This window comes from Ranitomeya imitator, chromosome 4 (assembly GCF_032444005.1).
Source record: "Ranitomeya imitator isolate aRanImi1 chromosome 4, aRanImi1.pri, whole genome shotgun sequence".
Taxonomy (NCBI): domain Eukaryota; kingdom Metazoa; phylum Chordata; class Amphibia; order Anura; family Dendrobatidae; genus Ranitomeya; species Ranitomeya imitator.
In genome coordinates, this window is record NC_091285.1 from 357,807,636 (window position 1) to 357,879,724 (window position 72,089).

The following is a 72,089-nucleotide window of genomic DNA, read 5'->3' on the forward strand; positions in this document are numbered from 1 at the left end:
AAACCAACTGCTTTTTTCAAAGCACAAATCCTCTTGTTCCTTCCTTTCTGCACAGCTATCTTGTTTGTTTGTCCACACTTTTTATTTAATTTGTGCATCAGTCCACTCCTTATTGCTGCCTGCCATACCTGGCTGAGATTACTGCAGGGAGATAGTAATTGAAGGACAGTTCCTTTTTTTTTTTTTTTGTGGGAGATTAAGATTGGCATTTCTGCTAGAGTGCCATCCCTGTCTGTGCCATCTCTCACTCAGTGGGCCATAGAAAGCCTATTTATTTTTTTGCTTGATTTGGGTTATAAAATCTACCTGAAAAAATCACTACATCAATCAGTGGGAGAAAAATATTGGCCTCAGGGCTTGTGTGCCACTCTTGACTCCTGTGTGTGCCATCTCTCAGTCAGTGGGCCATAGAAAGCCTATTTATTTTTTTGCTTGATTTGGGTTCTAAAATCTACCTGAAAAAATCACTACATCAATCAGTGGGAGAAAAATATTGGCCCTCAGTTAGGGTTGGGGTTAAAGTTAGGGTTAGAGTTGGGGCTAATGTTAGGGTTAGGGTTTGGGGCTAACATTTACGGTTGGGATTAGGGTTGAGATTAGGGTTAGGGATGTGTTGGGGTTAGGGGTGTGGTTAGAGTTATGGTTGGGATTAGGGTTAGAGGTGTGTTGGATTTAGGGGTGTGGTTAGGGTTGGGATTAGGGTTAGGGGTGTGTTAGGGTTAGGGGTGTGTTGGGTTAGGGGTGTAGTTGGGATTAGGGTTTGAGGCATGTTCGGGTTAGGGTTATGGTTAGTGTTGGGATTAGGGTTAGGGGTGTGTTTGGGTTAGGGTTTTCAGTTATAATTGGGGGGTTTCCACTGTTTAGGCACATCAGGGGCTCTCCAAACGCGACATGCCGTCCGATCTCAATTACAGCCAATTCTGCGTTGAAAAAGTAAAACAGTGCTCCTTCCCTTCCATGCTCTCAAGTGCACCCAAACAGGGGTTTACCCCAACACATGGGGTATCAGAGTACTTAGGACAAATTGGACAACAACTTTTGGGGTCCAATTTCTCTTGTTACTCTTAAGAAAATAAAAATTTGGGGGCTAAAAATCATTTTTGTGGGAAAAAAATTATTTTTTATTTTCATGGCTCTGCGTTGTAAACTGTAGTGAAGCACTTAGGGGTTCAAAGTTCTCACAACACATCTACATAAGTTCCTTGGTGGGTCTAGTTTCCAATATGGGGTCACTTATGGGGGTTTATACTGTTTAGGTACATCAGGGGCTCTGCAAATGCAATGTGATGCCTGCAGACCATTCCATCTAAGTCTGCATTCCAAACGGCGCTCTTTCCCTTCTGAGCTCTGCCATGTGCCCAAATGGTGGTTTCCCCCACATATGGGGTATCAGCGTACTCAGGACAAACTGGACAACAACTATTGGGGTACAATTTCTCCTGTTACCCTTGGGAAAATACAAAACCGAGGGCTAAAAAATTATTTTTGCGGGAAAAAAAGATTTTTTATTTTCACGGCTCTGCATTATAAACTGTAGTGAAATGCTTGGGGGTTCAAAGATCTTTCAGCACATCTAGATAAGTTCCTTGGGAGGTCTAGTTTCCAATATGGTGTTACTTGTGCAATTTCTCCTGTCACCCTTGGTAAAATAAAACAAATTGGCGCTGAAGTAAATTTTTTGTGAACAAACGTTAAATGTTCATTTTTTTTTAAACATTCCAAAAATTCCTGTGAAACACCTGAAGTAGGGTTGAGCGAAACGGGTCGTTCATTTTCAAAAGTCGCCGACTTTTGGCAAAGTCGGGTTTCATGAAACCCGATCCGACCCCTGTGCGGGGTCGGCCATGCGGTACGCGACTTTCACGCCAAAGTCGCGTTTCAATGACGCGAAAAGCGCCATTTCTCAGCCAATGAAGGTAAACGCAGAGTGTGGGCAGCGTGATGACATAGGTCCTGGTCCCCACCATCTTAGAGAAGGGCATTGCAGTGATTGGCTTGCTGTCTGCGGCGTCACAGGGGCTATAAAGGGGAGTTCCCGCCGACCGCCATGTTACTGCTGCTGATCTGAGCTTAGGGAGAGGTTGCTGCCGCTTCGTCAGAAGCAGGGATAGCGTTAGGCAGGGTCCATTAACCACCAAACCGCTTGTGCTGTAGCGATTTCCACTGCCCAACACCACCTTCGGTGTGCAGGGACAGTGGAAGCTACATTTTTTTTTTTTCCCCCTCAGCGCTGTAGCTCAATGGGCTGCCCTAGAAGGCTCCCTGATAGCTGCATTGCTGTGTGTACGCCGCTGTGCAAACCAACTGCTTTTTTCAAAGCACAAATCCTCTTGTTCCTTCCTTTCTGCACAGCTATCTTTTTGGTTTGTACACACTTTTTTTTTTTTATTTAATTTGTGCATCAGTCCACTCCTTATTGCTGCCTGCCATACCTGGCTGAGATTACTGCAGGGAGATAGTAATTGAAGGACACTCCCTGTTTTTTGTTTTTTTTTGTGGGAGATTAAGATTGACATTTCTGCTAGAGTGCCATCCCTGTCTGTGTCATCTCTCACTCAGTGGGCCATAGAAAGCCTATTTATTTTTTTGCTTGATTTGGGTTATAAAATCTACCTGAAAAAATCACTACATCAATCAGTGGGAGAAAAATATTGGCCTCACGGCTTGTGTGCCACTCTTGACTCCTGTGTGCATCATCACTCACTCAGTGGGCCATAGAAAGCCTATTTATTTTTTTGCTTGATTTTGGTTCTAAAATCTACCTGAAAAAATCACTACATCAATCAGTGGGAGAAAAATATTGGCCTCAGGGCTTGTGTGCCACTCCTGACTCCTGTGTGCATCATCACTCACTCAGTGGGCCATAGAAAGCCCTTTTTTTTTTTTTTTTGCTTTATTTGGGTTCTAAATTCTACCTGAAAAAATCAATAAATCAATCAGTGGGAGATTAATATTGGCCTTTGGGCTTGTGTGCCAGTCCTAAGCGTGCCATCTCTCTCTCTCAGATAGTGGGCCATAGAAAGCCTATTTATTTATTTTTTTATTGGGTTTATACATTTTCCCTGAAAAAAAAAAAAAAGTGGGAGATTAATATTGGCCTCTGGGCTTGTGTGCCAGTCCTGAGCGTGCCATCTCTCTCACAAATAGTGGGCCATAGAAAGCCTATTTATGTTTTTGGTTGATTTGGGTTCTAAATTCTACCTGAAAAAAACAATAAATCAATCAGTGGGAGATAAATATTGGCCTCTGGGCTTGTGTGCCACTCCTGACTCCTGTGTGCGTCATCTCTCACTCAGTGGGCCATAGAAAGCCTTTTTTTGTTTTATTTGTTTTCTAAATTCTCCCTGAAAAAATCATTTTATTTTATTTGGTTTCTAAATTCTTCCTGAAAAAATCATTTTATTCTATTATTTTTTTTTCCTAAAGTCTCCCTGAAAAAAAAAAAAAAAAAATCAGTGGGAGATTAATATTGCCCTTTCTGCTTGTGTGCCAGTCTTGACTCCTGGGTGTGCCATCTCTCTCTCTCTCTCCAATTGTGGGCCATAGAAAGCCTATTATTTTTTTTAGCTTGATTTGGGTTCCAAAATCTACCTGAAAAAATCACTAAATCAATCAGTGGGAGATAAATATTGGCCTCTGGGCTTGTGTGCCACTCCTGACTCCTGTGTGCGTCATCTCTCACTTAGTGGGCCATAGAAAGCCTTTTTTTGTTTTATTTGTTTTCTAAATTCTCCCTGAAAAAATCATTTTATTTTATTTGGTTTCTAAATTCTTCCTGAAAAAATCATTTTATTCTATTATTTTTTTTTCCTAAAGTCTCCCTGAAAAAAAAAAAAAAAACAAATCAGTGGGAGATTAATATTGCCCTTTCTGCTTGTGTGCCAGTCTTGACTCCTGGGTGTGCCATCTCTCTCACTCTCTCCAATTGTGGGCCATAGAAAGCCTATTATTTTTTTAGCTTGATTTGGGTTCCAAAATCTACCTGAAAAAATCACTACATCAATCAGTGGGAGATAAATATTGGCCTCTGGGCTTGTGTGCCACTCCTGACTCCTGTGTGCGTCATCTCTCACTCAGTGGGCCATAGAAAGCCTTTTTTTGTTTTATTTGTTTTCTAAATTCTCCCTGAAAAAATCATTTTATTTTATTTGGTTTCTAAATTCTTCCTGAAAAAATCATTTTATTCTATTATTTTTTTTTCCTAAAGTCTCCCTGAAAAAAAAAACAAAAAAACAAATCAGTGGGAGATTAATATTGCCCTTTCTGCTTGTGTGCCAGTCTTGACTCCTGGGTGTGCCATCTCTCTCTCTCTCTCCAATTGTGGGCCATAGAAACCCTAATATTTTTTTAGCTTGATTTGGGTTCCAAAATCTACCTGAAAAAATCACTACATCAATCAGTGGGAGATAAATATTGGCCTCTGGGCTTGTGTGCCACTCCTGACTCCTGTGTGCGTCATCTCTCACTCAGTGGGCCATAGAAAGCCTTTTTTTGTTTTATTTGTTTTCTAAATTCTCCCTGAAAAAATCATTTTATTTTATTTGGTTTCTAAATTCTTCCTGAAAAAATCATTTTATTCTATTTTTTTTTTTCCTAAAGTCTCCCTGAAAAAAAAAAAAAAAATCAGTGGGAGATTAATATTGCCCTTTCTGCTTGTGTGCCAGTCTTGACTCCTGGGTGTGCCATCTCTCTCTCTCTCTCCAATTGTGGGCCATAGAAAGCCTATTATTTTTTTAGCTTGATTTGGGTTCCAAAATCTACCTGAAAAAATCACTAAATCAATCAGTGGGAGATAAATATTGGCCTCTGGGCTTGTGTGCCACTCCTGACTCCTGTGTGCGTCATCTCTCACTCAGTGGGCCATAGAAAGCCTTTTTTTGTTTTATTTGTTTTCTAAATTCTCCCTGAAAAAATCATTTTATTTTATTTGGTTTCTAAATTCTTCCTGAAAAAATCATTTTATTCTATTATTTTTTTTTCCTAAAGTCTCCCTGAAAAAAAAAAAAAAAAAAAATCAGTGGGAGATTAATATTTACATTTGTGCTTCAGTGACAGTCCAGCGTGTGTGGCATTTCTCTCATTTGTTGCCACCAACAACAGAGTGTGTAACATTGTGCCTGATTTTCGTTGTGGTCTCACTCACCTGTAAAGGGGTAGCTAAATCATACTGAAGTTATAGCTCACCGTGTAAGTTGTGTGACAGCAACAAATACCGTTAGTTTGTTTACGTTTTTAAAACAATGAGGAAGTCTGGTGGAAGAGGTCGTGGCCGGGGGCATTCATTGTCAGCTGGTAATGAGGGTAGTGGTAGTGGTGGAGCATCAGCTGGTCGTGGGAAAAAAAATATTGCACCTAAGTCTGGAGCTGTGGAGCCAGGTTCGTCGTCTGGCTACACAAGGCCTCGAACGCTCCCTTTTCTGGGAGTAGGAAAACCGCTTTTAAAGCCGGAGCAGCAAGAGCAAGTTTTGGCTTATCTTGCTGACTCAGCCTCTAGCTCTTTTGCCTCCTCTCGTGAAACTGGTAAATGTCAAAGCAGCGCGTCGTTAGTGGATGTTCACGGTCAGGGACAAGTCGCTTCCTTGTCCTCTTCAGCAAAAACAACAACAGAGAAGAATGCAGCAGGCGACACAACGGGTTACTCCATGGAGCTCTTTACACATACCGTCCCTGGCTTAGAAAGTGAAGCAGTTAACAGTCCATGCCCATTACAAGTTGAATCTGACATGGAGTGCACTGATGCACAGCCACAGCCAGACTTCTCTGCTGGTCCTTTGACTCAGACCACAACATTGCCCTCGCAGGGTAATGATCAAGAATCAGACCCTGATGAGACTATGTTGCCCCATCACGAACGCTATACCACCGACCGACACGGTGACACAGACGAAGTTGCACATGAGCTACAAGAAGAGGTAATAGATGACCCAGTTCTTGACCCCGATTGGCAGCCATTGGGGGAACAGGGTGCAGGCGGCAGCAGTTCTGAAGCGGAGGAGGAGGGGCCGCAGCAGGCATCAACATCGCAACAGGTTCCATCTGCCGGGCCCGTATCTTGCCCAAAACGCGTGGCAAAGCCAAAACCTGTTGGAGGACAGCGTGGCCATCCGGTTAAAGCTCAGTCTGCAATGCCTGAAAAGGTATCCGATGCTAGAAAGAGTGCAGTCTGGCATTTTTTTAAACAACATCCAATTGATCAGCGCAAAGTCATCTGTCAAAAATGTTCAACTACCTTAAGCAGAGGGCAGAATCTGAAAAGTCTCAATACAAGTTGCATGCATAGACATTTAACCACCATGCATTTGCAAGCCTGGACTAACTACCAAACGTCCCTTAAGGTTGTAGCACCCTCGGCCAATGAAGCTAGTCAGCAACGCAACATCCCTTCCGGCAGTGTAGGGCCACCATTTTCCGCACCACCTGCAGTATCTGTGCAGGTTTCTTTGCCAGGCCAAAGCAGTCAGGGTCAGGGAATCACCAGTTTCGTAGTAGGAAACACTGCATCTAGGGCACCGGCGGCAACAATACCATCTCCCACCATCTCTCAGTCTGCCATGTCCACCGGCACCCCCGCTAGTTCCACGATCTCCAGCTCTCCAGTCCAGCTCACCCTACATGAGACTATGGTTAGAAAAAGGAAGTACTTAGCCTCGCATCCGCGTACACAGGGTTTGAACGCCCACATAGCTAGACTAATCTCGTTAGAGATGATGCCCTACCGGTTAGTTGAAAGCGAAGCTTTCAAAGCCCTGATGGACTACGCTTTACCACGCTACGAGCTACCCAGTCGACACTTTTTTTCCAGAAAAGCCATCCCAGCCCTCCACCAGCATGTTAAAGAGCGCATCGTCCATGCACTCAGGCAATCTGTGAGCACAAAGGTGCACCTGACAACAGATGCATGGACCAGTAGGCATGGCCAGGGACGTTACGTGTCCATCATGGCACACTGGGTGAATGTTGTGGATGCAGGGTCCACAGGGGACAGCAAGTTTGGGACAGTTCTGCCTAGCCCACGGTCTAGGAAACAGTTGGCTGTAGCCATTCGCACCCCCTCCTCCTCCTCTTCGTCCTCCTGCAGAAGCGAGAGCTCGTCCACAGACCGCAGTCGCACAACCACTCCATCCGCAGCTGCCACTGTTGCACACCAGGTCTCCCATTATGGGGCAGCTACTGGCAAACGTCAGCAGGCTGTATTGGCTATGAAGTGTTTGGGCGACAACAGACACACCGCGGAAGTTCTGTCCGAGTTCTTGCAGAAAGAAACGCAGTCGTGGCTGGGCACTGTAGATCTTGAGGCAGGCAAGGTAGTGAGTGATAACGGAAGGAATTTCATGGCTGCCATCTCCCTTTCCCAACTGAAACACATTCCTTGCCTGGCTCACACCTTAAACCTGGTGGTGCAGTGCTTCCTGAAAAGTTATCCGGGGTTATCCGACCTGCTCCTCAAAGTGCGTGGACTTTGCTCACATATCCGCCGTTCGCCCGTACACTCCAGCCGTATGCAGACCTATCAGCGTTCTTTGAACCTTCCCCAGCATCACCTAATCATAGACGTTGCAACAAGGTGGAACTCAACACTGCACATGCTTCAGAGACTGTGCGAACAGAGGCGGGCTGTTATGTTTTTGTGGGAGGATACACATACACGGGCAGGCAGTAGGATGGCAGACATGGAGTTGTCAGGTGTGCAGTGGTCGAAGATTCAAGACATGTGTCAAGTCCTTCAGTGTTTTGAGGAATGCACACGGCTGGTTAGTGCAGACAACGCCATAATAAGCATGAGCATCCCCCTAATGCGTCTGCTGATGCAAAGTTTGACGCACATAAAGGATCAGGCGTCTGCAGCTGAGGAAGAGGAAAGCCTTGATGACAGTCAGCCATTGTCTGGCCAGGGCAGTGTACAGGACGAGTTAGCGGGCGAAGAGGAGGAGGAGGACGAGGAGGATGATGGGGATGATTATATTTTTAATGAGGAAGCTTTTCCGGGGCCACTGGAAATTGGTGGCGCGGCAAGGCCGGGTTCTGGTTTTTTGAGGGACACAAGTGACGTGGATTTGCCTGAAACTGCCCCTCAACCAAGCACAACCGCAGATTTGAGAACTGGAACTTTGGCCCACATGGCAGATTATGCCTTACGTATCCTCAAAAGGGACACACGCATAACTAAAATGATGAACGATGACGATTACTGGTTGGCCTGCCTCCTTGATCCTCGCTATAAAGGCAAATTGCAAAATATAATGCCACATGAGAACTTGGAACTAATATTAGCAACCAAACAATCAACTCTTGTTGACCGTTTGCTTCTGGCATTCCCTGCACACAGCGCCCGTGATCGTTCTCACACGAGCTGCAGGGGCCATCAGACCAGAGGAGTTAGAGGGGCAGAAATCAGAAGTGGCGTTGGCCAGAGGGGTTTTTTGACCAGGTTGTGGAGTGATTTTGCTATGACCGCAGACAGGACAGGTACTGCAGCATCAATTCAAAGTGACAGGAGACAACATTTGTCCAGTATGGTTACAAACTATTTTTCATCCCTTATCGATGTTCTCCCTCAACCGTCATTCCCATTTGATTACTGGGCATCCAAATTAGACACCGGGCCAGAATTGGCAGAATATGCATTGCAGGAGCTTGCTTGCCCGGCAGCTAGTGTCCTATCAGAAAGAGTATTCAGTGCTGCAGGTTCAATACTAACAGAAAAAAGGACTCGTCTGGCTACCCAAAATGTAGATGATCTAACCTTCATTAAAATGAACCACAACTGGATTTCGAAATCTTTTGCCCCACCTTGCCCGGCTGACACCTAGCTTTCCTATGAAAAGGTCTTGCCTGTGGACTATTCTGAATGCCTTTTCCAATCTCGTAATTTTCTGCACCTGATTGTCCAGCATACGACATGTTTACACCTCACTAAATGGCCAAACTCCCCACACGGGGCCGTGGTATCGACACTTGGCGACAGCACCCGTGAGAGTGCTGTTTGTCTGAAGAGGTGGGTGTGCCCGCTTTTGGTCGATGGCACTGCCACTGGGTCCCTCCTAGTACAATAAAGTGTCTCTGGCGGTGGTGGTGCGCACCCAACGTCAGACACACCGTTGTAATATGAGGGGCCCTGGGCCTGTACCGCCGGCCACAAGACAGTTCCCCCCCCCCCAGCTCAAACAGTGCTCTACCACTTGCAAAATTATCTCACAGCTCCACCAATGTTTAGTCTATGCGCTGACATCCTTCAATGCCTGCCACTGACAATACCATTGTATTGACATTTTTGTTATGTTAGGCCTTCGAAGCCTGTCTGCGGTCACTCCTTCCACTATGCCTCCACTGACCACACCACTGCTGCCCGTGTACCCCTGGAACCAATTTAAAATTGCCTACAGCCAGCCCAATTTTTTTATTTTAGGCCTTTGATGCCTGTCTGCGGTCCGTTCTTTCTACTACTACTACACTGACCAGGCCACTGCTGCCCGTGTACCCCTGGAACCAATTTAAAATTGCCTACAGCCAGCCCAATTTTTTTATTTTAGGCCTTCGAGGCCTGTCTGCGGTCACTCCTTCCACTAGGCCTCCACTGACCACACCACTGCTGCCCGTGTACCCCTGGAACCAATTTAAAATTGCCTACAGCCATGTGTTATTATTTTAGGCCTTCGATGCCTGTCTGCGGTCACTCCTTCCACTAGGCCTCCACTGACCACACCACTGCTGCCCGTGTACCCCTGGAACCAATTTAAAATTGCCTACAGCCATGTGTTATTATTTTAGGCCTTCGATGCCTGTCTGCGGTCACTCCTTCCACTAGGCCTCCACTGACCACACCACTGCTGCCAGAGTACATCTGGAACCAATTTAAAATTGCCTACAGCCATGTGTTATTATTTTAGGCCTTCGATGCCTGTCTGCGGTCACTCCTTACAATATGCCTCCACTGACCACACCACTGCTGCCCGTGTACCCCTGGAACCAATTTAAAATTGCCTACAGCCAGCCCAATTTTTTTATTTTAGGCCTTTGATGCCTGTCTGCGGTCCGTTCTTTCTACTACTACACTGACCAGGCCACTGCTGCCCGTGTACCCCTGGAACCAATTTAAAATTGCCTACAGCCAGCCCAATTTTTTTATTTTAGGCCTTCGAGGCCTGTCTGCGGTCACTCCTTCCACTAGGCCTCCACTGACCACACCACTGCTGCCCGTGTACCCCTGGAACCAATTTAAAATTGCCTACAGCCATGTGTTATTATTTTAGGCCTTCGATGCCTGTCTGCGGTCACTCCTTCCACTAGGCCTCCACTGACCACACCACTGCTGCCCGTGTACCCCTGGAACCAATTTAAAATTGCCTACAGCCATGTGTTATTATTTTAGGCCTTCGATGCCTGTCTGCGGTCACTCCTTCCACTAGGCCTCCACTGACCACACCACTGCTGCCAGAGTACACCTGGAACCAATTTAAAATTGCCTACAGCCATGTGTTATTATTTTAGGCCTTCGATGCCTGTCTGCGGTCACTCCTTACAATATGCCTCCACTGACCACACCACTGCTGCCCGTGTTTCCCTGGAACCAATTTAAAATTGCCAACAGCAATGTGTTATTATTGTTAGGCCTTCGATGCCTGTCTGCGGTCACTCCTTCCACTAGGCCTCCACTGACCACACCACTGCTGCCCGTATACCCCTGGAACCAATTTAAAATTGCCTACAGCCAGCCCAATTTTTTTATTTTAGGCCTTCGATGCCTGTCTGCGGTCCGTTCTTTCTACTACTACTACACTGACCAGGCCACTGCTGCCCGTGTTCCCCTGGAACCAATTTAAAATTGCCAACAGCAATGTGTTATTATGTTAGGCCTTCGATGCCTGTTTGCGGTCACTCCTTCCAATAGTTCTCCACTGACCAGACCAATGCTGGCCGTGTACCCCTGGAACCCAGCTGAAAGTGCATGTAGCCTCCTTTTTTTCTTTGTTTTATATTTAGAAAGCCCAGATGAACTATGCTGTGCAACGGTTCAAGCTACCCAGTCGACATTTCTTTTGCGAGAAAAGCCATCCCAGCCCTCCACCGGCATGAAAAAGTCTGCATTGTCATAGCACTCAGGCAATCAAACAGTAGAAAGGTGCACCTGACAAGAGACGCATGGACCAGTAGGCATGTCCACAAAAAGTTACGTGTCCATTACGGCGCACTGGGTTAATGTGTTGGATGCATGGTCCACAGGGGACAGCCTACAAAGTCTGTCTGCAGTCCCTAATTCCAATTTTCCTCCGCTGACCACACCACTGCTGCCCGTGTACCCCTGGAACCAATTTTACAGTGTCTACAGCCTAATTTTGTTATGTTAGGCCTACTACGCCTGTCTGCGGTCCCTCCTTCCAATACTCGTCCACTGACCACACCGCTGCTGCCCGTGGACCCCTGGAACCTATTTTTAATTGCATTGAGCATCCTTTTTTTAATAGTAGGCGTACAAAGTCTGTCTGCGGTCCACTATTGAAATTGTCCTCCACTGCCCAGAGCACTGCTGCTTGTGTACCCCTGTAACTTTTTTAAGCTGCAGTGAGCCACATTTTTGGGTTAAGTCCTACTACCTGTGTCTGTCTGCGCCACTCAATTCAGCTGTGTTCCTTTGAAAAAAGCTGAGCGTCAATAGTCTTGTTTTCAGCCTCTAGGAATTTTAAAACTGCATTGGGGGTACAACTTTGGTAGGGCCTACTAACGGTGTCTGCCTCCCCAAGGTGTGCCCCAGGTTTCCTCGCCATTGCTTCGATCTTAATGCTCTCGTTTAGTAGTTGTTGGAAACTACACTGCATTAGGCCTACAAATTGGGTATGGGGTGTAGAGAGATGGTGTGTTCCACTCCAAGGTGTTCTCCAGGTTACCTTTCCTGAGCTCCGATCTTCCGGCTCTCGTTTAGTAGTTCTTGGAAACTACACTGCATTAGGCCTACAAATTGGGTATGGGGTGTAGAGAGATGGTGTGTTCCACTCCAAGGTGTTCTCCAGGTTGCCTTTCCTGAGCTCCGATCTTCCGGCTCTCGTTTAGTAGTTCTTGGAAACTACACTGCATTAGGCCTACAAATTGGGTATGGGGTGTAGAGAGATGGTGTGTTCCACTCCAAGGTGTTCCCCAGGTTGCCTTTCCTGAGCTTCGATCTTCCGGCTCTCGTTTAGTAGTTGTTTGGAAACTACGCTGCATTAGGCCTACAAATTGGGTATGGGGTGTAGAGAGATGGTGTGTTCCACTCCAAGGTGTTCTCCAGGTTGCCTTTCCTGAGCTTCGATCTTCCGGCTCTCGTTTAGTAGTTGTTGGAAACTACGCTGCATTAGGCCAACAAATTGGGTATGGGGTGTAGAGAGATGGTGTGTTCCACTCCAAGGTGTTCCCCAGGTTTCCTCGCCAATGCTTCGATCTTCATGCTCTCGTTTAGTAGTTGTTGGAAACTACACTGCATTAGGCCTACAAATTGGGTATGGGGTGTAGAGAGATAGTGTGTTCCACTCCAAGGTGTTCTCCAGGTTGCCTTTCCTGAGCTTCGATCTTCCGGCTCTCGTTTAGTAGTTGTTGGAAACTACGCTGCATTAGGCCTACAAATTGGGTATGGGGTGTAGAGAGATGGTGTGTTCCACTCCAAGGTGTTCCCCAGGTTTCCTCGCCAATGCTTCGATCTTCATGCTCTCGTTTAGTAGTTGTTGGAAACTACACTGCATTAGGCCTACAAATTGGGTATGGGGTGTAGAGAGATGGTGTGTTCCACTCCAAGGTGTTCTCCAGGTTGCCTTTCCTGAGCTTCGATCTTCCGCCTCTCGTTTAGTAGTTCTTGGAAACTACACTGCATTAGGCCTACAAATTGGGTATGGGGTGTAGAGAGATGGTGTGTTCCGCTCCAAGGTGTTCTCCAGGTTGCCTTTCCTGAGCTTCGATCTTCCGGCTCTCGTTTAGTAGTTCTTGGAAACTACACTGCATTAGGCCTACAAATTGGGTATGGGGTGTAGAGAGATGGTGTGTTCCACTCCAAGGTGTTCTCCAGGTTGCCTTTCCTGAGCTTCGATCTTCCGGCTCTCGTTTAGTAGTTGTTGGAAACTACACTGCATTAGGCCTACAAATTGGGTATGGGGTGTAGAGAGATGGTGTGTTCCACTCCAAGGTGTTCTCCAGGTTGCCTTTCCTGAGCTTCGATCTTCCGGCTCTCGTTTAGTAGTTCTTGGAAACTACACTGCATTAGGCCTACAAATTGGGTATGGGGTGTAGAGAGATGGTGTGTTCCACTCCAAGGTGTTCTCCAGGTTGCCTTTCCTGAGCTTCGATCTTCCGGCTCTCGTTTAGTAGTTCTTGGAAACTACACTGCATTAGGCCTACAAATTGGATATGGGGTGTAGAGAGATGGTGTGTTCCACTCCAAGGTGTTCTCCAGGTTGCCTTTCCTGAACTTCTATCTTCAGGCTCTCATTAAATTGTGGTTAAACGGAACAACTGCATTTGGCGTACTAGTTGGTTTGGGGCCTACTATCGGTGTCTGCCACTCCTTGCTGTTCTCCTGGTTTCCTGTCCTGAAATTCCATTTTCAGGCTCTCGTTAAGTAGTTGTTAATGTTAGACTGCATTTGGCCTACTAGTTGGGTTGGGGCCTACTATCGGTGTCTGCCACTCCTTGCTGTTCTCCTCCACTGAACAAAGCTGTGCCGCCTGTTTACTACGGTTGCCAATTTTGAACTGCATTTCGACTACTTACTGATTTGGGCCTACTCTCTGTGTCAGCCTCTCATTCCAGTTGTCCTCCACTGCAATGCCCCCTGGTTAGTCCTGTGTTACCAATTTTGAACTGCATTTAGCCAACTTTATTCTTTGGGCCTATATCTGTGTTTCCTCCTCATCCTGCCCATTGCCCAGCCAGTGATAGATGAGTCTGCTGGTACATTGACCCATAACGCAAAATTCCCCGTGCACGCTACACAGCAAGATTGTGACCCTGCTGAAAGTCAGGTTCCTCTTCCCGCATACCATACCACCTTACACGGGGACAAAGAGGAAGGTGCAGATGAAAGTGCAGGTTCCTTCATCAGGTGGGGGGAGGAATACTAGTTGGCGACGTCACTGGCACAGGGCCTCTCATAGTACGCAAAAGTGTTGCTGCCGGTGGGAGGCGCCCCCGCCATGCAAACACACCGCTGTACTTTGAGGGGCCCTGTGCCAGTGCCAATGCCAACGAGTGGGCCCCCCCTGCTTGCTCAGGATCACAGCAGTTGCAAAGTTGAAATACTTACCTCTCCCTGCTCCACTGCCGTGACGTGGTCCAGATTTACTGGGCCCACTAATTACTTGAACCAGCCCTACCCCCCACAACTTTAGCCAAATGACCCCCAATTTCAAATGCCTTCCAATTATTATAAGGTAAATTACGATTGACAAGCTTCTTTAACAAGAATGGATGTTTTTGCCATTAAAATGGGCAGTGTAGGTGTTTTCCTGGCCTCCACTCACTGCAGACTATGCTCCCCCATTGACTTGCATTGGGTTTCGTGTTTCGGGCGATACCCGACTTTTCGCGATAATCGGCCGATTCCACTCGACTCGACTTCTAAGATAGTCGGGTTTCGCGAAACACGGCTCGACTCTAAAAAGGTCAAGGTCGCTCAACACTAGTCACAAGTATTAAGTCTTGTTTGCCAGAGGGATCAAATACTTATTTCTCACTGCAAAATGCAAACAAATTTATATAATTTATACAATGTGATTTTCTGGATTTTATTTCTTATATTCTATCTCTCAATGTTAAAATTAGCCTTCCCTTAAAATTATAGACTGTTCATGTCTGTCAGTGGGCAAACTTACAAAATCAGCAAGGGATCAAATACTTATTTCCACCACTGTATTGTACAAATACATAATTTAAACATTGTCATTTTCTTATGATAGCTTCTCCTTAAAGATAACGTGCCATTTTAGCCATAACCTGCCTGTGTGCAGTATATGATAGAGCAGGAGCAGATTGACGTGCTCTGAATATTTTAGTGCAGTAGTGTATATCCAATTGCTCAGCTCCTCTTGCTCTAGAACACACGTTTAACTTCACTTGGATTGTTTTAGGGCCATGTTCACATCACATCTGTGTCCTTATTAATGATTGCCATCAGCGGCCTCTACTGGAATCCCTAGAAACCGATAGTCACACAAGCCATTGCCTTCAGTGAGGCAAACAGAATCCAAAATGTGAAACATTGGCCTCCGTTTGACCTTTTTGTTGGTGTCAGTCTTTTCAGCAATGTACAATAGAGAAGACTAACACCCCAATAAAGGAAGCCAAACAGAGTCCAAAGTTTTGTATTTTGGATTGCTTTGCCTTACTGAAGTCATTGACCACTTCCAAATCCTGTATTTCATGGATTCCAATGGAGTCATGAATGGGGGCACAGGTCATTTGGATTTGGCCTAGGGCATTGTGCAAGCACCTTTCACTTCCCTTACGTTGTTGCAGGCACCTTTCATTTCCCTTACGTTGTTGCAGGCTTGGCCGATGCAGTTGTCAGACATCTGGATATTGAGCGCACATCCTGTTGATTGGCATGACCACTGTCTCATGTGCGGAGGTGTCTCTTTATGCCCCACAGGGAGATGAGAGGTGCTAGCTTACTGTTAATTGTGACACCTTAGCTATCTGATAGGTGAGGATATCTACAAGGAATGTGCACAATTTATGGTATGTCTTTCAGATAGACTTCCTGTGACCAGCTGTTCATGTGCCATATGGCTGAGGCTACCTGTAGTCAGCTGCTATTTTAGGGAAGACCTTAAAGGGCATCTGTTGGATGACTTTTAGATAGGATACTAATAGTATACTGAAATAGTGATTGGGCAGCACTTTCAGAACATGTATATTGTATTAAGGTGCCTACTCCTAAACATAACGCGCTCAGCAGGTTTACCTAGTCTGGTCATTGATCGTGTGTTGGCTAGTCCTGCATATGCTAATGAATTGTGATTATGCAGCATTATCCTTTCCCCCATTCTCTGCCACCACTCTGTTTTCTACATCACTGAAAATTTGTGCTTAGCTGCTCTGCAGAGCAGTCGTCCCTACGAGCAAATTAAATGCTGCTGCCTAGGAAGTATCTCACTTGCACAAGATTTTAACAAGTAGTGACATTGATGACAGAGAATAGTGGTGTGGATAAACCTGCATACTCACAATTCCTTCAATATAGAGATATGAGGTGCGCACTCAGCGTTAGGGCTCATACTCACCTGCGAGAAACTCAGATGAGTCTTGCATGCTAATACCCGGCACTCAGATCTGAGCGTGCGGCCGCATAGGAATACATGCAGCCGCACGCTCCGCTCCTGAGTGCCGGCAGCAGCGCCGGGTATTGACGTGCGAGACTCTTCCGAGTTTCTCGCAGGTGAGTATGAGCCCTTAGATAGAGAGGTGCGCAGGCTGAACTGAAGACCAAAATTAAGTCAAATAGCAGGAAATCAGCCGTACTCACATTGAGAATTTTTTTACAAGCAATCTTTTAAAAAATTCTCAATGCGAAAGCAGACAATTTCCTGCCATTTAATCACAATTCATTATCATATGAAGGACTAGCCAGCGTGCACGATCATCATTGACCGGACTAGAGAAATCGGCTGCGCACGTTACGTTTAGAAGTTTCTGGCAAGAAAACCAAAGTGGTTACAATAATGCAATTTACATATTCTGAAAGTGCTGCCCAAGCACCATTTTAATATCCTATCTAAAAATCACATGTCAGATTCCCTTTAGGGCATCCTCCCACTTGCGTATAAATAATCGATGCATTCTCATCCTGGAGAGTGGGACGATTTTTCTCCCTTGTCATCAGTAGAGATGAGCCAATATCTTTGGCTCCCTCCTTTACCGTATAAGCTTCATCAGGAACTGGAGCACTCCCGATAATCAGCTGTTCGGCCCGCATCTGCATGTGTCGGGGCTGTGTGACAGTCACAACACATGTATGAACGCTCAACAATCAGGCTCTCCATGTGTTGTGACTGTCACACAACCGCGACACATGCAGATGTGGCACCAAACAGCTGATTATCGGGAGCGCCCCATGTATCCAGGTTATCGATGCAGCTTATGAAAGTATTGTCAGTACATATTCTAAGTTACTGTTACAATCATAAAAAGATTACAGCGGAGTTAGTGATTCAGTAAGGTCTTTACAATCCTACAATACCACGATGAGGAAGGTGCTCACTGCAATAGGAGGTGCTCAGGAGAAGACAATAATATATATGAGAAAAACTCCAGCACACTACAAGTCCAAAAGAATTCTTATAGTTTATTTTTCAACAATGTATGGCACATAATAGGATTTCCAAAAAAAGGAGAGTCCTTCTGTACACTTTGCTTGGACATTTATAATTTCTTTCTCAACGTTTCGGCTTAAAAGCCTTTCTCAAGAGATTAGATGTCCTTTTGCGGGTACGAAGAGCTGGGCAAGGAAACCCACTTAAATGAGAAGTCACATATAAACGTCGCATCCAGTGCAGAGGGCCGGGGAACTGTGACCGCTGTATGAGAGGCATGTGTTTTTTACATTGCTACGTGACCTGTTGATCATATAGAAAGCCCACTCTGCCGGCCAACATTAGGCTAATGTAAAAGTTGGCCTTTTGGAACTAAGATGATTGAATACACATTTAACAAAAGCACAGAATAGTATAAAATCAAATAATACTTAATAGATCTGCCACTACTTCCCAGATCCCCTGCAAGTCCCTATTTCATGGCTTGTGATGTTGTGTTTTGATTTTTTAACTGGATACACAGACCAGGGGAATTTGTAAGGTGGGCAATATCCAAATCTATCCCTTTAAAGGGAATCTGTCACCCCCAAAATCGAGGGTGAGCTAAGCCAACTGGCATCAGGGGCTTATCTACAGCATTCTGGAATGCTGTAGATAAGCCCCCCGATGTATCCTAAAAGATAAGAAAAAGAGGTTAGATTATACTCACCCAGGGGCGGTCCCGATCCGGTCTGATGAGTGTCGCGGTGTGGTCCGGCGCCTCCCATCTTCATCAGATGATGTCCTCTTGTGGTCTTCACGCTGCGGCTCTGGCGTACTTTGTCTGCCCTGTTGAGGGCAGAGCAAAGTACTGCAGCGCGCAGGCGCCGGGAAAAGTCAGAGAGGCCCGGCACCTGCGCACTGCAGTACTTTGCTCTGCCCTCAACAGGGCAGACAAAGTACGCCGGAGCCGCAGCGTGAAAACCAGAAGAGGACGTCATCCTATGAAGACCCCGGACCGCGACGCCCACCGGATCGGACCGCCCGTCCAGGTGAGTATAATATAACCTCTTTTTCTTCTCTTTCAGGTGACATCAGGGGCTTATCTACAGCATTACAGAATGCTATAGATAAGCCCCTGATGCCGGGTTCCCTTTAAGACTGTGGAAATACTTCTTGCTAAACTACTAATCTTCACTGTTCTCAGACATCTTAGCTCGTGTTCCTTTTCTTATTGCAGAATGGCTAAATAGAACAGGTTTCACAGATCTGTTGTTGGGCATCCCGGGACCAGGAGCTCCTTCCCTGTCCCTAATGCTAGGGTTGCCTTAGCTTGCCCTGTTCCCCGGATTGCTTCTGATAGTGAAAACTCCGGGGCTATGTACCTTGCCTTAGCTCTTTAATCTGCTCTCTACCCTTCCCCCACCCAGGGAAGAAGGTAGTAGTAGTGTTACATAATACACCCACCAGACTAATAAGGTAATGCAAACAGGGATACAGGAAAATACGAATCGTACAAATATACTCACAAAAGCAACAGGGGTAAACACGGGAAAGTGGAGGATAGGGTAAAAGGAAAGGAACTAGCACACAACCAAAACCTTGCAACAGTCTCATAAATCCATTGAACGCCTTCTCAAATAGCAACAACAAACCACCATCTCCTGAGCATGAAGCTAACTATGACAATGAATGATGTACAGGGCCCAGAATATATAGGAGAGGGAAGTGGCCAACTGTGAACAGCTGAGAGCCTTAATGCAAGAAAGCTTCCAAGAGCTTTCAACTGAGCAGATTAACCCCTGAACTGCTAGAAGAAACTTGCACCGTTTAATATGAAGCTGAAGTGCTTCTAACCAGTGCCGGAGTAGGAGAAATCAGACGCTGCGGTCTTCTAGCTCTTCTCTGTCGCGGTAAACCTGTGACAACAGGCTTTTAATATTACTATTATGCATGAAATCTCAGTAAACCTTACATATATTCACGGTGGCTCAGTGGTTAGCACTGCAGCCTTGCAGCTCTGGAGTCCGGAGATCAAATTCCACCAAGGACAACATCTGCAAGGAGTTTGTAGGCTATCCCCGTGTTTGCGTGGGTTTCCTCCTACATTCCAAAGACATACTGATAGGGATATGTTAGCACTATATAAAAATAAAATTATTATTATTATTTATTATTAATTTAAAACTGTGGATAGGGTTGAGTGGAGCCCTAGAAGTTTGGGTTCTGGCACACTCACTTTCCTCTCCCCACACCTCGAACTCCGAACATTATTTTGGACATATGGGAGAAGGCCATGTTTGGTACAAACCCCGAACTTTTAACCTCGGGCTTTCTTTTTTTTATCCAAGGGGAAAAGGTCTTGCACCACATCTGCAGTGTGGTATGCTGCATTACTTTCAATATTTGACTATGCAATTACCTTAATGCACTACAGCACTTTAATTTAGCCTTTTTACATAGTTTTTGACACATACCCCTGTGTCTCTCCCACTTTTTTCACTATATTCACAGTTTCTGACTGTGGTCACTATGTCCTTAAAATTAATTCTTCCTTACATCCCACTTTATATTTTTCTTTTGACCCTATTTGTCATTCACTGACCAATCAAGTTTGTCATTTATACACATTTTCCTCTTCCCCCTTTCCATACCCTCCCCTATCGCTTTCCCTGCTCCTCATTTATTCTTATCTTCTCAGTCCATCCATAACATTCATATACTTACATTTTGGATTATCTGACGTGTCACAGACTCTTTATATACCTCATGGGCGCACCAAAGATGGCTGCGTCCATCAAGAAATCCACTATACAATGGATGGCTACAGTGGGGAAAAAAGTATTTAGTCAGCCACCAACTGTGCAAGTTCTCCAACTTAAAAAGATGAGAGAGGCCTGTAATTGACATCATAGGTAGACCACAACTATGAGAGTCAAAATGAGAAATCAAATCCAGAAAATCACCTTGTCTGATTTGGTAAGATTTATTTTGCAAATTATGTAGGAATATAAGTGTTTGGTCCTTGGTCTGTCTCTAGAAGAAATATGCCAGAAAAACAACCCCCTGCTATAGATGCTTCATTTTTATTTTTGCTATGCTTTGTTATTGCTATCAATCTGACAACTTATCTGCTTCATCCTCAGGTATGTCCGCTGGCTGCTACCCCAATCCCATCACCATCACCCAACTTTCCTGATCTTCCTCACCGTGCTATTCCATCCTGGTATGTCCGCTGGCTGCTACCCCAATCCCATCACCATCACCCAATTTTCCTGATCTTCCTCTCCGTGCTATTCCTTCCTGGTATGTCCGCTGGCTGCTGCCCCAATCCCATCACCATCACCCAACTTTCCTGATCTTCCTCACCGTGCTATTCCTTCCTGGTATGTCTGCTGGCTGCTACCCCAATCCCATCACCATCACCCAACTTTCCTGATCTTCCTCACCGTGCTATTCCTTTCTGGTATGTCCGCTGGCTGCTACCCCAATCCCATCACCCAACTTTCCTGATCTTCCTCATCGTGCTATTCCTTCCTGGTATGTCAGCTGGCTGCTACCCCAATCCCGTCACCATCACCCAACTTTCCTGATCTTCCTCACCGTGCTATTCCTTCCTGGTATGTCTGCTTGCTGCTATGATTTTTTTTCCCCCTGCATGTTTTCTCATTTTAATTCCTTGATGCCAATACACAGTTTGGCTTTATCTTTCCATTTGGATCTATTTCCCTTTGCATTTTCCCTTCTGACTTCTAATTAATCCCCTCCTGTGTCTGTGACCAGTCTTCCTGCTGCCCCTCCCTCCTGATCACACCTGGCCTAATTCATGAGCACTTAGCCTGTTATAAATTCAGAGACACAGGTCTGTCTGGACCTTGGTCTGTCTCTAGAAGGATAACAGCAAATATGATAGCAGAAATATGCCAGAAATGAACAGAAGGTAAGACTAACCACTGTTAATAAATGTAATAAATTTAATTCCCTTTCCGCCACACTTATTCTCATCATGCTGACATACGCTCTAACAGTTTTGGCTCCTTTACTCCTCACTCTCCTTCGCTATCCTCAAACCCCAGCACCCATTAACCAAGTAATAATCTCTCCTTCCCTCCTGCCTCCCCACCTGACCTCCTCCGCTGACCTGCTCCTCAACCTCAGATCTCTCCTAATAAACCACAAAACAAGCCGCCCACTTCCTTTCTCCCACCTGTTCTGTCTCTCTCTGCTTCTCCTTACTGCTGGAGACATATCTCCCAATCCTGGGCCCCCACAGCTCATACCTCCTATTACTACCCCCTCCTATCGCTCCCAACCCAATATAAACACCCGAAATCTTGCCCACCTCAAATCCTTGCCCATGATGCCCACCCCCCTGCACCCTCTCTCTGGATCACTATGGAATGCCCGCTCCATCTGCAATAAACTCCACGTGATTCACAACCTCTTTACCTCTCGTAATCTTTTCTTTCTGGGCATCACCGAAACATGGCTGACACCCTCTGACACAGCCGCCCCTGCTGCACTATGTTACGGTGGCCTCCACTTCACCCACACTCCTCGCCCTGGCATCAAACATGGTGGAGGAGTGACCTTTCTCCTTTCTTCCAACTGTACCTTTAACCCAATCCACCTCTACCCTCCCTTATCCTCCCTTCTTTTGAAGTCCACGCTGTCCGCATCTACTCCTTCTACAACCTCCAAATGACCATCACATACCGACCTCTGGGCCCGACCACTGCCTTTATTGACCAATTCTCCACCTGGCTCCTTCACTTTCTGTCTGCTGACATTCCCACCATCATCATGGGTGACTTAAACATCCCCATTGACACCCACCAGTCAGCAGCCTCCAAACTCCTGTCCCTTACTTCATCCTTTGGACTTACTCAGTGGTCCTCCTCAGCCACCCACACAGGTGGACACACATTAGACCTGTTAAGTAAATAAGGCAGCACACTGCAGCGCTAAAACATGTAAACTTGAAAACACGAAATTTGAACTGCATTACTGCACTAGAAATATGAAAAATGAGAGCTTTTAGTGCATAAAAATGGCCAATTTTATGTGTACCTGGTAGCCCCTTTACGGCATCTCTCTTATACCAGGTCCTAAACTTGCCTTACCTCGCTGAGAATAAACGTCTCCATCTGAATGGGTACATGTGAAAACTTCTTACTAGACTAAAATTCTCTCTCTCTGTGGAGGGGTATTGGACCTGCTGTAATTAAAACACCTGAAGCTAGGAGGCGGAGTGCACGATCAGAAGGCTAAAGAATACATTTCAAAAACCTGACCGGCACATCCAAACATAGACTAAGTGTGAACAGGTGCTGAACCTAGATTCACCAACTCGTATATAGTTAAGTAAATAAGGCAGCACACTGCAGCGCTAAAACATGTAAACTTGAAAACACGAAATTTGAACTGCATTGCTGCACTAGAAATATGAAAAATGAGAGCTTTTAGCGCATAAAAATGGCCAATTTTATGTGTACCTGGTAGCCCCTTTACGGCATCTCTCTTATACCAGGTCCTAAACTTGCCTTACCTCGCTGAGAATAAACGTCTCCATCTGAATGGGTACATGTGAAAACCTCTTACTAGACTAAAATTCTCTCTCTCTGTGGAGGGGTATTGGACCTGCTGTAATTAAAACACCTGAAGCTAGGAGGCGGAGGGCACGATCAGAAGGCTAAAGAATACTTTTCAAAAACCTGACCGGCACATCCAAACATAGACTAAGTGTGAACAGGTGCTGAACCTAGAGTCGCCAACTCGTATATAGTTAAGTAAATAAGGCAGCACACTGCAGCGCTAAAACATGTAAACTTGAAAACATGAAATTTGAACTGCATTACTGCACTAGAAATATGAAAAATGAGAGCTTTTAGCGCATAAAAATGGCCAATTTTATGTGTACCTGGTAGCCCCTTTACGGCATCTCTCTTATACCAGGTCCTTTTATGCGCTAAAAGCTCTCATTTTTCATATTTCTAGTGCAGTAATGCAGTTCAAATTTCGTGCTTTCAAGTTTACATGTTTTAGCGCTGCAGTGTGCTGCCTTATTTACTTAACTATATACGAGTTGGCGACTCTAGGTTCAGCACCTGTTCACACTTAGTCTATGTTTGGATGTGCCGGTCAGGTTTTTGAAATGTATTCTTTAGCCTTCTGATCGTGCACTCCGCCTCCTAGCTTCAGGTGTTTTAATTACAGCAGGTCCAATACCCCTCCACAGAGAGAGAGAATTTTAGTCTAGTAAGAGGTCTTAACATGTACCCATTCAGATGGAGACGTTTATTCTCAGCGAGGTAAGGCAAGTTTAGGACCTGGTATAAGAGAGATGCCGTAAAGGGGCTACCAGGTACACATAAAATTGGCCATTTTTATGCGCTAAAAGCTCTCATTTTTCATATTTCTAGTGCAGTAATGCAGTTCAAATTTCGTGTTTTCAAGTTTACATGTTTTAGCGCTGCAGTGTGCTGCCTTATTTACTTAACTATATACGAGTTGGCGACTCTAGGTTCAGCACCTGTTCACACTTAGTCTATGTTTGGATGTGCCGGTCAGGTTTTTGAAATGTATTCTTTAGCCTTCTGATCGTGCACTCCGCCTCCTAGCTTCAGGTGTTTTAATTACAGCAGGTCCAATACCCCTCCACAGAGAGAGAGAATTTTAGTCTAGTAAGAGGTTTTCACATGTACCCATTCAGATGGAGACGTTTATTCTCAGCGAGGTAAGGCAAGTTTAGGACCTGGTATAAGAGAGATGCCGTAAAGGGGCTACCAGGTACACATAAAATTGGCCATTTTTATGCGCTAAAAGCTCTCATTTTTCATATTTCTAGTGCAGTAATGCAGTTCAAATTTCGTGTTTTCAAGTTTACATGTTTTAGCGCTGCAGTGTGCTACCTTATTTACTTAACTATATACGAGTTGGCGACTCTAGGTTCAGCACCTGTTCACACTTAGTCTATGTTTGGATGTGCCGGTCAGGTTTTTGAAATGTATTCTTTAGCCTTCTGATCGTGCACTCCGCCTCCTAGCTTCAGGTGTTTTAATTACAGCAGGTCCAATACCCCTCCACAGAGAGAGAGAATTTTAGTCTAGTAAGAGGTTTTCACATGTACCCATTCAGATGGAGACGTTTATTCTCAGCGAGGTAAGGCAAGTTTAGGACCTGGTATAAGAGAGATGCCGTAAAGGGGCTACCAGGTACACATAAAATAGGCCATTTTTATGCACTAAAAGCTCTCATTTTTCATATTTCTAGTGCAGTAATGCAGTTCAAATTTCGTGTTTTCAAGTTTACATGTTTTAGCGCTGCAGTGTGCTGCCTTATTTACTTAACTATATACGAGTTGGCGACTCTAGGTTCAGCACCTGTTCACACTTAGTCTATGTTTGGATGTGCCGGTCAGGTTTTTGAAACACATTAGACCTGGTCTTCACCTGTTTATGCTCCTTATCTAACTTCACAACCTCCCCTCTCCCTCTATCTGACCACCATCTACTCACTTTCTCATCCCTGTCCTCCTGACCTGTCACCCATGTCCAGCACCATGCGCACCCACATAGGAACCTCGCACACCTAGACACCAACACACTCTCTGACTCTATCCTACCACTGTCCTCTATATCCTCACTCCACGACACAGACACTGCCACTGCTTTCTACAATGCCACTCTTGCATTAGCTATTGACACGGTCGCCCCTGTCATGCACAGCAGAGTGCGACGAAGCAATAGACAACCCTGGCACAATAACATCACTAAAAAAGCTTCGGCAAGTTTCCAGAATTACAGAACGGCGTGGGAAGAAAACGCATTCACAAGATGATTTCACTGCACTCAAACAAGCAACACTGGCATTCAAATCAGCTCTCACCTCTGCTAAACAGGCCTACTTCACAACCCTCGTATCTTCCTTATCCCACAACCCCAAACAGTTGTTCAACACTTTTAACTCCCTCCTCTGCCCACCACTGCCCCCTCAGAGTTCCCTAATCGTTGCCAAGGACTTTGCCACGCACTTCAAAAATAAGATAGACCAAACAAGGCAAGTCTTTGTTGTCCAACCACCACAACCCCTTTGTATGAGAGACCAATGCCCAAACCCCAAAACTTCGCTCTCCAAAATCTCTGAATGGGAGCTTGCTCATCTTCTCTCCAAATCACACCTCACCACTTGTGCACTTGACCCCATCCCATCCTACCTCCTCCCCAACCTCACCACCACACTAATCCCATCCCTAACCCATGTCTTCAACCTTTCACTAACTTCTGGTACCTTCCCCTCTGCCTTCAAACATGCTACAATCACACCTATCCTCAAAAAGCCATCCCTTGACCCAAGCGGTATGTCCAGCTATCGCCCCATATCTTTGCTCCCATTTGCTTCCAAACTCCTTGAGTAGCATGTCCATGCTGAACTTTCCTCTCACTTTGCATCTAACTCTCTCTTCAACAACCTACAATCTGGCTTCCGTCCCCACCATTCCACTGAGACTGCCCTGACCAAAATTACTAACGACTTACTTACAGCCAAAGCTAACAGACAATTCTCTATACTCCTCCTAGACCTGTCCTCTGCCTTCGACAGAGTTGACCACTGCCTCCTACTACAGATCCTCTCTTCCTTTGGGGTCAAAGACCTTGCCCTATCTTGGATCTCCTCATACCTTGCCAACTGCAAATTTAGCGTTTCCTACTCCCATACTACCTCTTCATCTCGCCCCCTCTCTGTTGGAGTACCCCAAGGCTCTGTCCTAGGACCCTTACTCGTCTCAATCTATACACTCGGCCTGGGACAACTCATAAGTTCGTATGGCTTCCAGTACCATCTATATGCCGATGACACTCAGATCTACCTCTCTGGCCCAGATGTCACTTCTCTACTCTCCAGAATCCCAGAGTGTCTATCAGCCATATCCTCCTCCTTCTCTTCTCGCTTTCTCAAGCTCAATGTGGACAAATCTGAACTCATTATCTTTCATCCATCACGCATATCTTCCCTACCTAATCTATCTATCAAAATAAATGAAATCACACTTTCCCCTGTCCCCAAAATCCGCTGCCTCGGAGTAACCCTTGACTCTGCCCTGTCCTTCAAACCGCACATCCAAGCTCTCGCCACCTCCAAGCTCTCGCAACCTCCTGTCGCCTCCAGCTCAAAAATATTTCCAGAATCTGTCCTTTCCTCATCCCACACTCTACCAAAATGCTCGTGCATGCCCTAATCATCTCCCACCTCGACTACTGCAACATACTCCTCTGTGGCCTACCTTCTAACACTCTCGCACCCCTCCAGTCCATCCTTAACTCTGCTGCCCGACTAATTAATCTCTCTCCGCGCTACGCTCCTGCTTCACCTCTTTGCAGATCCCTTCACTGGCTCCCAATTTCCCAGCGTATCCAGTTTAAATTACTAACACTGACCTACAAAGCCATCCATAACCTTTCTCCTCCGTATACTTCCACACTAATCTCTCAATATCTTCCCTCACGTAATCTCCGGTCCTCCCAAGACCTCCTCCTCTCCTCCACGCTTATTCGCTCCTCACTCAATCGCCTCCAAGACTTCTCCCGAATATCACCCATCCTCTGCAATTCAGTGCCCCAACACATCCGGTTATCCACTACTTTTGGATCCTTCAAAAGAAACCCGAAAGCCCACCTCTTCAAGGAAGCTTACAGCCTGTAAAGACCACACGGCCATCTCAACACCATTGGAGCTACTGCAACCCTCTACCTACTGTCTCCACATAATCCTGTGGAATGTAAGCCCGCAAGGGCAGGGTCCTCTTCCCTCTGTACCAGTCTGTCATTGTTAGTTTTGTTTACTGTAAGTGATATTTGTATTTTGATGTAACCCGTTCTCATGTACAGCACCATGGAATTAATGGTGCTATATAAATAATAAATAATAATAACAAACGTTCATCTCAATATTTTGTTATAAATCCTTTGTTGGCAATGACAGAAGTCAAACGTTTTCTGTAAGTCTTCACAAGGTTGGCACACACTTTTGGTGGTATCTTGGCCCATTCCTCCATGCAGATTTCTAGAGCAGTGATGTTTTGGGCCTCTCGCTGGGCAACATGGGCTTTCAACTCTCTCGAAAGGTTTTCTATAGAGTTGAGATCTGAAGACTGGCTAGGCCACTCCAGGACCTTCATATGCTTCTTATGAAGGCACTCATTTGTTGTCCTAGCGGTGTGCTTGGGATCATTATTATGCTGAAAGACCCATCCATGTTTATCTTTAATGCCCTTGCTGATGGAAGTAGGTTTGCACTCAAAATCTCACAATACTTGGCCCATTCATTCTTTCATGTACACCGATCAGTCGTCCTGGTCCCTTTGCAGAAAAACAGCCCCAAAGCATGATGTTCCCACCCCCACGCTTCACAGTAGGTATGGTGTTCTTTGGATACAACTCAGCATTCTGTCTCCTCCAAACACGACGACTTTTGTTTCTACCAAACAGTTCTACTTTGGTTTCATCAGACCATATGACATTCTCCCAGTACTGTTCTGGATAATCCAAATGCTGTTTAGCAAACTTCAGATGGGCCCAGACATGTACTGGCCTAAGCAGGGGGACATGTCTGGCACTTCAGAATCTGAGTCCCTGGCGGCGTGGTGGGTTACTGATGGTAGCCTTTGCCATGGTGGCCCCAGCTCTATTCTCCAATAGGGGCTACCCATCAAATTTGCTAACAAGGACTAGACAGTCTACCCCTAAAAACAAGAATTCCAGGCCACGTATACCCTTTGTTGACACGTACCACCCCTTCTCCAGGAAAATCCAGGCTATACTTCACAGACATTGGAACATTCTTAGCAAAAGCTACCCAAATGTACCTGAATTCCAGCAACCTTTTCTTTCTTGCCACCGCCATCCCACTAACATTAAGGACAAACTAGTAAGGGCAGACGTTGGTTCCGACACTAGGGTACCCAGACAAACATTCCTACGCACACTGAGACGTGGAACTTTTCCATGTCTCAACTGTCTCCAGTGCAATAGCATCCAGAAGGATGACCATTTTTTTCACCCCCACACTGGTCAGGGTTACCTGATTAAAGGCTTCTTCACTTGCGAATCTTCTTACGTGATCTACATGATCAAGTGCCCTTGCGGCTTGGCCTACATCGGCGAGACAACTCAAACTATATGCGATAGAATTTCACAGCATAAATCGAGTTTAAGGTGCAACAGAGATTATCTTCCCCTCCCTCATCATTTTCGGCTCATGGGCCACAATGTGGCCCAATTAAGATTCCAGGTCTTGGAAAAGATTGACATGAATAGGAGGGGACAAAACAGGACGAGGATTCTGAAGAAACGTGAAGCTTACTGGATCTTTACACTACAGACCCTGGAGCCTAAGGGGCTCAACCAGGATTTTGACATTTCAAGTTTCTCATAAAGAATACGTATCTATATTACTGTTTATTGTTTAGGGTCCACATTTATATGTAGATAACATTGAGCTTCGTTTAACTCATATTTCTGTTTTTCTCCCATAGAACCGTTAATCCTCACTCTCATCTCACTTCTGGGTACCCTGTGCTTTCCACGGTATAGTATATTGCACAACACATCTTGACTGTCCCTTTCTGTATACATCACAGGTCATTAATAAGCCAACAACCTACAGGCTCACCTATCTGCATTACCCCTCCTATTAGAGTACCATTCCCCAACAAATTATATTATGGGGTACATATAGTGCCCATGCAGCCCTGTGATCAAAGTAACACCCCCTCCTTTTTTTTGCTCTCTATTCATTGACACGCATTAGGTGGGCGATGTTCCAGACACCAGCATGCCACTACTGGATGTCTGCCCAGTTATGCGCTTGCGCACAACATCCTCGCATTCCTTATACTCTTCTAGCATAATTAAACTGGGGGACCTGTGGTAACCTAGCAGTCCGCATACAACGATACCCAATATTGCGGCTCATCATCATTAATCTCCACAGCTGGGGCTGCTTTCTCACAGCCAGGGTAGCTATCCAGACACCAAGATGTCTCTACCAGGTGCCGGCTTCACTATGCGCCTGCACACTGTTCGCTCCTCCCATGTACACGTGACCGCGATGACGAGATATGTCACGTGATATGCCTCCGCCGGCTCTTATACCCGGAAGTGCACGCCGTAAACTTAGCGCACTTCCCCCAGTGACACAGGATGCCACCTGCGCTGTAGCAATTATACCGGTAAGCACACGGGTATCCTCCCCAAGCTGCTCCTAGACATCCGGGTCACTTTACACTGATGCACTTTTTTTTCCCCCGATTACAGTGCACGGTGTAACCGGACCGCATCCTATAGCGGCACAAACTGTTACCATTACAACAGCCATCATATTGGTAAGCAGACTCACATATCTTACCAGACCGCCATAATATACTTGAAATCCCTGTCTTCTCAATACTTCCCTTTTTTTCTAAAAGCAAATTGGCTGCCGCATATGCTACTCGAAGGGCAAATTGGCTAAACTGTATACATTCAAGGTGACTACTTTAAGTTCCTAACTCAACCTCATATATTGTCTTATTTAACATAATACATGTTCTTTCCTGCACTTTTCACCTTTTTCTTTCCTCTAGGATATTGGCTTGATACCACCCTGATATTATCACTGCATTTATCTCCATAGGCACCCTATACCAGTGATAATTAGGAGAAACCATCTACTTCACTGAATTAGATCCACGAGGATACCTCTCCTCCCACTTTCAGGAGCACTTATATCCTTTTCACAATTATATACCATAGCATTAGCAATAACGCACGTACAATACTGTTGTTTCTCTTGGACACGATTTTACGCTGCGAGAAGCCAGTTATGTGCATCCCTACTCTTGATTTGACTATATAAATTATGTGACATACCGCATAAAATGCATGTTTAAAAGAATCTGATGAGATCTCAAATGGTTAAAATGTCTATCACTATTATTTCCACTATAAAGAAGTTGTTTGTAATACAATTATGTTTTTATACTAGATAAACGTCATTGCTCTGAACCGAAAACGTTCAGCAATTGATTTGTTTGTCAGGATGTGAAATAAACAGCCTTATCCTTTTTCAACAATATTGAGTGGCAAGTTTGTTTCATACAATTATTGATACGGGTTGGAGACCCCACTTGAGCACCAGCATTTACCCTCCACAGAGTGCCGTGTTTTTTATAGACACCCAGCTCTATGCAGGTTATTCACTAGGTCCCCCTGTGTGGTTCTGGGATTTTTGCTCACTGTTCTTGAGATCATTTTGACCCCACGGGGTGAGATCTTGCATGGAGCCCCAGATCGTGAGAGATTATCAGTAGTCTTGTAAGTCTTCCATTTTCTTATTATTGCTCCCACAGTTGATTTCATCACACCAAGCTGCTTGCCTAATGCAGATTCAGTCTTCCCAGCCTAGTGCAGGGCTACAATTTTGTTTCTGGTGTCCTTTGACAGCTCTTTGGTCTTCACTGTAATGGAGTTTGGAGTGTGGCTGTTTGAGGTTGTGGATAGGTGTCTTTTATACTGATAACTAATTCAAACAGGTACCATTACTACAGGTAATGAGTGGAGGACAGAAGGGCCTCTTAAATAAGAAGTTACAGATCTGTGAGAGCCAGAAATCTTGCATGTTTTTAGGTGACCAAATACTTATTTTCCACCATAATGCCAAATCAGACAAGGTGATTTTCTGGATTTGTTTTCTCATTTTGACTCTCATAGTTGTGGTCTACCTATGATGTCAATTACAGGCCTCTCTCATCTTTTTATGTGGGAGAACTTGCACAATTGGTGGCTGACTAAATACTTTTTTCCCCACTGTATGTGCAAGTGCTCCATGTGCCGTACGTCAGGGCAGCGAGGGGCATCCTACCCTCACACTCCATGGGTAAGTTATAGGTTTTAGTACTGATCTTTGACCAGTTGTGATTTGGGCTATGTATATGAGAACTTGAGGCATTACTGCTGGCTGCAATATCCTTAGTGGCATCCCTCAAATCCTGCATAATCTACACTTTGTAGCACACTGACACAAAGTTATTGGTATGGTTTTTGGAGAGATTCAGAGATAATAACATACATTTCTTCTGACATTCAGGAGTCCATTGTACAATATCGCCCAAGTGCCAGTCAATAACCAAGGCATGCCCAAGACTAGATAAAAAACAAAATGGATTCACTATGTAGGGTACCAATGTGCAGTGATATATCCTTAGTGACAAACTCTACAACCCCTTGGATGAGAGATATGTTGTCAATGGCAATACCTTTCACAGGATTTCATAATTTTAGTAATGGTAGATCACATTTTTTTGCTACTTTGTCAATAAAGGCCTCATGCAGTATGGTTTAATCAAGATAAGGCAAACAAACAGGGAGGAACACTTTAGAATAATCAAAGGGAAATACCTGAGCATCCTGGTTTGCATTCCTGTGCCCACCTAGGTGCTGGAGTTTTTTGGCGGCGGTCGTTTTGGGCAGACTCGTATCTGGTGACCAGATTCCCCACAATAAAAACAAAGGTTCAACTCTCACCGCTTTACCTTCTGCGGTTGTTGTGATCGAGTAACCCCAGTCTGCATGGGCTCCTCAGAAGGGGTAGGTGTGACCTGTATCTTAAAAGGTAGAGTTGGGTTGGTCTGGTGATCTCATCTGCATTCCCACAGGCATTGATCTATCAGGATAGCCAAGGACATGGCTGTAGTAAGAGAGTCAGGTGTAGGAAAATGAACCAAAGGGTCCTTAATCTGGTCCAATATGGAACTGATGGCAAAGGGCTTGGTCATTCCACTTAGAGTCAGTAGCCCAACATCAAAACTCTGTGCAGTATTCCTCTGCAGCACGATCCCCCTGGCGTAGGGTTATCAACTTATTTTCCACAAAAACTATCCTGTCAGGGTCTTCGTACAGTAGACCAAGGACTCCAAAAAAGGCATTGACTGAGGAGGGTTGGGGGGTATCAGGAGGAAGGGAGAAGGCCCATGCCTGGGAAGTCCACGGCAGCAAGGATATAACAAGTCCCACACGTTGACTTTTGAAACATGAAGAGTTTTGGGGAAACGAAAGTACAATTTGCAGCTCTGCTTAAAAGTAAAAAAATTGTTGCAGTCACCAGAAAAATCATCAGGTAAGTTCATCTCAGGCTCTGGGAAGGCTGGTGGTGCCGCTGCCGCTGGGGCCTGAGCAGTTTAGTGAAGCTGGAGGCATACTGCTAAGTCCTGAACCAGCTAGATGAGGGATTGAATCTGCTCCACAACTGCTTGGAGGTGCTCCATGTGGATCTATTCAGCCAGTTATAATGTAACCGGCAGAACTGCTGTATGGCAGATCAGCATTGTAGACAAGTAACGTAAGGTCAGGAAAGCCGTGCCAAAAAACAGGAATCCGGAAACAACGCAAAATTCTCAGATAAGAGAGTAGTCAGAGAACAAGTTAAGGTAAATAACAGATAATATTCAAAAACGGCAAAACAACACAGCCAGGAAGCAAAGCTAATGGCAGAGCACTGGCAGCCTCCGCTTGACTGTTTAGAGTTTAAATAGTCAGGAACCACATCCATGGCTCCAGCAGAAAATTAATCAAGGTTAACCCCTAAAGTTCCAAACAAAACAAAAAACAGAAAAAAAACACAAATCCAACAGGCCTAGGATTTATCTGAGCAGCATTTACACTGCCCAGCGACCTAGTAGATGTAGCCGGTGTGGCTGGAACGTGTTCACACATGTATCTTACACCCATTAAAGGTTTCTAGCTTTATTCTTGTTGAATTAAAACATTGAGACTAATTCAGATACAATTTCACAGTAAAAAGATTAACTGCTGACACATCACAACCTGATTATGGCCCTTCGGCTACATTCACATATTCATGTGACATTTTCTAGCGCAGTCCCATTTTTATTCACAGAGCTTCATTGAGCCATACACACTTCAGTTTTAAAAACGGATCCATGTTTCCTCTCCGTGAGACCCAGAGCATGTCCTAGTCTCCTCAGTTATGCAGTTCAGATTTAGGCCATGTTAACACATTCTGTATTTGGTCGCTATTTTACATCAAAATTTGTAAGCCAAAACCAGAAGTGGGTGAAAAATGCAGAAGTGGTGATGTGTTTATGTTCTGCTTTACCTATGATTATTAAATTCCTGGCTTTGGGTTGCGAATGCTCATGTAAAATTCTGACCAAATGCATTACGTGTGATTCTGCTTGAAAGGCAGCACACATCTTGAGTTCAGACGACTGTATTTTTGGCAGGGTGCTCGCAGATAAACTGGACCACTGGTATTAAATGGGGCAGTGCAGATCAGTGATTTTCTTTCCCGGACCAAATTCACATGTGAAAACAAATTGCAGCACTAGTTTCTTCTGTAAATCAGATGAGACTTGCTTATTCCAGTCAAAAAAAAAATCGGATTCCAGACAGAGGCACAGTATAGCATCCATTTGTTACAGATAAATTGCAATTCTGCAGCATAGGAAACTGTACATGGACAATACTGTTCTATATCATTTCAAAAATTGTAAGGTTCAGTAATGAAATGAGCCATTTCTGAATGATTATGACCTACTGAATTTAAATCTCACAATGAAAATTTTTAGTTGGTTTGTTTTTCTATGATATCACACAGTTTTTATTTTACTGCTATATATAATTAATAATAATGCATAAAAGTTTCAGTAGTTTGAAACATTATTTTTGCAAATATAATTCTGCAGATTATTTTACTATGCAAATGTTCTGATGCTTATTTAGAGGAAACTTAGCAACAATTCAAATAAGTATTACACTAAGCACTATTGCACATTATAAACAGTTGCAGGAATTGCACTACAAAATTTGGTCCTCATTCAGTGACAACTCCTTTTTGCTTGTCTCTTGTACTCCTGCATTGTATCATCTCTTACAATTGTTCAACAGTAAACAGCAAGCTTTGATTGATTTCAATTTCCTTGATATCTTTTCTTCAAAGCTGCCATATCTTGGTGAAATCTCTCACCGTGTTCGTCGTTTACTGCTACACAGTTTGGCTTTAAAAAGTCTAGAAGTCAATGTAAGAAATGAGTCTATAAGGACATGCTACAGCCAAGATCCACCTGTCACCCCGAAAATTGCGGGTGAGGTAAGCCCACCGGCACCCGATGTTACCTGAAAGAGGAGAAAAAGACGTTATATTATACTCACCCAGGGGCGGTCCCGCTGCTGGTCAGGTCAGATGGGCGTCTCCGGTCCGCTGCGGCGCCTCCCATCTTCATTACAAGACGTCCTCTTCTGATCTTCAGCCACGGCTCCGGCGCAGGCGTACATTGCTCTGCCCTCTTGAGGGCAGAGGATAGTACTGCAGTGCGCAGGCACCGGAAAGGTCAGAGGCCCGGCGCCTGCGCACTGCAGTACTTTGTCTGCCCTCAACAGGGCAGAGCAAAGTACGCCTGCGCCGGAGCCGTGGCTGAAGATCAGAAGAGGACGTCTTGTAATGAAGATGGGAGGCGCCGCAGCGGACCGGAGACACCCCTCTGACCTGACCAGCAGCGGGACCGCCCCTGGGTGAGTATAATATAACGTCTTTTTCTCCTCTTTCAGGTAACATCGGGGGCTTATCTACAGCATTACAGAATGCTGTAGATAAGCCCCTGATGCTGGTGGGCTTACCTCACCCGCGATTTTCGGGGTGACAGGTTCCCTTATATGTTTTGAGGAGATTTTCCACCAACTTCATAGTTATCTTCATATTCTACTCTTGAGTTTCCCCCCAAAAAGTTACCACTAATACGAGTGCTACCCATGCAGCCTTTTCCTTGCCCTACAAGAAACAGAGAAACTCCTCATCTTGAGAAGCTTACTAATCTGAGGTTCAATGAAGACTTCTTCCTTTATCATTGCTTCACTCAACGTTGTAAATTTAGCAATGAGATACCTGAATGATTTTGCATTTTTATTGATTGCCTTTACAAAGTTCTTCATTAGTCCCAACTTGGTATGCAATGGTGGTAACAAAATCTTATGTGGGTCAACAAGTGCTGGATGCAAGACATTTTTACTTACAGACTGAAGTGAATGTTTTAGAGAACATTCTTTTTTATTGTAGTGATATTCTCTTACATGACTATCCCATTCACACAGAAAGCAGCAATATATTATGTATCCATCCTGGAGACCAAGTAAGAGGGAAAACACCTTTAAGTCACCACAGAGGGGTTCTAAATGTTGGTCGGAGTTCAAGCACCTTAACAGCTGTTTCATGTTGTCATAGGTTTATTTTGTGTGGACTGCATCATCAATTGGAATTAAGGTAGTGTATTGCCATTATGCAGCAAGACGGTTTTTAGGCTTGTTTTGGACGTATTGCTGAAGAGCCTCTATTCCTCTGAATTATGACTTATCTTTAAAACTTCCATTAAACTGTTGATGTTGTTGCATGCCACTAGATCGCCCTCCATGAAGATGTATGAGACAAGATCTTTATCACAGTTGCGGAACAAAGAAATGCAAATGTCGCCCACTTGAAGATTCCACTGGTGTAGCCTGGAACCTAAGAGCTCAGTCTTAAGGTACCTTCACACTAAGCGACGCTGCAGCGATACCGACAACGATGCCGATCGCTGCAGCGTCGCTGTTTGGTCGCTGGAGAGCTGTCACACAGACAGCTCTCCAGCGACCAACGATCCCGAAGTCCCCGGGTAACCAGGGTAAACATCGGGTTACTAAGCGCAGGGCCACGCTTAGTAACCCGATGTTTACCATGGTTACCATCGTAAACGTTAAAAAAACAAACACTACATACTTACCTTCAGCTGTCTGTCCTCTGGCGCTCTGCTTTCCTCTGCACTGTCAGCGCCGGTCAGCCGGAAAGCAGAGCGGTGACGTCACCGCTCTGCTTTCCGGCTGGCCGGCGCTGACACAGGATGCAGGAGGAGTGCAGAGAAGCAGAGCGCCGGGGACAGACAGCTGAAGGTAAATATGTAGTGTTTGTTTTTTTAACGTTTACGCTGGTAACCAGGGTAAACATCGGGTTACTAAGCGCGGCCCTGCGCTTAGTAACCCGATGTTTACCCTGGTTTCCAGTGAAGACATCGCTGGATCGGCGTCACACACGCCGATCCAGCGATGTCAGCGGGAGATCCAGCGACGAAATAAAGTTCTGGACTTACCTCAGCGACCAACGATCTCCCAGCAGGGGCCTGATCGTTGGTCGCTGTCACACATAACGATTTCCTTAACGATATCGTTGCTACGTCACAAAAAGCAACGATATCGATAACGATATCGTTATGTGTGAAGGTACCTTTACTCTTGGGCAGATCCATATCTCTAACAAGATCGTTCAGTTCACTTTGTGTTGTATGGTGTGGTTCAGTTAAGGTTGGTTTTTCCCCATGGACAGCACTTGAAAACCTACCATTGCATTTGCAATTAGACTACCTTTGTATGGTTATGGATAATGGGTACCGGCCGCTTGTAAATACCTAATGGCATTATTGATATGTCCCTTTTTGTTTGGACATTATTGTATAGCTGCTAGAGTGACTATAATCATTGCGAATAGGCACCTGGTGATTTATTTGGTAGTGTATTGGAATTTGACACAGTTTATGGCTGGCAGGGTGCATGAGTGCTATATTATATCTGAATAGGGTATCTATTGATGTACTCTCTACATTCCTGTACCATAACTGTGGGTTATCATTATTTTTTATTGGTTTATGGTATTTATTGGGTCAGCTGGCAGCATATCGTAAACCATGTTGAATATCTAGCCACTAGGGTGTATAAGTATTTTCTCGCAGCTGACCAGATAACTCCATGTGCCTTATATATATTCATTTCTATTATCTTGTTGTGCGCTATTAAATGACCGTTTTCTTATCCTTTTTGGGTGACTATGTATGGTCTACTTAGCCATGTTGGCTTATAAATGTTTTTAAATTGTGTGTCTTGCCTTGCCTTTTTGTATTGTTATGTTAAATAACATTTATTATTTAAGGTTGATCCCAATAGTGTGCATATCTTTTTTCTTGGTTGTTTTTTGGTGCTGCTTTATATGCATTTGGTTGATCCCTGTTGTAGATATTTATGCGGTGCCCGCTAACTTTCTCTCTTTTTGGTTCAGTTAAGGTTGCTGACGGAAAGTCAGAATGACATCAGGCGCCATGTTGTTCTTCACTTAACTTGACTGAAAATGTTTCTAATGGTTTTGGAACCGGCAGTTCTTCTGTATGTGGTACTGGGCGCATTGCAGATGGAATGTTTGGATCAGTAAAGTTCACCATGCAGAAATGGCAATTGGTAGTGTTGTCGTTTGGCTCTCTCCATATCGTTGGCACTGCAAAAGGCATGGACTTCCCCTACCCATGCAACCATTGGGTAAGATGCGATGTACATATATGGCAACATATATGTGCAGTCCAACTATTCTCCTGATCTTTTATTCTGCAGCTAAAATACAGGTTGTAGGGTTTCCTTATCATAGTAGTCTAGTTTCACCTTTTTGACACAAAACTTAGTTTTCTGCATATGTTGCAAAAACTATTCACTTTAAGGCAAGAACGAGGCATATCTGAAAAAAACATATAGAAACATGTCAATATGCTAAGAAACTAAGTTAAGAAATCCTAAAACTGTTTTCCTTACACAGAGAACATTAATAAAAGTAGGTGATGTAACTGTAAATAGGATTACATAATCGGAGATGTGTTGGCATTTTTTGATTGATCAATTTAAGATGATAGAATACTGAAGGCTCAATAGACTAAATAGATGATGTAATAGACTAGTTAAACACAATGCAATAATAATGATGAAATACTAGACACAAATTTTCTACGAGCCTGCATGAAGGTGATCATAAGTAATTGAAACCTACTTTAGATCTTGAAAATTCAAACTAATCAGAAAATGTATGCATCATATTCGTTTTTAGCACCACAAAGTTAGTTAAAGGTGTTGTCTCTGGTCTAAAATGAAAAGTCTGAAATCTTGCAGTTTTTTGAGCTGTGAACTGCGGTGATGTATTCATTATGTATCATCCTGACCAGAGCTTGTATAGTGGGTGCGGCCTCGCTCTATATAAAGTGAGGCCATGCCGACTAGATGGCTACGCCAACTGGATGTCCGCATCTTTAGAAGGGGCATGGCCTTACTTAATACAAGTTTATGGAGTGCGGCCGCACCCACTAGAAAGGCTATGGCCCCAGTGTAAGCATATTCATATTGCATACATCACCGCCATTCCCTGCTCAGAAAGCAGCGAATCCTCAGCGCAGTGTGTGCACTGGTGGGATTCATATGTCTGCTGTCATATAGAGCGAACCCTTTAAGGCTGGTTTCACACTTGTGTTGCTTTGCGCTTTGGATGGCAGCGTACTTCCTTCTTGCTTCCACCATGAAGCTCTGCCCAGGCTCCGCCTACTGCCACCTGCATCATGTGTTGCCCTGCATACGTATCTTTAACCCCTTCCTGAAATGCGCCATACTAGTACTGCTCTGCGGGAACTGCGTTCCCGCAAACCGGTGTACTAGTACAGCGGCACGATCACACAGTCTCACGGTGAGCGCCGTGGCGATCACGTGCGGGTGTCAGCTGTATGTGACAGCTTACACCCCGCAGCAATGCCCACGATCCATTCTAGTGCCGATTGTGGGCATTTAACCTCTCTGATGCCGGTGTCAGAAGTGACAGCGGCATAGAGAACAATCGTGCAGGGAGGGGGCTCCCTGTGCTCTCCCTTCTGGGTCCTGCAGAGAGATGGCTTCTCAGTGCCTGCTGAGAGCAGGCGCCGGCAATCCTCCTATACTGCCTATCAGATAGCTGATCTGACAGTGCTGTGCAAAGTGTCAGATCAGCGATCTGACTTTATATAGTAATGTCCCAACCTGGGACAATGTTATACATTAAAAAAAATTAGAATGTATAAAATATATTTTATTTTAAATCCCCAAATAAAGAAAAAACATTTTTTTTCCAATAAATCCATTTATTTATGTAAATAAAAAATAAATAAAAGTACACATATTTGGTATCCCCGCGTCCGTAACGACCCGCTCTATAAAACTATACCACTAGTTAATGCCTTCAGTGAACACTGTAAAAAAGATAAATAAAAAAAAAGGCAAAAAACACTGCTTTATCATACTGCCGAACAAAAAGTGCAATAAAACGCGATCAAAAAGACAGATGTAAATAAAAATGGTACCGCTGAAAACGTCATCTTGTCCCGCAAAAAACAAGCTGCTATACAGCTCCATCAGCAGAAAAATAAAAAAGTTATATCTCTCAGAATAAAGCAATGCTAAAACAATTATTTTTTATATAAAATAGTTTTTATTGTATAAAAGCGCCAAAACATAAAAAAAATTACATAAATGAGGTATCGCTGTAATCGTACTGACCCAAAGAATAAAACTGCTTTATCAATTTTACCACACGCAGAACGGTGTAAGCGCCCCTCAAAAGAAATTCATGAATTGCTGTGTTTTTTCATTCTGCCTCCCAAAAATCGGAATAAAAAACGATCAAAAAAGTCATGTGCTCAAAAATAGTACTAATAAAAACATCAACTCGTCCCGCAAAAAACAAGACCTCACATGACTCTGTGGGCCAAAATATGGAAAAATTATAGCTCTCAAAATGTGGTGATGCAAAAACTAATTTTTGCAATAAAAAGCGTCTTTTAGTGTGTGACAGCTGCAAAACATAAAAACCCGCTATAAAACCTGCTATAAATAGTAAATCAAACCTCCTTTATCACTCCTATAGTTAGGGAAAAATAATAAAATAAAAAAGTATTTATTTCCATTTTCCCATTAGGGTTAGGGTTAGATAGGGTTAGGGTTGGGGCTAAAGTTATCATTAGGGTTGTGGCTAAAGTTAGGGTTAGGGTTGGGGCTAGAGTTGGGGTTAGGGTTTGGATTAAATTTACGGTTGGGGTTAGGGTTGGGGTTAGGGTTAGGGGTGTGGCAGGGTTAGGGGTCTGGTTAGGATTAGGGTTGGGATTAGGGTTAGGGGTGTGTTGGAGTTAGGGTTGGAGTTAGAATTGGGGGTTTCCACTGTTTACGCACATCAGGGGCTCTCCAAACGCGACATGGCGTCCCATCTCAGTTCCAGCCAATTCTGTGTTGAAAAAGTAAAATGGTGCTCCTTTCCTTCTGAGCTCTGCAATGAGCCAAAACAGTGGTTTACCCCCACATATGGGGTATCAGCGTACTGAGGACAAATTGGACAACAACTTTTGGGGTCCAATTTCTCCTGTTACCCTTGGGAAAAATGATAATTACTTACCGGTAATTTAATTTTCCAGATCCATGACGGCACCTAACGTGAGAGATGGTCCCAGCCCCCCCAGGAGCAGGAAACCTGCATAGGAGATAAAAGATGGGGCGGCACCTCTCTCCTCAGTTTGTTGATAGGTAACCGCTTTGTTAGTTCAGATTTAATGTAAATTACATTTATCTCCATAGCCGGTACTAGGCGTAGTTATATTTCCCCATCAGCTTTTTATCATCTGTATATATTTTTATCTTATATTATATATACATTCTATATACATATATACCTTTTTTTTTTTATTTGTTTTTTTTTGTGTGTGTGTGTTTTTTTTTGTACCACACACAACCATCACCATGATAGGGCGGGAATTAATACGGTGCCGTCATGGATCTGGAAAATCAAATTACCGGTAAGTAATTATCATTTTTTCCCTTCCCCATGACGGCACCCAACGTGAGAGGAGAAAATAGAAGAAGACTCCTAGGGTGGGACAACAGCCGATAAGACTTTCCTCCCAAAGGCAAGACTTGAAAGCCCCAAGTTTAACCTATAGTGGCGAAAGAAGGTAGAAGGTGAAGACCATACTGCCGCATTACAAATTTGCTCTATCGACACGTTTGCCCTCTCCGCCCAGGATGTGGCGATAGCTCTTGTGGAGTGTGCTGTCACCCCTAATGGAGGGCATTGCCCTGCAGATGAGTAAGAGCGTGCAATAACCATGCCGAGCCAGCGTGCAATAGTAGATTTCATGGCTTTCTTACCCCTGTTTGCTCCCTGAAATGAAACAAAAAGGGCTGAAGACTGTTGCCATGATTTTGTCACTTCTAGGTATTGGATTAGGCAATGTCTGACATCAAGGCAATGAAAAGTTTGTTCTCCCTGGGATTTTGGATTGGAGCAAAATGAGGGTAAAACTATCTCCTGGTCCCTATGGAATTTTGAATTGACCTTTGGTAAGAAGGCCGAGTCAGTTTTGATTATTATTGTTTATTGTAGTGTATGGAGGATCAATAGAGATAGCCTGGAGCTCACTAATGCGTCGGGCCGACGTCATGGCAACCAGGAGAACCGTTTTTAGGGTTAGATTTTTTTCTGATATGGAGCTAAGAGGCTCAAAAGGAGGAGAAGTTAAGGCCTGGAGCACGAAATTTAGATCCCAGGGAGCAACTTTTGGCTGAAGTTTAAATGGTCTGGCTGTGAAAGAGGCTCGGATGAACCTGTACACCCAGGGGTGATCAGCCAATTTTTGATCAAATAAGGCGCCAAGCGCTGAAACTTGCACCTTCAGGGTGTTGGTAGATAACCCCCGTTCCAGACCTTTTTGGAGGAACTCTAAGACTTCCCTTATTGAGACTTTCTGAGTGGTGGTTGATAGGCGTTGGCCTGAGAACTCTAGAAATTTTTCCCAGATTTTTTTGGTATTTATTGGATGTAGTTTTTTTCCTGCTGGATAGCAGAGTAGAAACTAATGGAGTTGAGAAACCCTTTGCTAGAAGAAGCCCCCTCTCAAGTTCCAGGCAGTGAGATGTAGACTGTGTACTTGAGGATGGAACACTGGACCCTGGTGTAGTAGATTTGGAACATCTGGAAGGATCCATGGGTCCGATATGGACATACGCCTGAGTCAGGTGAACCAGGCCCTCTTTGGCCAGAAGGGAACGATCAGTATTATTCGTGTCCCATCCTCCCGGATTTTCTTCAACACTGTCGGTATTAGCGGAATCGGGGAAAATGCTTAGGCCAGATGGACGTTCCATTGGTGTAACAGCGCATCCACTCCTTCTGGGTTCTCTCGTTGGTTCAGGGAATAGAACCTTTCTACCTTCCGGTTTAGTTTTGTGGCAAAGAGGTCTATCTGTGAGATACCCCAAAGGGCACAGATTTCCCCCAAAATTTCCTGATTTAGAGACCATTCGTTCTGATATAGTATATGCCTGCTCAAGAAGTCCGCAACAAGGTTGTTTGTTCCTTTCAGATGTGTACTTGTCAATGATAGGAGGTGATTTTCTGCCCAAGAAAACAGTCTTTTGGTTTCTTCTAACAGAGGTCTTGACCTTGTTCCTTCTTGACGATTTATGTAGGAGATTGCTGTGCTGTTGTCGGACAAGACCACTAGGTGTTTCCCTTTGATAATCTCTTCTGTCTGCAGAACTGCTAGCCTTACTGCTGTTAGCTCCTTTAGGCTGGAGGATGCTGACTCCATCTGAGGATCCCATCTGCCTTGCAGAATCTGATCTTCCAGATGTGCCCCCCAGCCGAGAGGGCTCGCATCCGTGGTTAGCACCACTGGATTTTGGACTGACCATGGCACCCCGTTTTTTAAATTTTCTATTTTTAGCCACCAATCTAAAGTGTCCCGCACTTGTGGCCATAGAACGATTTTCCGGTTTAAATTGTGGAGATTTTTTGCTTGTTCAGTAAGTATTTGCCACTGTAGGTCCCTTGAATGCAATTGTGCCCACCGAACTGCTGGGATTGTGGCTGTCAACATCCCCATAAGGGACATGGCTTCTCTTAACGAGGTGGGCTGGCCTGATTGTGTTTGATTTATTTTTTGTTTTATGGCATTGATTTTCCTGTCCGGAAGGATACAGATTTGCTTGATTGAGTCCAGTTGAATTCCCAGGAATTCCTGTATCTGGACTGGAAGTATCTTTGATTTTTTTAAATTGATCAACCACCCTAATTTGAACAATAGGTCTCGTACTTTTGAGACTGTCATTTCGCATTCTCCCTGGCTGTCCGCTACAAGGAGAAAGTTGTCTAGATAGGGTATTAGTAAGATATTTTCCTTTCTTACCAACGACGCTATCTCTGAAATTATCTTCGTAAAGATTCTGGGAGCCACTGACACCCCAAAATGGAGAAATTGGTATTGTAGATGAGTAGGGATTTGATTTATTTCTACTACCAGTTATAGGAATTGTTGATGTTCTACACAAATGGGAACATGATAGTAGGCATCTGTGAGGTCTATTACAGCCATGTATCAGCCTGGATATAGCAGTTTTGTTGTAGTTTTTAATGTTTCCATTTTGAATTTATCTACTTTGATGTATTGATTTAGGGATTTTAGATTGAAGATTGTTCTTAGTCAACCATCCGGTTTTGGCATAAGGAATAGGGTACTGTAAAACCCTTTCCCGATTTCTTGTGCTGGTACTTTGACAAGAACTTGTTTTTCCCTGAGGAGATGAACTTGCCTTTCCAATGTTGCCTGATTTCTTTTTGCGACATGGGTGACTTTTACATGATGAGGAGGGAGGGAGGTGAAGCTTAAACGTAGGCCTTCAGTTAAAAGGGATATTACCCATTGTGATGTTTGTAAATTTTTCCCATTGGTGGACAAAAAAACGAAGCCTCCCCCCCACCCGGATATCGGCGTCATTGCTCTTTAGGGTCTGATTTCTGAGGAGGCTTATTAAAGAGATATCCTTTCTTTCTTCTCTCACCCCAAGGCTTCCCACGTGTGGATTTATTCCCTGGCTGACCACGGCCTGTTTTTCTCGAACCCCGAAAGGAACGCCGGTTATCATTCCACCGCCGTCTTGAGAAGGGGGGAGGTGGGAAGTGTTTTTTCTTATCTGCAGCCTTCTCTAGAATCTCATCTAGTGCCTTCCCAAATAGATATTGGCTCTCACAAGGGACTGCACACAATTTGACTTTAGATTGAAAGTCAGCCAACCAATTTTTAAGCCATAATGCTCTTCTACCAGAGTTGGAGAGGGCACATGCACGGGCAGAAAAACTCACTGAGTCAATGGCTGCATCTGCCAAAAAGCCTGCTGCATTTTGAAGTGAGGGTATTACTTCTAAGAGTCTCTCCCTTGGACATTTGTCCCTTATTTGTTCACTCAATTCCTCTAACCAATTTATCATGGCCCGAGCTGTACAAGTGGCGGCCACTCCTGACTTAAATGCCCACGTCGATGCTTCCCAAGCCAATTTTAAGAAGGCGTCCGCCTTTTTATCAAGGGGATCTTTTAAAGCCCCCATGTCTTCGAAGGGAAGCGCCATGCCCTTGGAAGTGCTCGCAATTGCTGAGTCCAATTTAGGTGCTTTTTTCCATTTATCACAGAGTTCTTTCTCAATTGGATATTTCCGCTTAAGGGCCTGGGGAACTGACAATTTGTTTTTTTCCACTCTTTTAATTAAATTTAACACATTTTCGTGAAAGGAAAAACTCTGCATTTTTTCACCTCTAGGTTGCTAAACATAGAATCCTGGGTTGTTTTATGTTCTTTTGGTGTTTCAACCCACAATGTTGATCTAACTAGCTTAAGCACTTTCCCCACATCCTCAGCTAGTACATACGGCCGACCACACTCTTCATCTGAAGAGTCTAAGTCTGAATCATCATCAGGTGGCAATTCCCCTGGTTTGCCTTCTGATTCCACGTCAGAGGTTTGGGCAGGTTTAGGAGGTGGATATTCAGAGGTATGTAACCCATGCTGTTTCATTTGCTCCTTTACTGTGATTTCTACTTCGTCCCTAACGATAGCCTTTATATTTTGGAGTAATGATGAGGACTCCTCGGCCACAGTCTTTTCTATACATAAATGACAGATCCGTTTGTCATAAGTTTTAGGGAGAGCTTTATCACAGAGTGCGCAGACTTTGTTTTTCTGCTTGGCCGTAAGCTTCCTCCCCTGCACAATATAATACAGAGATACTGAGTTACTGACATGTTATTTGCCTTCCAAAGGCACTCACTCACCAAAACCTTTAGTACCACGGGGGTCTGTGGAACGTCCACTGGCACAGGCGATTCCGCAGTCGGGTCCGCCATGTTTGGAGAGGCTATTGGCACTGCTGCTTATGCATTGCCTCTTATTATAGTACAGAGGAGAGGCGGTGTGAGCATCCCTGAACTTCCTCCCTCCCGGGAGCGTCATCACAGCGCTCTCATCGGCGTGTGACGCTACTTCCGGTCAAACCCGAAAGTACTCCCATTCACCCCGGCGCCAGCGGACACCGGGGAGCCCCCGGCGGGTAGAACGCCTCCAAAACAGCCCTCATGTGAGTAATGCGGCCGCATATGCCGCCAGCTGCTTCCGCCGCGGGCCTAGGTCCCTAGACCGGCACCTCCAGAGAGCGATCCCTCTGGGTCGACGTTGCAGGTTCCCCACAGGAAATCAAACTGAGGAGAGAGGTGCCGCCCCAATCTTTTATCTCCTATGCAGGTTTACTGTTCCTGGGGGGGCTGGGACCATCTCTCACGTTAGGTGCCGTCATGAAGAAGGGAAAAATAAAACAAATAGGATCTGAAGTAAATTTTTTGTAAAAAAAACAAATGTTCTTTTTTTTTTAAACATTCCAAAAAATTCCTGTGACGCACCTCAAGGCTTAATAAACTTCTTGAATGTGGTTTTGAGCACCTTGAGGGGTGCATTTTTAGAATGGTGTCACTTTTGGGCATTTTCTGTCATATAGGCCCCTCAAAGTCACTTCAAGTGTGAGGTGAGCCCTAGAAAAAATGGTTTTGCAAATTTTGTTGTAAAAATGAGAAATCGCTAGTCAACTTTTAATCCTTATAACTTCCTAACAAAAAAATATGTTTCCAAAATTGTGCTGATGTAAAGCAAACATGTTGGAAATGTTATGTATTAACTATTTTATGTGATATCACTCTCTAATTTAAGGGCATAAACTAAAAGTTTGAAAATTGCTAAATTTTCGCCAAATTTCCTTTTTTTTCACAAATAAATGCAAGTCATATTGAAGAAATTTTACCACTATCATAAAGTACAATATGTCACAAGAAAACAGTCTCAGAATCACCAGGATCTGTTGAAGCGTTTCAGAGTTATGACCTCATAAAGTGACAGTAAAAGTAAGAGCACACAGTCCTCGTCAAAATGCCCACTTCCAGGTTTTGACAGTTGCCCCGCCCCTGTTCAGCACCTTCTAACACTAAGCATGCCCACTTCCTGTTGTAACCCCTCCCCGCTCCTCCCCATTCTCCTCCCACTATCCGCCCCTCTGTGTGTCAATATCTGTTACGTCAGTTCAGTGCCCTCCCCGGAAACCGTCCTGAGTGTGTCAATACCTGTTATATCAGTTCCGTCCACGCCCCGGAAGCCACCCTGTTCAGCCTCTGTTACGTCCCCCATGACCGCCCATTTGCCACCCATCTTGTGGGCCTACAGTAATGGCCAAAATTATTGACACCCCTGCAATTCTGTCTGATAATACTCATTTTCTTCCTGAAAATGATTGCAAACACAAATTCTTTGGTATTATTATCTTAATTTAATTTGTATTAAATGAAAAAACACAAAAAGAATTGTCCTAAAGCCAAATTGGATATAATTCCTCACCAAACATAAAAAAGGGGGTGGACAAATGTATTGGCACTGTTTGAAAAATCATGTGATGCTTTTCTAATTTGTGTAATTAACATCACCTGTAACTTACCTGTGGCACCTAACAGGTGTTGGCAATAACTAAATCACACTTGCAGCCAGTTGACATGGATTAAAGTTGACTCAACCACTGTCCTGTGTCCTTGTGTGTACCACATTGAGCATGGAGGAAAGAAAAAAGACCAAAGAACTGTCTGAGGACTTGAGAAACCAAATTGTGAGGAAGCATGAGCAATCTCAAGGATACAAGTCCATCTCCAAAGACCTGAATGTTCCTGTGTCTACCGTGCGCAGTGTCATCAAGAAGTTTAAAGCCCATGGCACTGTGGCTAATCTCCCTAGATGTGGACGGAAAAGAAAAATTGACAAGAGATTTCAACGCAAGATTGTGCGGATGTTGGATAAAGAACCTCGACTAACATCCAAACAAGTTCAAGCTGCCCTGCAGTCCGAGAGTACAACAGTGTCAACCCGTACTATCCGTCGGCGTCTGAATGAAAAGGGACTGTATGGTAGGAGACCCAGGAAGACCCCACTTCTTACCCCAAGACATAAAAAAGCCAGGCTGGAGTTTGCCAAAACTTACCTGAAAAAGCCTAAAACGTTTTGGAAGAATGTTCTCTGGTCAGATGAGACAAAAGTAGAGCTTTTTGGGCAAAGGCATCAACATAGAGTTTACAGGAGAAAAAAAGAGGCATTCAAAGAAAAGAACACGGTCCCTACAGTCAAACATGGCGGAGGTTCCCTGATGTTTTGGGGTTGCTTTGCTGCCTCTGGCACTGGACTGCTTGACCGTGTGCATGGCATTATGAAGTCTGAAGACTACCAACAAATTTTGCAGCATAATGTAGGGCCCAGTGTGAGAAAGCTGGGTCTCCCTCAGAAGTCATGGGTCTTCCAGCAGGACAATGACCCAAAACACACTTTAAAAAGCACTAGAAAATGGTTTGAGAGAAAGCACTGGAGACTTCTAAGGTGGCCAGCAATGAGTCCAGACCTGAATCCCATAGAACACCTGTGGAGAGATCTAAAAATGGCAGTTTGGAGAAGGCACCCTTCAAATATCAGGACCTGGAGCCGTTTGCCAAAGAAGAATGGTCTAATATTCCAGCAGAGCATTGTAAGAAACTCATTGATGGTTACCGGAAGCGGTTGGTCGCAGTTATTTTGGCTAAAGGTTGTGCAACCAAGTATTAGGCTGAAGGTACCAATACTTTTGTCTGGCCCATTTTTGGAGTTTTGTGTGAAATGATCAATGTTTTGTTTTTTGCTTCATTCTCTTTTGTGTTTTTTCATTTAAGACAAATTAAATGAAGATAATAATACCAAAGAATTTGTGTTTGCAATCATTTTCAGGAAGAAACTGAGTATTATCTGACAGAATTGCAGGGGTGTCAATACTTTTGGCCATGACTGTAAGTCTCTCCTGCCGTCAGGATTGGTCACAGCCAAGCTCTTCTATCAAGCCCCGCTAAATACGCTCTAGACAGAGCCTGTTTGAAAGTCTATAGCATCCCTGGAGGAACGAGAAATAGTAATCACGATAATTATTTTCTGGGACAGATATCAAAAACGGTGATTCTATGCTTTGTGGACAACGAGGCCTTCAGCGGAAGTTATCAGAAAAACCCGCTTTGTTTTCACCACTATCGGATCAATCACGCAGCTCTGTATTTGGACGGGCAGCAGATTCCAGCCAAGCCGTTTCACCCTAATTTTGATGCTGAACATGCTGTGAGGGAATATATGGCGCTCGTTCACATCTCTGGAAAACAAAAAGCCGACGTCAGATTAATCGTAGACCGTGACGATTTTATGAGCGGCTACACTTTTTTCGTGTTTGAGTTGTCGCCGGATCAGCAGCCGAGCGCTCACTTTTCGCTCATTAAAATGGGTAACCTACGGGCCAAAATTCATTTTGCGGATGCCACACCCCACACGGTGAATATGATCGTTTATGCGGTCAACACGGCCGTACTGAAGATTAACCATCGTCGAGAAGTCCTATACGACTTTAATTAAACTTTTGTGTCTGCACCGCGACCTTTGTCTATAATGAATACTATGCAACTGACATGCCTTTTGCGATGAAATTCCGTTACTCGGAGTATGTTTGCTGGCATATTTCCCTGCGACCTCTTACCACGCCACATTATCCGACATAGACCTAGCGCCTATATCGTCGACACAGATTCTTTGGAAGAACCCGGGACGCATTGACAGTTACGGGTTACAACCTGACGCCGCCGTATTTCCGAAGACGATTATACAATTTTTAAGAAGAAACACATCGTTGTATTGTTATCAGAACCGCCAGCTGCAAGACTATGTCAAGTTTTTGCGGTCAGTTTTGTATTTACGTGTTGTATCACGTCGCTTCGGAAATGACATTGAAGCGAGTACTGAAAAAGTTTACAAATTATTTAAAACGAAAAATGAAAATCCGATAAAAAAATGTACACAAGAACAAAGTATAAAAAATACAAATTTTATTAAAGAAAAAACACAAAAAACAGTAACATACAAAACAACAAAATACTAAACCTGGTAGGTGTCACAGAGTGGGAAACCAAAAACGGCGCAGGAACCCACCATACTCAATAAAGAGGCACTTCACAGAAAACTAAATGGACCAAAATGGTGCACATGGTAGGTCTGTAAGCATGATATCAAAAAGAATCACTAATCATAGAGAACCTCCAAGAGCAGTTACCTATATCAATCTGTAAGTAGATACCTCCGGTGGGTGCCGACGCCTGCCCCTACGCACGTTTCGGCAATCAGCCTTCTTCTGGGGGTCATGCGCAGTGCGCCCGCCGAATCTGCCGGCCGGCAGATTCGTTCCAGGCACATTTTGATCACTGTGGTAACCTCACAGTGATCAAAATTAAAAAAAAAGTAAATGACCCCTCCCCTTTATCACCCCCATAGGTAGTAACAATAATAAAATAAAGAATTTTTTTTTCCCCCCTCAACAGTTAGAACTAGGGGTAGGGTTAGGGGTAGGGTTAGGGGTAGGGGTAGGGTTAGGGGTAGGGGTAGGGTTAGGGTTTTTTCAGCCATTTTAACCCTAAAAAAACTTCCTAGAAAACACACAGACTCTGCAGAGAAAACTGCATAAAAAACCGCACTAAAAACCGCATCAAAAAACGCACCAAAAATGCACCAAAAAACACACCTGCGTTTTCTGCCAAGAGCTGCGGTTTTTAGTGCAGAAAAAACAGCAGGGAAATCAGGAACATGTGAACATGGCCTAAGGCAGTGGGTACTAATAAATAGATTGCTGAAAACCTGATTAGATGAGCTTTCTAGCTAAAACTGGTTGAACGACCCTGGAACTATAATATGAAAAGACCTATAGGTGTGTTTGTATAACGTTGTATTTTTAGATCTATTTACAACTTTTTCATTTCTTGATTTGTGTATACCTCTACGTGAAGCTACAATAAATGTATTTTATTTTTTAAACAATGCCGTTAAGTACGCTTTGATTTTTTATTACGTCATTATTAGGAACGCTACAACCGTCTCCGGATCCTGAGACTGCCTTCTTTCACAAAACATGTCTTGACGCGTTTTCTTCCACACCCTGGAGGGTTATGAACACTACAGCCCGCTGTCATTAACCTTTGGGATCCTGCGACTGCCTTCTCTCACAAAACATGTCAAGTCATGTTTTCTTGTACACTGGAGAGGTTTAGACAGGAAGTGGGGTGGACTTGGTCTCTCCACCTATCAAGGACTGACACATAAGCCAAATCTTACACACTGGAGAGGTTTAGACAGGAAGTGGGGCAGACTTGGTCTCTCCACCTATCAAGGACTGACACATAAGCCCACAAGATGGGCGGCGAATGAGCGGTCATGGGGGACATATACAAGAAAAAAGAAAAAGCACAGGCCATATAGAAAGGGGGATCACCAGTAAGCAATATAAATTTCAAAACACAGCTTTATTAAAGTACAACACAGGAAAAAAGAGAACATTAAAAACATCTAAAACACATTAGAACTACTGCCTAAGAAATGGCATATGCCTGTATACACGTAAAAGGGGAGACATAATAATAGTAATGACTGACATAGATGTGCAAATACTCCTCACACTACTATATGGACAGCATATTTACACTAAACATAGTGTCAAAAAACGCACATAACGCAGATACGTCGTATAAAGCACACAAATAAATGCGATGGTAAAGATGAGTATATGCAATATAGTATCAGGGCTCAAGATGAACTCAGAATAAGTCATAGGTAATGCACATGCAATAATCGTACTCAAGTCAATGCAGCCAAAGGAAGCATAAACCACAACATACGCCCCAGACTCCCATTTCCCAAATAGTGCGAAACAGGACAGGCACAATAGCCCTGAATAACCCAGAACTAATACACAAGCATGGCACTCTAAGTGAGCACTGAAATTCCGTGCACAGCCAACAGAGCATGCACAACAGTCATCTCCCCAGAAAAGTTTAGCGGGTATAATAACCCATGTGTTCCAACAGGCAAAAAGAGAGCGAGTACTCGCTATTTGGGAAATGGGAGTCTGGGGCGTATGTTGTGGTTTATGCTTCCTTTGGCTGCATTGACTTGAGTACGATTATTGCATGTGCATTACCTATGACTTATTCTGAGTTCATCTTGAGCCCTGATACTATATTGCATATACTCATCTTTACCATCGCATTTATTTGTGTGCTTTATACGACGTATCTGCGTTATGTGCGTTTTTTGACACTATGTTTAGTGTAAATATGCTGTCCATATAGTAGTGTGAGGAGTATTTGCACATCTATGTCAGTCATTACTATTATTATGTCTCCCCTTTTACGTGTATACAGGCATATGCCATTTCTTAGGCAGTAGTTCTAATGTGTTTTAGATGTTTTTAATGTTCTCTTTTTTCCTGTGTTGTACTTTAATAAAGCTGTGTTTTGAAATTTATATTGCTTACTGGTGATCCCCCTTTCTATATGGCCTGTGCTTTTTCTTTTTTCTTGTATATGTTCATATTCTCAGGTCGGGGCTGGATCCCTTTGCTGTATACTCTGTGGTGCCCCCATATCTTAGTATTATCGGTCATGGGGGACGTAACAAACGCTGAACAGGGTGGCTTCCGGGGCAGGGATGGAACTGACGTAACAGGTATTGACACACAGAGGGGCGGAGAGTGGGAGGAGAATGGGGAGGAGAGGTTAGGGGTTAAGACCGGAAGTGGGGCGGGCTTAGTGTTAGAAGGTGTCGAAAAGGGGAGGGGCACCTGTCAAAAACCGGAAGTGGGCATTTTGACGAGAACTGGCTGCTCTTACTACTACTGACAGTGGTCAGAATTGAAAAAGATGGCCTGATCAGAATTGAAAAAGATGGCCTGGTCAGGAAGTTGAAAACAGGCTTCGGGGGGGAGGGGTTTAACATTGGGTACGCAGGGACATGCGTTGTATGCGGATGTGTCCGCATGCGGCGATTTGAGCTGTGCAGCGACACCTCAAATCACCGCATGCGGACACATCCTCATGCAACGCATGTCCCTGTGTACCCAATGTTAAAGAAAGGTACGCAGGGCAACGCAGGATGCTGGTAGCATTAGGAGGAGCCTGGGCAGAGCTTCACGGAGGAAGCACGGAGGAAGTACGCTGCCATCCACAGCACACAGCAATGCAAGTGTGAAACCAGCCTTATGTACTGCATAGGGACTACACACTGAAAAAGTTTTCTGAATGAAACTGATGATTTTTTTTAATACAGTTGTGTGAATCTAGCCTTTGTGAAAGAAAAAAATGGAAGGGAAAAAAATGGACGCAACTAGGATGAGCGCTAAGAAAAAAAATTGGTCCACTTCTCTTGGATGATCACACTGATACAGATGTGTGAATCTAGCCTTAGTCAGACTGAGTCAGAGTGAGGAATAGAAAACTGCCCAGGATTACGTTCCCACAATGAGCTTTTGGTGACTTTTTGATGCTGCAGAATTTCTGCACCTATTATTTCATTTAGTTCACTTGTGTTTCTCATTGTTTTTTTGTGTGCTTTTTTAAACATGCGTTTTTACTTCATTTTTTAAGCTGCTTTTTTTGTCTCTTTTTATTATGTTTTGCTGTACGTAAATGTTCTTTGTTTTTGATACTTCCTGTTTTTTGCTTTGACAAAACTTTTTTGATATACTAATGTGCAGATTACATGCATTTTTGATGCGTTTCCATTGCAGAAACATACTTAAAGGGAACCTGTCACCTGAATTTGGCGGGACTGGTTTTGGGTCATATGGGTGGAGTTTTCGGGTGTTTGATTCACCCTTTCCTTACCCGCTGGCTGCATGCTGGCTGCAATATTGGATTGAAGTTCATTCTCTGTCCTCCATAGTACAGGCCTGCACAAGGCAAGATTGCTTTGCGCAGGCGTGTACTACAGAGGACATAGAATGAACTTCAATCCAATATTGCAGCCAGCATGCAGCCAGCGGGTAAAGGAAAGGGTGAATCAAACACCTGAAAACTCCGCCCATATGACCCAAAACCAGTCCCGCCAAATTCAGGTGACAGAGTCCCTTTAAGACGCATGTGCATTTTTTACCTGTGGAATTTCTGGATTTAATTCAAGGCTATAGGGAAAATCCGCACAGAAAATGTACCATACCTGCAAGAAAAATTGACATGTTGCGGATTTGAAACACGCATCGCAGGTGAGTTTACTCTGAGTTAAAAAAAAAAGCACAGTGAGTATGACATTTCTATAAATCCCATCTATTTTGCTGGGACTTTTAGACAATGTGTTTTTTTTGTTTAATCATATTTTATTGATGATAATTTTTACATAAAAAGAATAGTCAACATAGAAATAAGAAATAAACATTTGTCCACACCTGGCTTATATATAAACAGGAAATTGAGCACTAAAATACAGTACCTAGATATTTCTGTACAAAACATAAGGAGAAAACATTCAACTGGCTATAACGATTTAATCAAAAACATATAAGCTGTATATTCACCTTCATATACAGCAATAATCAAAAAGTAGAAAGGTAAGCCATATTAAATTATCAATGCAAATATTGTCGACTTCAAACCTATTAGTATAGGTAAGAATCTATATAATCCGCCTACCATTAATATGGAAGGATTGTTAGGAAAATGTGTAATTTAAGGATGGAGAAACAAGAAGAAAGAAGAGAAGAGAAAGAGTGAATGTATGAAAAAAGAGAAGAGAAGGGGGAGGGAAAAAAATGGGGTGGTGAGATGGGGATATGGTAGAGAGTGAGCACCAGTGGATAGGGCTTTCGAGATACCAATAGTGCTATATCATTACAACATCTTTTTTGAAAAAATACCAGCCAAATATGCTTTTTTGTACTTCTTCCTCCGTGAATCCTCCCGGATCTGCTTCCCAAGCATGTATAAAGGTTGAGGCTTGATCCAGGAACCTATAAATAAGAAAGATCATGTAATAAGGGAGTGACTTCGGTGTAAACAGTCTCTCAATTGGAATTGGAAAAGGTGTGAGAGAATGCCACCCCCTACATCTGAAAACAAAAGATTTTAGCTGTTCCTAATCTGGTCAGCTAAGTGTTTGCCAGGGATCTAAACTCTGCATCTCCTCAAAGGAGGGAAATTCCATTCCCTTCAGAGTATGGCACAACTATGTATCCGAACAAGAGTTCCAATCTGAGAAATGTATCTCTATGTAGGCCCGGTGGAAATTCTGGGTTCAGGAATGTAGGTTTTTAGCTGGTCCCAAATTTTTTTAATTAAAAACCCCTGAGTAGCTATTCGAATCTTGTCTCTAGTTTGAAGCCATGGGAGGTGTCTTAAGGCACAGAAGATCAGTTTTGTTCTATCATTACTCATTGTTTTAAATTAGCATGAAAGTGCCAGTCGAATATATGAATTATAGAGGCCTGATAATATCTTTGTAGATCTGGGTGCCCTGTACTCTTTTTGTTTTAGACAGGGCAAGGATCTGATATCTACGTGTAGGTCTGGATTGTCTCTATATAAACTTCATTAAAGCAGACTTAATAATGTTAAAGAAATGTACTGGAGGTGTAATAGCAACTATTTGGAATATATATAAAACCTAGGGAGAATATCCATTTTAAACGTATTTATGTGACCAAACCACTATATTGGTTTTTTATCATATTTTGCAAGATCTTTGAGCTTTTTCTCCAGGAGGGAATGAAAATTCAGGGAATAGAGATCATCTAGTTGTGTATATATGAGAATGACCAGGTATTTGATTGTCATTTAAAAGGGAAATTGTTTTTGGCTAAATTAACATCTATCTGCGGATATGTTATATTTAATGCTTCTGTCTTAGAATGATTGACTTTGAAATTGCTTCCCAAAGCGATCAAATTTTCTCATTAACTCAGGAATGGTAATATGTGGCTGTGATATACCGTATACAGGTCCTTCTCAAAAAATTAGCATATAGTGTTAAATTTCATTATTTACCATAATGTAATGATTACAATTAAACTTTCATATATTATAGATTCATTATCCACCAACTGAAATTTGTCAGGTCTTTTATTGTTTTAATACTGATGATTTTGGCATACAACTCCTGATAACCCAAAAAACCTGTCTCAATAAATTAGCATATCAAGAAAAGGTTCTCTAAACGACCTATTACCCTAATCTTCTGAATCAACTAACTCTAAACACATGCAAAAGATACCTGAGGCTTTTATAAACTCCCTGCCTGGTTCATTACTCAAAACCCCCATCATGGGTAAGACTAGCGACCTGACAGATGTCAAGAAGGCCATCATTGACACCCTCAAGCAAGAGGGTAAGACCCAGAAAGAAATTTCTCAACAAATAGGCTGTTCCCAGAGTGCTGTATCAAGGCACCTCAATGGTAAGTCTGTTGGAAGGAAACAATGTGGCAGAAAACGCTGTACAACGAGAAGAGGAGACCGGACCCTGAGGAAGATTGTGGAGAAGGACCGATTCCAGACCTTGGGGAACCTGAGGAAGCAGTGGACTGAGTCTGGTGTGGAAACACCAGAGCCACCGTGCACAGGCGTGTGCAGGAAATGGGCTACAGGTGCCGCATTCCCCAGGTAAAGCCACTTTTGAACCATAAACAGCAGCAGAGGCGCCTGACCTGGGCTACAGAGAAGCAGCACTGGACTGTTGCTAAGTGGTCCCAAGTACTTTTTTCTGATGAAAGCAAATTTTGCATGTCATTCGGAAATCAAGGTGCCAGAGTCTGGAGGAAGACTGGGGAGAAGGAAATGCCAAAATGCCTGAAGTCCAGTGTCAAGTACCCACAGTCAGTGATGGTGTGGGGTGCCATGTCAGCTGCTGGTGTTGGTCCACTGTGTTTCATCAAGGGCAGGGTCAATGCAGCTAGCTATCAGGAGATTTTGGAGCACTTCATGCTTCCATCGGCTGAAATGCTTTATGGAGATGAAGATTTCATTTTTCAGCACGACCTGGCACCTGCTCACAGTGCCAAAACCACTGGTAAATGGTTTACTGACCATGGTATTACTGTGCTCAATTGGCCTGCCAACTCTCCTGACCTGAACCCCATAGAGAATCTGTGGGATATTGTGAAGAGAAAGTTGAGAGACGCAAGACCCAACACTCTGGATGAGCTTAAGGCCGCTATTGAAGCATCCTGGGCCTCCATAACATCTCAGCAGTGTCACAGGCTGATTGCCTCCATGCCACGCCGCATTGAAGCAGTCATTTCTGCCAAAGGATTCCCGACCAAGTATTGAGTGCATAACTGAACATTATTATTTGATGGTTTTTTTGTTTGTTATTAAAAAACACTTTTATTTGATTGGATGGGTGAAATATGCTAATTTATTGAGACAGGTTTTTTGGGTTATCAGGAGTTGTATGCCAAAATCATCAGTATTAAAACAATAAAAGACCTGACAAATTTCAGTTGGTGGATAATGAATCTATAATATATGAAAGTTTAATTGTAATCATTACATTATGGTAAATAATGAAATTTAACACTATATGCTAATTTTTTGAGAAGGACCTGTATAATAAAAGATCATCTGCGTAAAGGCCGGTTTTATATTGCTTTTGGCCTACAAATAAAAGATGTATATTAGGATTCTTTCTCACTGCATTTGCAAGATGTTCCATAACTATTACATATAATACCGGGAAGAGTGATCATCCCTGTCTAGTTCCATTACAAATTGCTATAGAAGCAGAAAGGGAGCCATTAGTTTTGATGTGAGCAGTTGGACATAAATATAGGGCCAGGATCCTATAAGAAAACACTGTCCATTTCCTTTTTGCTTATGTGATGCCGTCATAAAACCTCCAATGCACACAATCAAAAGCTGGATCTTGACTGTTTAGCTTCACACAGCCAGGCATATGTCCACAGCACCTTCAGCTCTAAAACATGTGAAAACCAACACAAAACTGACACACCCAAACCTTAACTGCAGGTTTGAATGAAAACCATCGCCATGGGCCACTTGTAAGACCCGGACTGGAGAGACAGATCCATTCGACTACCATCCTGCAGATCTCTCCAAAAATAAAATCCCAAGACAGGTTTTCCTAAACTGACTTGGTCTAATAACTCGACCCAGTCCACACTTACTTTAAAATTTTCACTGGTAACCACAGCTGTGTCTGTGATTACAATTCACTCCAGCGGTTCAGTATGCTTCTAAGCACATTCTGGGGGACACATAACTGCCCTTGCATATGATTCCCCTCACTGTCTCATAGATAGATAGATGGATGGATAGACATGGGGTAGATAGATAGCTAGATAGATATCCGTGAGATATATAATTAACCACTTTACAACCTTGGACGTATCCATATGTCCAGTTTGGTAGGTACTTACCGACCTTGGACGTATGGATATGTCCAGGCGACTTTGCACGCACAGCCCCTGATGTCACCTGTTTCTGACAGCTGACAACCGGCCTTTAGTGCCAGGAGAAGTACCGCTTCCGGGCTTTAACCCCCTAAATGCTGCAATCGATATCGATCACAGCATTTAGAAAGTAGGCAGCGGGAGAGAGCCCCCTCTGCCCTCCGATTGGTGCTCCTGCATGTCATGATCCGTTCCAGGGTTTATTCCTGTCTGCCCTTTCTCCGGGTGGATCATGTCAAGGGTTAACTTTGCTCTGCGTCATTCTGGGTTCAGGTTTGCTATTTAGCTCCCATGAATCTTGCTGGCAGTGTTAGCTATAGTTCTGCCTTCGGCGTGTGTACCTGACTCTGGTAACCCTTGATTTGTCCTGATGTGATCCCTGACTTGCCCCATGTCTGCTGTCTTCCTCTGTCTGCCCTTTTCCCAGCGCTTCTCTGTTTCTTGGTTATATAATCTGGTTTTTTAACTCGGCCTGTATTCGGGCTTGTTTCTGCTTTCTGTCTTTGCCTTATCCGCTTTGGATCGTTGCTGAACCCCTTGGCTTGCTCCTGACCACGTATACTTCTTACTCCTTTTTGTACTTTGCATCTGAACGGTTTCTGACTTGGCTTGTCTGACCACTCTCTTGCCACTTGGTGGCGCTTGTGCGGCTGCTCTGTGGAATTTCTCTGTGTACGCAGTCTCACTTCCCACCCAAGCTCCCTATGGTGGAGGTCGCGTTACACTGCACTGCAGCAGCATGACATCGCGACACCATTGCGGGGGCCCAATCATTGCCATGGTGACCCAATGTCATTGTGACCACACAAAATTTAATCTGAATTATCCAAACATATTATTTCAGTAGGCCCAGGGACATGAGCTAGAGTCCATGTGAGAATGACTGTTGACCCTTATTGTGATTTAATTAATGTTCAATGGCTGCCATTAGTTGACTGACTGTTGATTACCTATTGCATCTCTCCTAGTATTGCTGTCCTAGTATTGTTCTACTATCTTTGGGAAACAAAGGCACAATGTTTGAATGTTTGTTAATATGTTGATGACCCATTGGTGCTGTGCAATATAAAGGACAATCTATGCAAGTTGCTTGAACACTCCAGCAGTGAGAGATGACCCCCTACCACCTTCCCCCAAGCATGTGGTGGAATGCCTAAATGAAAAGTTGTGACCTATAAAAAAGAGGATCTGCCTCTGTTCAGAGAGACTCTACATTACAGAAGTGATGGCTAGTGTTGAGCCACCCCCCTAGTGTTCGAGTTCGGTTCGTCGAATTGGGGCGTGTTCGACGAATGTTCGTCAAACGTTCGACAAACACCATCGAACCCCATTGAAACCAATGGCAGGCAAACACAAACACATACAAACACATAGAAAACACATAGAAAACTCCTTACAAAGGTGTCCAAAAGCTGACAAACTGCTCAGAAGACACAACAAACACATGGAAAAGTCACAACTACATATAGTCATGCGAAAAGAAAAGAGGTGGAGGAGTAAAAGGAGGAGGAGACACAGATATAAGCATTTCATGCCCTTCTAAAATCAAGAAAGGCTGGAGTAAAAATCTAAAATCTCCCTACCAACACCCAGATGTCGTGACAAAAAATTTAAAAAAAGAAATATCTTTAGGTAGAATGGCGGTGGGTCCATTCAGAACACTTTCCTTAAAAGACGTAGTGGTATCCCCATTGGGAGTCGTGCCAAAAAAGGAACCCAATCCATTAAGACTAATCCACCATTTGTCATATCCAAGGGGCAGATCAGTAAACGACAACATCGACACGGAACCAAGTACAGTACTATGTACTGTACCTCCTTTGACGAGGCAATCATGCGGGTCAAGAAGTTGGGAAGGGGCACCCTAATGGCCAAAACAGACATTGAGGGGGCGTTCCGGTTACTACCTGTGCCTCTGAATAGTGTCCTCCCATTTTGCTGCTTCTATGAAGGAGCATACTACATAGATCGCTGTTTGCCCATGGGGTGCTCCATAACATGCTCACTATTTGAGGCGTTTAGTTGCTTCCTCGAATGGGTCGTCATGGACGTTTCTAAGGGGGCACATATTATCCATTACCTCGACGACTTCTTATGCCTGGGCCCAAAAGATTTGCCACAGTATGAATGCACGCGGTAGTCCACCTGTGAGAAGGAGAGAGCTGGAGGGAGAGCGGACACCCCAGAGCTGAGGGGTTAGATTGAGAAAGGAAGAAGGCGGTGTAGCTTGCTTCATGGGTGGGGTACTCTGAGCCTAGTAGCAATTTCTGCTACTCAGCAGAGTACCCCACCCGTGAAGCAAGCTACACCGCCTGTTTATCTAATCACTAATTTTTAACTGCATCTAGCCCAGGCAATACTTTGAGCCTAGTAGCAATTTCTGCTACTCAGCAAAGTATTGCCTGGGCTAGATGCAGTTAAAAATTAGTAATTAGATAAACAGGCAGTGTAGCTTGCTTCATGGGTGGGGTACACTGCTGAGTAGCAGAAATTGCTACTAAGCCCAAAGTATTGCCTGGGCTAGATGCAGTTAAAAAATAGTACTTAGCTAAACAGGCGGTTTTTGCTTGCTTTAAGGGTGGTGTACTCTGCTGAGTAGCACAAAATGCTACTAGGCCCAAAAGGATTTCTTGGGCTAGATGCAGTTAAAAATTAGTCATTAGATAAACAGGCAGTGTGGCTTGCTTCATGGGTGGGGTACTCTGCTGAGTAGCAGAAATTGCTGCTAGGCCCAAAGTATTGCCTGAGCTAGATGCAGTTAAAAATTAGTACTTAGATAAACAGGCGGTGTAGCTTGCTTTGTTGGGGGGGTACTCTGCTGAGCAACACAAAATGCTGCTAAGCCCAAAAGGATTTCCTGGGCTAGATGCAGTTAAAAATTAGTACTTAGATAAACAGGCGGTGTAGCTTGCTTCATGGGTGGGCTACTCTGCTGACTAGCAGACACTGAAGCTTTGGAGCAGACCTCTGAATCCCAGGCCATAGTATGAGTAAACAACTCTGCAGACAACCCCACCCACCTGGAATTGACGATGGCAATGTCATGCAAAACACAGCAAGGGGACTCAATAAAGAGTCTCCATTTTTTCCAAAAATTCAGCCACAGACACCACAGTGGCATCAATTTCGCCAGAGTTTTTTAAAACGGTTAGTGAGGTGATTTTCAAGATTGGAAGCCCAAAATGAGCAAGGGTCCAGTTCCACAGTCATGGCATCGATGTTAACTTGGAGATACTCTTGTACCATCCTCTCTAGGTGTTGGCTGTGCATCAGACTTCTTGTCTCCTGTGGCCTTGCAAAGGATGCTCTAAAAAAATCTTGAAACAATTCGAAAAAATTGCTGTTACCACCAGATACGATGTTACTGTTACGGTTTGAGTGATGACTCGATAGTCCCACAGTTGGCAAGTTAGAACTCAGAGATTCACTATGTGTACCACTGGTCTTTTGTGGAAAAGCAGATGTAAGATTCTGTAACAGTCTCTGCTGATACTCCTGCATGCGTGAATCCCTTTCTATGGCAGGAATTATTTCGCCAAAATTTACTTTTGTCCTGGGGATCTAAGAGTGTGGCAACCCAGTAGTCGGCATTACTTCGGATTCTGACAATCTGAGGGTCATGTTTCAGGTAGTACAGCATGAAGGCACTCATGTGTCTTGCGCATCCAGGAGGACCAAGTCCTTGTCGTCTTGGTGGCGGCGAGGTGAGAATCATGCTTCCTTCCTCTGCCCTCTCTCCCCAACCTCTCACAACAGAAATTTGATCAAGGTCTCCCTCATCTGATGAGTCTTCCATGCCCAGCGCCAGTTCGTCCTCCACTTCTTCCTCGCCTCCTGCACCTTCCTCAACAGTTTGGCTGCTACCATGCACCCTCGGTAATCCCTCTCCCCCAGCCTCCAATGCCAGCCGCCTTGGTGCTGCCGACCGTCTGGACCTTGGAGATATTATCCCTTCTGCATACGACTCCTCCTGTTCCTCCTCCTCCTTCTCTTATTCCACCACCTGACTTCGAATACTGTGTAAGGTGTGCTCCAGCATGTAAATCACCAGAATAGTCATGCTGATAATGGAATCGTCAGCACTAAACATCTTCGTCGCTATTTCAAAACTGTGCAGAAGGGTGCATAGGTCCCTGATCTGAGACCACTCCTGCAGCGTGATTTGCCCCACCTCGTCATAACATATTGCACCAGGGCTCGTCGGTGCTGCCACAGTCACTGCAACATGTGCAGAGTTGAATTCCACCATGTGGGCACATCACATTTCAGCCGGTGAACTGGTAGGCCCAACGACTTCTGTAGAGCTGTAAGTCGTTGAGCTGCGGGATGCGAACGGCGAAAGTGAGCACACAGCGACCGTCCCCTCTGCGGAAGCCCATCTAGTCCGGGATAGTTGGATAAAAATTGCTGGACAACCAGGTTCAAAGCGTGAGCCATACAAGACACGTGTGTGACATTGCCCCGGCGGAGGGCCACACCCAGGTTTGCAGCATTGTTGCACATGGCCTTCCCTGGCTGCAGGTTGAATGGAGACAACCATTGATGGAACTCTGTCTCCAGAGCTGACCACAACTCCTCAGCTGTGTGAGTCACATTTCCCAGACATTTCAATGTAAACACCGCCTGATGCCATTGCGCCCTGGTGACAGCATAGTAAGGAGGTGTGCAGGATTCCTTCTGCGCAGTTAGAACACGGGTGGCATTACCAGACATGCTTTGGGTGCAGGTGGAGGACCGAGAGGAGGTTGAGGAGTCAGAAGCAGTGGAGGAACTTCTAGATACAGAGGGTCGACGAGCAACTCGTGGGGACGGCAAGACTTGGACAGCAGCCCCTTCTCCTGATGTCACCATAGTTACCCAGTGCCCAGTCACCTACATGTAACGCCCCTGTCCATGTCTACTCGTCCAAGTGTCTGGTGAAATGCACCCTGTCACACACAGAGTTTCTCAAGGAAGCGGTGATGTTGTGTGCGACATGTTGGTGTAGCGCAGGCACAGCTTTCTTTGAGAAGTAGTGGCGACTGGGCATCTGGTGCTGGGCACTGCGACGGACATAAGGTCTCGAAAATCCTCTGTGTCCACCAGGCGGAAAGGCAGAATTTTTGTAGCCAACAGCTTGCAGATGGTGAAATTCAACCTCTTAGCTTTGTCATGGCTAGGAGGAAATGGTCTTTTACTTGTCCACATCTGAGGGCTGGCTGCCGTGCTTAGACGGGGTTGAGTAGGGTGTCCCCGGCAAACTGCTGGTCTGTGAGGAAGGTGCAGGCAGAGATGTTATGTTGCCTTGATCAAAATGTGGTCTCGATGTCAGAGAGCGCTCAACACCAGCAGGTGTTTCCACTTGCAAATGTCCTAACGACCTTCCAATCACACTGGCTGTTGCGGGTAAAGAGATGGAAGGTCTGCATCCAAAACCATGTGCGACTTCTGTCCCCACAGTCACAGAGGATGAAGAGGATGCAGATGCACTTGATGGAAAAGACGGTGGTTGACCCGGCCCACTAGGCCGCATTGTAGCACAGTGAGCTTCCCACTGCAACTTATGCCTCATATCCATGTGACGATTCATGCATGAAGTACTCAAACTAGTCATTTATTGGCCTCTACTGAGAATTTGGAGACAAATCTTACAAACAACATGAGTTGGGTCATCCTTTGCGATCTCAAAAAATGCCCAGGCTATGCAAGGCTTAGAGCCTGTGCGACCTGAAGAGCCACCATGACTTCTGCTTAGAGGCACAGATGGGGTTGAGGATGCAGTTGTTGATGTGCTTCCAGTACTCCGTCTCTGTCCAGGAAGGCGCAACCAAACCTCGTCGTCAGACTCGTCACTAGCATCCTCCTCCACCTCCTCTGCTGACCTTATTGACTGGCGGACTGTGGGTTGACAGTAAGTGGGGTCTCCTGTTATGATCTGGTGGTTTAGGAACAACATGAGACAAGCTCTGAAGGAGGTGGTATCTGTACTGACCGCAGACCCTGAACCTAGCAGCGCAACTAGAAATAGCCGTGGGGGGTACCTGACGCTCCCTAGACCCCTCGGCACAGCCTTAGGGTACCGTCACACAGTGCAATTTTCATCGCTATGACGGTACGATCCGTGACGCTCCAGCGTCGTAACAATATCGCTCCAGCGTCGTAGACTGCTGTCACACTTTGCAATCTACGACGCTGGAGCGATAATTTCATGACGTATGTGCGATGTAGAAGCCGTTGGTTACTATGCGCACATCGTATACGATATATGTTACACCATGCAATCATGCCGCCACAGCGGGACACTAGACGACGAAAGAAAGTTTCAAACGATCTGCTACGACGTACGATTCTCAGCAGGGTCCCTGATCGCAGGAGCGTGTCAGACATTGCGATATCGCTCGAACGTCACAGATATATCGCTCGAACGTCACGAATCGTGCCGTCGTAGCGATCAAAATTTCACTGTGTGACGGTACCCTAAGATCTAACTTCCCCTAAAGATGGAAACAGGAAACCTATCTTGCCTCAGAGAAAATCCCCAAAGGAAAGATAGCCCCCCACAAATATTGACGGTGAGAGGAGGGGAAAATAACATAAGCAGAGATGAAATCAGATTTAGCATAGGAGGCCAGTCTAGCTTGATAGATAGGACAGGAAAGGATACTGTGCGGTCAGTATAAAAACTACAAAACAATCCACACAGAGCTTACAAAATCTCCACACCTGACTAAAGGTGTGGAGGGTAAATCTGCTTCCCAGAGCTTCCAGCTAACAGAAAAAATCCATAATGACAAGCTGGACAAAAATAGAATGCACAGAACAATAAGTCCACAACATGTGGACTGAAATGAGCAAAGCCAGAACTTATCTTTGCAGAACTGGTCAGGAAACCAGGAGAATCCAAGCAGATATGTGAATCCAGCCAGAGAACATTGACAAGTGGCATAGGCTGAAGACTAGAGCCAGGTTAAATAGCAGAGCCAGGAGAGACGATTAGTTAAAGCAGCTGCAAAGCTAGACCCAAGGAGCAGCAGTTCCACTCAAAACCACCAGAGGGAGCCCAAGGGCAGAATTCACAAAAGTGCCATTTACAACCACCGGAGGGAGCCCAAGAACGGAATTCACAACTACCTTCCCCCTTGAGGAGGGGTCACCGAACCCTCACCAGAGCCCCCAGGCCGATCAGGACGAGCCAAGTGAAAAGCACGAACCAAATCGGTAGCATGGACATCGGAGGCAACAACCCAAGAATTATCCTCCTGGCCATAACCCTTCCACTTGACAAGATACTGGAGCCTCCGCCTCGAAAAACGAGAATCCAAAATCTTCTCAACCTCATATTCCAACTCTCCCTCAACCAACACCGGGGCAGGAGGGTCAACCGAGGGAACAACGGGCACCACATATCTCCGCAACAAAGATCTATGGAAAACATTATGAATGGCAAAAGAGGCTGGAAGAGCCAAACGAAAAGAGACCGGATTAATAATTTCAGAAATTTTATAAGGACCAATAAACCGAGGCTTAAACTTAGGAGAAGAAACCTTCATAGGAACATGACGAGAAGACAACCAAACCAAATCCCCCACACGAAGCCGGGGACCAACACGCCGACGGCGGTTAGCAAAACGTTGAGCCCTTTCCTGAGACAACGTCAAATTGTCCACCACATGAGTCCAAATCTGCTGCAGCCTGTCCACCACAGAATCAACACCAGGACAATCAGAAGGCTCAACCTGCCCAGAAGAAAAACGAGGATGAAAACCAAAATTACAAAAGAAAGGTGAAACCAAAGTAGCCGAACTAGCCCGATTATTAAGGGCAAACTCGGCCAACGGCAAGAAAGACACCCAATCATCCTGATCAGCAGACACAAAGCATCTCAAATAGGTCTCCAAGGTCTGATTAGTTCGCTCAGTTTGGCCATTAGTCTGAGGATGAAACGCCGAAGAAAAAGACAAATCAATGCCCATCCTAGTACAAAAGGCCCGCCAAAATCTAGAGACAAACTGAGAACCTCTGTCAGACACAATATTCTCCGGAATGCCATGCAAATGAACCACATGCTGAAAAAACAATGGAACCAGATCTGAGGAGGAAGGCAACTTAGGCAACGGTACCAAATGGACCATTTTAGAGAACCGGTCACAAACAACCCAGATAATAGACATCTTCTGGGAAACAGGAAGATCCGAAATAAAATCCATGGAAATATGCGTCCAGGGCCTCTCAGGGACCGGCAAAGGCAAAAGCAACCCACTAGCGCGGGAACAGCAAGGCTTGGCCCGGGCGCAAGTCCCACAGGACTGCACAAAAGCACGCACAGCGCGAGACAAGGAAGGCCACCAAAAGGACCTAGCAACCAAATCTCTGGTATCAAAAATCCCAGGATAACCAGCCAACACTGAACAATGAACCTCAGAAATTACCTTACTTGTCCATCTATCAGGAACATACAGCTTCCCCACTGGACAGCGGTCAGGCCTATCAGCCTGAAATTCCTGAAGCACCCGGCGCAAATCAGGGGAGATAGCAGAAAGAATCACCCCCTCCTTAAGAATGCCAACCGGCTCAAGGACTCCAGGAGAATCAGGCGAAAAACTCCTAGAGAGGGCATCAGCCTTAACATTCTTAGATCCCGGAAGATACGAGACCACAAAATCAAAATGGGAGAAAAACAGGGACCATCGAGCCTGTCTAGGATTCAGCCGCTTGGCTGACTCAAGGTAAATCAGATTCTTATGATCGGTCAGGACCACAACACGGTGTTTAGCTCCAGCTCCCTCAAGCCAATGTCGCCACTCCTCAAACGCCCACTTCATAGCCAACAACCCCCGATTGCCAACATCATAATTGCGTTCCGCAGGCGAAAACTTTCTGGAAAAAAAAACACACGGTTTCATCAAAGAACCATCAGACTCCCTCTAAGACAAGACGGCCCCTGCCCCAATCTCAGAAGCGTCGACCTCAACCTGAAAAGGAAGAGAAACATCCGGTTGACGCAACACAGGGGCAGAAGTAAATCGGTGTTTAAGCTCCTGAAAGGCCTCAACAGCCTCAGGGGACCAATTCGTCACATCAGCGCCTTTCTTCGTCAAATCAGTAAGGGGCTTAACCACACTGGAAAAGTTGGCAATGAAACGGCGATAGAAATTAGCAAAGCCCAAAAATTTTTGAAGACCCTTCACAGATGTGGGTTGGATCCAGTCATGAATAGCTTGGACCTTAACAGGATCCATTTCTATAGACGAGGGAGAAAAAACAAAACCCAAAAAAGAGACCTTCTGAATTCCGAATAGGCACTTAAGGTACCGTCACACTTAGCGACGCTGCAGCGATACCGTCAACGATCCGGATCGCTGCAGCGTCGCTGTTTGGTCGCTGGAGAGCTGTCACACAGACAGCTCTCCAGCGATCAACGATGCCGGTAACCAGGGTAAACACCGGGTTACTAAGCGCAGGGCCGCGCTTAGTAACCCGATGTTTACCCTGGTTACCATCGTTAAAGTTAAAAAAAACAACCACTACATACTTACCTACCGCTGTCTGTCCCCGGCGCTGTGCTTTCCTGCACTGGCTGTGAGCACAGCGGCCGGAAAGCAGAGCGGTGACGTCACCGCTCCGCTTTCCGGCTGCCCGGCGCTCACAGCCAGAGCAGAGAAGCACAGCGCCGGGGACAGACAGCGGTAGGTAAGTATGTAGTGGTTGTTTTTTTTACTTTAACGATGGTAACCAGGGTAAACATCAGGTTACTAAGCGCGGCCCTGCGCTTAGTAACCCGATGTTTACCCTGGTTACCAGCGAAGACATCGCTGAATCGACGTCACACACGCCGATTCAGCGATGTCAGCGGGACGTCCAGCGACGAAACAAAGTTCTGGACTTTCTTCCCCGACCAGCGATATCACAGCAGGGGCCTGATCGCTGCTGCCTGTCACACTGGACGATATCGCTAGCCTGGACGCTGCAACGTCACGGATCGCTAGCGATATCGTCTAGTGTGACGGTACCTTTAGACCCCTTCACAAATAAAGCATTATCACGAAGGATCTGGAACACCATCCTGACCTGCTTCACATGAGACTCCCAATCATTGGAAAAAATCAAAATATCATCCAAATATACGACCATGAATTTATCAAGATAATTGCGGAAAATATCATGCATGAAAGACTGGAACACAGATGGAGCATTAGAGAGCCCAAATGGCATCACAAGGTATTCAAAATGGCCTTCGGGCGTATTAAATGCAGTTTTCCATTCGTCACCCTGTTTAATACGAACAAGATTATATGCCCCTCGGAGGTCAATCTTAGTAAACCAACTAGCCCCCTTAATCTGAGCAAACAAATCAGTAAGCAAAGGCAAGGGGTATTGGAATTTGACCGTGATCTTATAAAGAAGATGATAATCAATACAGGGTCTCAAGGAGCCATCCTACTTAGCAACAAAAAAGAAACCCGCTCCCAGTGGTGACGAAGAGGGCCGAATATGCCCTTTCTCCAAAGATTCCTTAACATAGCTCCGCATGGCAGCATGCTCTGGCACAGACAGATTGAAAAGTCGGCCCTTAGGGAACTTACAACCAGGAATCAAGTTAATAGCACAATCATAGTCCCTATGTGGAGGAAGGGAACTGGACTTGGGCTCATCAAATTACATCCTGGAAATCCGACAAAAACCTCAGGGACCTCAGAAGAGGGGGAAGAGGAAATTGACATCAAAGGAATGTCACTATGTACCCCTTGACAACCCCAACTGGTCACAGACATAGTTTTCCAATCCAGCACCGGATTATGTTCCTGTAACCATGGAAATCCCAGCACAACAACATCATGCAGGTTATGCAACACCAGAAAACGGCAATCTTCCTGATGTGCAGGAGCCATGTACATAGTCATCTGTGTCCAGTACTGAGGTTTATACTTGGCCAAGGGTGTAGCATCAATGCCCCTCAAAGGAATAGGGCTCTGCAAAGGCTGCAAGGAAAAACCACAGCGCCTGGCGAATTCTAAGTCCATTAAGTTCAGGGCAGCGCCTGAATCCACAAATGCCATGACAGAAAAGGACGACAATGAGCAAATCAGGGTCACAGATAAGAGAAATTTAAGCTGTATAGTACTAATGGTAACAGACCTAGCGACTCTCTTAGTACGCTTAGGGCAATCAGAGATAACATGAGCCGAATCACCACAGTAAAAACACAGCCTATTCTGACGTCTGAATTCCTGCCGTTCTATTCTAGTCAAAATCCTATCACATTGCATAGGTTCAGGACTATGCTCAGAGGATACTGCCATATGGTGCACAGCTTTGCGCTCGCGCAGACGCCGATCAATCTGAATGGCTAGAGACATAGATTCGTTCAAACCGGCAGGCGTAGGAAAGCCCACCATAACATCTTTAAGGGTTTCAGAAAGACCTTTTCTGAAAATAGCAGCCAGAGCCTCTAAATTCCATTTAGTGAGCACAGACCATTTTCTAAATTTCTGGCAGTATAACTCTGCCGCTTCCTGACCTTGACACAGGGCCAACAGTGTTTACTCAGCATGCTCTACAGAGTTAGGTTCGTCATACAATAATCCGAGCGCTTGAAAAAATGCGTCTACATTCAATAATGCCGGATCCCCTGTTTCAAGAGAAAAAGCCCAGTCTTGCGGATCACCACGCAGCAAGGATATGATGATTTTCACCTGCTGAATGGGATCACCTGAAGAACGGGGTTTCAAAGAAAAAAACAATTTGCAGTTATTTTTAAAGTTCAAAAACTTGGATCTGTCCCCAAAGAACAAATCCGGAGTAGGAATTCTGGGCTCTAAAGCCGGAGTCTGGACAACATAGTCCTGGATATTCTGTACTCTTGCAGCAAGTTGATCCACACGAGAAAACAAACCCTGAACATCCATGCCAAAACATATACCCTGAACCACCCAGATATCAAGAGGAAAAAAAAAAGACAAACCAGAGCACAGAAAAAAAAATGGTTCAGAACTTTCTTTTCCTTCTTTTGAGATACATTTAATTCATTTTTGGCCACTTGTACTGTTATGATCTGGTGGTTTAGGAACAACATGAGACAAGCTCTGAAGGAGGTGGTATCTGTACTGACCGCAGACCCTGAACCTAGCAGCGCAACTAGAAATAGCCGTGGGGGGTACCTGACGCTCCCTAGACCCCTCGGCACAGCCTAAGATCTAACTTCCCCTAAAGATGGAAACAGGAAACCTATCTTGCCTCAGAGAAAATCCCCAAAGGAAAGATAGCCCCCCACAAATATTGACGGTGAGAGGAGGGGAAAATAACATAAGCAGAGATGAAATCAGATTTAGCATAGGAGGCCAGTCTAGCTTGATAGATAGGACAGGAAAGGAAACTGTGCGGTCAGTATAAAAACTACAAAACAATCCACACAGAGTTTACAAAATCTCCACACCTGACTAAAGGTGTGGAGGGTAAATCTGCTTCCCAGAGCTTCCAGCTAACAGAAAAAATCCATAATGACAAGCTGGACAAAAATAGAATGCACAGAACAATAAGTCCACAACATGTGAACTGAAATGAGCAAAGCCAGAACTTATCTTTGCAGAACTGGTCAGGAAACCAGGAGAATCCAAGCAGAGATGTGAATCCAGCCAGAGAACATTGACAAGTGGCATAGGCTGAAGACTAGAGCCAGGTTAAATAGCAGAGCCAGGAGAGACGATTAGTGAAAGCAGCTGCAAAGCTAAACCCAAGGAGCAGCAGTTCCACTCAAAACCACCAGAGGGAGCCCAAAAACGGAATTCACAACAGTCTCCAACCTCAGCATCATCATCCTGTGTGTTCTGACACCTGTCGTCCTCAGAGCCAACCTCTTCCTGCCCTGACCGAAAAGTCAAGTTTTTTGTTCCAATCAGGTATCTCAGTCTCATCATCATCTTCCTCATTGTCTCCACCAACAGGAGTTACAGTTTGGGAACAAGGGTCTATATTATGCTCAGAACCTTCTTCATCTGGGCCTGGATCCGACTCACAAAGATTCTGGGCATCAGTGCAGATCGTTTCCTCGTCTGGATTCACAGAAGCTCTGGAGCAGACCTCTGATTCCCAGGCTATAGTATGCGTAAACAGCTCTACAGACTCAACCATACTCAGATGGGCGGCTGGAGACTTGGGAGCTGTGAGGAAGCAAGTGCGATTGGGGTGAGACCTCTGAGGACTGGAGTAGTTGTGATGTTGAAGTTGACATGGAGGAGAGCCCACTTGAACGAGCACTTGACATCCGATCAAGCACCTGCTGTTTTTGTGCCCCATCTGGAATTTGTAGCGATGCTCGTAGCGATGGTCGTAAGAAAGGGATCATATCAGATTGTCTACGAAAAGAAGTAGACATCTTACTTTGGCTGGAAGATAGTCTTTCTTCTGCAAATGTTACTGTTGCTTTACCACCTACCCCACAGACACAATCTTTTTTCCCTTTCCAACACGCCTATTCCCCTTTCCACCAGCAGCAGGCCTTTTGCCACTCATTTTGGTGCTTAACTAATTGGCAACTCTGTATCTGTAGTTGTTGGCTCAAAAAACGATGGATGAAAACCGAGCAGAGCTGAGTGGCCAAAACTGTGGTACTAGGCCCAAAAGGATTTACTGGGTTAGATGCAGTAAAAATTTAGATACACAGGTGGTGTAGTTAGCTTCATAGGCGGGCTACTCCGATGACGTGCAGACACTGCTCCTAGGCCCAAAACTATTTACTGGGTTAGATGCAGTAAAAATTTAGATACACAGGCGGTGTAGCTAGATTCACAGGCGAGCTACTCCGCTGACGTGCAGACACTGCTCCTAGGCCCAAAACTATTTACTGGGTTAGATGCAGTAAAAATTTAGATACACAGGCGGCGTAGCTAGATTCACAGGCAGGCTACTCTGCTGACGTGCAGACACTGCTCCTAGACCCAAAACTATTTACTGGGTTAGATGCAGGAAAAATTTAGATACACAGGCTGTGTAGCTAGCTTCACAGGCGGGCTACTCAGATGACTACCAGACAATGCTACTAGCCCCAAAGGATTGGCTGAGCTAGATTACACCAAATGCTATGAAAAACACTTGCACAGCACTGGCACAGACCTGCCTGGCAAAAAGTGCTATGAACTGCTGTAACTTACCCTGAAAAGGGCTGATAGTACAACTAGTCCCGACTCCCTAAACCTATCTCTCAGAAAATTTGCTCGCAAAAAAAGACTCTTGACTGTATAGTGCCCACAAAAGCAGTGGTGCCGTCTAACACTAAGCTGCAGCAGTGAGGAAATGGTGGCGACGGGGAAAATGGCTGGTTCTTATAGGG